The sequence below is a fragment of the Cibotium barometz genome, chromosome 48 (assembly GCF_041138505.1).
Source record: "Cibotium barometz isolate CiBa-2024 chromosome 48, ASM4113850v1, whole genome shotgun sequence".
Taxonomy (NCBI): domain Eukaryota; kingdom Viridiplantae; phylum Streptophyta; class Polypodiopsida; order Cyatheales; family Cibotiaceae; genus Cibotium; species Cibotium barometz.
In genome coordinates, this window is record NC_141093.1 from 14,666,603 (window position 1) to 14,734,945 (window position 68,343).

The window sequence follows — 68,343 nt, forward strand, 5'->3', positions numbered from 1 at the left end:
GTAAATGTGACCCCAAGGTATACATATGAGCCCACCACCTCTACCTATCCCCGGGCTAGTGTAAGGATAGTCCGACATCTGACTGCTGTTGATGTATGAAAGACCATAACCTTGGTTTTCCCAAGGTTCACTGAGTCCTCGCTCCGCACAGAAAGTATCCAGGGCCTGTAGATACCTTTGTAGCCCTATCCGAGTATCCCACACAAGAATGATATCATCAGCATATAATAGAATGTGTACAGTCGTCCCTGAGATGTCAATCCCAAAGCCTCCTCCGTGTATGATGTAGTCTGCTACCTCGTCGATGTATAAGCCAAAGAGTGTCGAGGAGAGAGGGTAGCCCTAGCCCTGCTTCACACCAATGTTGCTGGCAATCATATCTGATAGTCCCCCTGGGCATCTAACTCGTCCAAACACTTGCTCATATAATCTGTAAATCCCCCACATCAGGGGGGTATGCCCAGTGTCTGTAAAACGATGGAAGAGGTGCTCTCTCGGGACTGTGTCGAAGGCTTTGCGGAAGTCCACAAAACAGCAATAGAGTCTCTGTCTCCGTGCCCGAGTTTGGTCAATCAAGCATCTTAGGGTGAAAATGTGATCAATAGTAGAGAAGGCTCACTGAAAACCTGCCTGACCAGGGGCACAAAGCCCCTCCATCTCAGCGTGTGCTCAATTCTGCCTCCAGGATAGCCCCATAGAGTTTGGCCAAGGTATGACCAATCCTGTCTTGTAATTACCGGGGTCCAACATGCCCCAGCTTTGTGGATCGGTACAATAGTGTGCATCGTCCACTCAGCCGAGAAACCTTCTACCAGAGCCCTGTTAAAGAGGTAAACAATAAAAGGAGAGAGTGTGTCAGTTGCATAAATGAAATGCTCACCCTGTAAGCCGGTGTGATCCTCAGCTCTCCCATGTTGGAATCTATGTATAGCTCGAGATACCCTATCAATAGTAAAGAAAACCGATGAGGTCGGTGGAGTCTCGGTGGGGCGAGGGATGAGTGGTTGGTACAAAACATCATAAAGCCCTTCTGCATAACTCTGCCAACGTTGAGGATCAGTAATCGGGGTGGGGGGGCATGGCTCTCTGTGTCGTCGCCAAGCAGTGGTTGCATCTTTGCTCATGAGCATGTGGTAGATGTCCTAGTATTGAGCCTCCTCATATGTGCGTCGCTTACGGCGTGTAAGAGACCGCATCTGTCTACTGGCCGGTTGATGTGTTATTTCCCTTTTGCTATCTGGGCTCGGAGAGAGCACAAGGGAATTCTTGTGATGGCTTTATCAATATGCCACCAATAGTGAAAGTCAATCGTTTCATTCAAGTTATGCATGCATGTTCTTTCATCTTCTTGGCGATTCAATTTATAAAATCTTTTACAATTGTCAATCCACTTCAAATACTGCTTTTAACCCACTTGAACTCCACATTCAATCTATAAAATCTTATACTGTTGTCAATCCACTTCAAATGCTGCTTTTAACCCACTTAAACACCGCATTTGTAAAGTATAAGGGCAAATGACTAAAGTCTTGGGATTCAACTGGCTTCGAGAGGCTTCAAGATTTTGTAGGGTTTAGAACACTACTTCCATCATAATAGCTCTTTCTATGACTTTCCTGATGCTTCTCCAACTCTCCACGCTTGTATAGTGGGTAGGGCAGCTCTTCTTATCTTCAAATCAGGTTGGACAGCAATGTGGAGCCTTGAACCAGGCATAAGACAGGCTAACCAACATTGGTCATCTCCAGGTAGTAGTCAAGCAAGCTATTTAAGAGATTCAGCTTATAAAAGAGAACCGTTTGGTTTTAAAACAGCACCTACACACCTGTGAAGCCTTTCTTTATAATTAACTGTTATTGCCAAGTTACCCTTGGAAGCAAGCAGACAACCCTCCCTCTAACCAACCCTTTAGTAGTTATTCCCAATCAATGATGGATAACACGTGCTTATCTGCGAGGAAAAGGCCCAAGACTACAGAGAATTCCCACTCGAAAAAACAGCCGTGGTTTACACACTTAGCATCCATTCACTTTCAAAGCTACACATCTTTTAAAGGGCTCATACAACCATGTGGGACTTTCAGCAACCATGCACAGTGCTAAGGTGCCACTTAAAAACTCACCTGCATTTGGAGAAATGATTGCATTCATGAGAATTAAAAAAGGTCACGAGTGCATCATGTCAAGCTTACCAGTAGCTAAGAGAATTGCTGCTTTCATGAACAATTCCCTATCACCATATGGCAAAAATTTCAGATCACATGACCACTTGGTGGCTACATAATGCAATATGTCACTACTTTATGTATCATACTGCATACGCGGTTCAAAATCCGAGAATGATCAATCCTATCCTGTTAAGGTAACAGATATGTGGCACCTCATCTAAGAATCAAATTGACCCAACAGGACAGGCAGTAGGATTTAACAACCTTACGATGTCTACTCCAAAGGAGTTGAACAAAAAAAAAAAATTGAATGTCCTTCAATTGGAACCCTATACTGGTAAGCACTTGGCTTTCTTGGCCCATAGAAGGAGTTGGGCAATGTGCCTCAATGTGCTCAGTGCAAGCATGAAACACTGGGTTCCTCGTAAATAACTACTATTGCACTCTAGATGTTGGTGAAAATCGTAGTGCTAGACGACTGTGCAACACCCAAATTAGCCATAAGACATCTGAGCCACACACACTCAACTGTAACTATAAAAGTTGCCCTGTACTTAGCTTCAGGGCTGAAAGTGGCCACTTTAGACTGCTTCTTACGGAGCCATGATATACATGAATCACCAAAGCGAAAGAAAAACCCACTAGTGGACACTGGTGTGTCATAACATCCATCCCAATCTGAATCATTGAAAGAATCAAGTTACTAGACTGATGATAATCACATGCACCTATCACAGTTTCCTTCCCTTCCATCCCTCCACAAATACTTTCCTTGCCACCAGTGCAGAGCATTCACAAAAACACACAAGACATTACATTTTTATCACTAAAATGGTGAACGACAGGAATTTCTTCCCCTCATACAAGGACATTTTTTGCCAATAACCCTAGACCCTCAATACCCTATTTTCATCATGCCAAGAGATGCATCCATAGGGGAGGCAACAATGAATTGAAGTAGATGATCTACCAATTCCCTCTAGATACTTCGATTGAGCATCATCCCCCTCCAGTTCTGGCAAATGCCTTCATCTAGAGAAACCAAGTGACAAACTCCAATATCTTGTCCAGAAACCAGGGGGGAAGACAGAAAAATGGTCAGGAATGGCAGTCCTCAGGCGTGCAGCTAGCAATGTTTACAACCTGTCCAGAGGGGCAGTCTCTGTATGGGAATGACAAACTAATAGGGCACAGACCTCCCGCCACATTAGCAGACACTGCTGAAGACAAATTATCATTATTCCATGATTAGAGGACACTACTGAAAACAAATTATCATGCCTATGATTAGAAGACCCTTGATAAAGAAATACACTCTAGAATTAGAAAGGTAATAGCCTTATAATCAATACAAAATTTGTACAGCGTGTACAGGAGAGGTAACACAATCATTACCTGCACAATGTCAAAACATCTTGCCCTACTTTGTCTCTTTGTCATCAGAAGACAAGAGAAAGCATTCCCTACAGACACTTCAGTAAGCCCAGTGCTCTGCAGTGCATTAAAATATTTTTTTCTATGGTAGCAGCAAAGGGCTGTGTCCATCAGTCCAGCATACCAACATTAAAAGACCCTAAGGTGAGAAGACAAACAAACCATGTTTGGGGAATTCAAAACATCTCTGCTGTAAACTCTTTAGGTCAGAATCTCAAATGATAAAAACAGACAGTGTCTAAGGCAATTGTTGCGCAAGACAAGACAGAACACTGCGACATTTAAGCTTGCCATCTTTTGGTTTTCAAAACAGAATTTCAGAGTCTCTAATGAGCAATCAAAAAATGTACATGACTTTTCAAAAACTAAGTGTTGGTTGCCCGGGTGTAAATTTGCTGGTTTGAGTGAGCAGACACCAGTCTGATTGTACCACGAGCCATCAACTCCCTGATAGCCTTGCGAGCAAGAGATCCATTTATCTGTCCATACAAGCAATTCCAATCTCAGGACAAAAACTTTCGCATTCCGCATGCGAATGATGAATATGATATCAGAATTGATGTGCTGTTAAGATAAGGGCTCACCCGAAGACGATCTGAAAGAATTGAAGGCGTGATGAGCTTGTACTTCGGAACCTCAGACATCAACTTATCATAGGTGCCCTGGTCGAACAGGACCATGTTGTTGACCTTCTCCTTTTGCTTACCCTTGCTCCATTTCTGAAGTAAAAAGGCGTTTGGGCTCAGCCAAATAAGGCACTGACAAAACCGAAGGCAGAAAAGAACACAGAACCTGCAGATGCAACCCCAAGTGCACAGCTATGCCGGAGAGGCAGACCGAACCATCGACGGACAAACCCTAAAGCCAGACGGAATGATCGAAAGACATGCAAGTGGAAACCTACGAGGGGATCTAGGAGACGCAGGTGCGGGCGGAACACCTGGTGCACATGAGGGAAACCTGGATGCAGCCCTCACCAGAGCAAAGCCTCAGAAACCCTATACTCAGACAAAACAAAACAAAAAAAACCTAAAAGACCAGGAGAGCATAAAGCTCTGACCTTCTTCTTCTGCTTGCCGCCGCCTCCGCTGCTCTTGGCAGGCTTCGCGGGAGCTGAGGAGGCCTTCTCTTTCTTGGGAGCCTGTGGCACAGCAAGATGAGCAGAGATGTACAAAAAAACAATGGGAAAAGACAGGGCGATGGGCAGAACACACATACCATGGTTCGACTTGGAGCAGCGTTATGAGCCGAAGAGAAGGGGAAGACAAGAGTTACATTAACCTTGGAGAGCTGGAACTTAGTATCGTTTCTTTATCAAACCCTAGTCGGATTAATCACATTCAAAACCCTTGTTAATAAATATAAATATAATATATATATTATTATTATTATTGCCACCAAAATGTTTTTTTCATTTCCATTAAATATATTCTGTGAGATTTTCAATGATTGTGAATGCAGATGTAATTTGTTTTCTTACCTTAACGAGTTTAGGTCAGATTCCATATTTGGTCACACCCAGTTTTTGTATGGTGACCTAGTAATTTGTGTAAACTATAGGTTAGATCTCGTTCTATTTTTATGACCTGACAGGCCCAATTCTTTGTTGTGTTTTAGGGCGCCATCAGTAATAGTGGCCGGACCATTTTTAAGTTTGGTGGGTCTAGTGTAAAAATTAGACATTTATATATAAGTCATTTTTTTAAGATAAGACGCAATCATTCCCTTGCAATAGTTTACTTGTGAGCTCCCTTTCTTCCCTCTTGCTTGCTTGCATGCTATTGGATTTTTACATACTAAATGAATGCTTGTTTGATTATTAATCACATTCAAAACCCTTGTCATTATCAATTATTGTAAACGAGGATGTAATTTGTTTTTTATACCTTTGTGAGTTTGGGTCAAATTCCATAGCTAACCACACGTTCCCCATTTACATTTTTTCACACGTTTGGAAGGAGAACTTGAGAGGCCCAGTTTTTGTATGGTGACCTAGTATGTATCGTAATTTGTGTAAACTATAGGTTAAGCCTCATTTTATTTTTGGGACCTGACTGGCCCAATTCTCTGTTCTGTTTTATAGTACCGTCAGTAATAGAGGCCAAACCATTTTTAAGTTTGGAGGGTCCAGTGTGAAAATTAGTCATTTATATATGTCATTTTTTCATAAGAAGCAATGGACAATCATTCCCTTGCAATAGTTTACTTGTAAGCTCCCCTTCTTCTCTCTTCTTGCTTGCTTGCATGCTATTGGATTCTGACATTCTAGATGAATGCTTGTTTGAATAGGTTTGATTGTAGGTTTTCCTCTTTGATTAGCTTCTTCTTACACTGCCTTTTGAAAGAGAGAACCATCATGAAGGACCATCTCTTGTTTGAATAGGTTTGATTGTAGGTTTTCCTCTTCGATTAGCTTCTTCTTACATTGCCTTTTGTAAGAGAGAACCATCATCAACAAGGACCATCTCTTGTAGCCTCCAACTAGGCATAGAAAGCCAAAGAGAAGATTACATAAACCTTTTAAAGCTGAAGTCAAAGATTACATAAACCTTGTAAAGCTAGAATGTAGTATCTTGTCATATCCAATTATTATCAAACCCAAGTTAATGTTAACTTATCAATCACATTTAAAACCCTTGTTATCAATGATTGTGAATGTAATTTGTTTTTTATAGCTTAGTGAGTTTGGGTCACCACACATTCCCCATTTATGTTTTTTTGCACACTTGGAAGGAGAACTTGAGAGGCCCAATTTTTGTATGCTGACCTAATATGTGTCATAATTTGTGTAAATATGGGTTAGGTCTTGTTCTTTTTTGACACCTGATTGGCTCAGTCTCAGTTCTATTTTAGGATATCATCAGTAATAAAAACCAAAGCATTTTTTAGTTTGGTGGGCAAAGTGTGAAAATTAGCCATTTATATATAAGCCATTTTTTTATAAGAAGCAATGGACAATCATTCTCTTGCAATAGTTTACTTGTGAGCTCCCCTTCTTTCCTCTTCTTGCTTGCTTCCATGCTATTGGATTCTTACATGCTAGATGAATGCTTGTTTGAATAGGTTTGCTTGTAGGTTTTCCTCTTCAATTAGCTTCTTCTTCCACTACCTTTTGTAAGAGAGAACCATACGAAGGACCATCTATTGTTTGCCTCCCTTTAGGCATAGAGAGACAAAGAGAAGACAAAGCCAAAGATTACATAAACCTTATAAAGCTTGAATGTAGTATCTTTTCACGTCCGGACCTAATCGTATTAACTTATTAATCACATTAAAAACCCTTATTATTATTAAAAATTGTGAACAGGAATGTAATTTGTTTTTTTTACCTTAGTGAGTTTGGGTCTGTTATGTCGGAGCCTCACCATAGCCATGGGAGAGAGGAGGGAAAGAAGACTTGGCTCAGATTCACCACCCAACCATACAGATAACGTGTGTATGTCCACACACACTCACCTAGTTATGTGTTGGCTTGCCCGTACACACTAGCCGGTCATCCAACCACTCAATCACTCGATCATCCCACTCTACGGCGGTTGTAGCACTTTGATCGCTAGGCATCTCACCTTTGGATCCCATTAGCTCCTACTAGCCATGCTCTGAGGTCCGGACTCTGCAAGTGGTCGAGCCGTAAGCGTATTATATGCTATGTTTCCTACAAGTTAAGTTTGTAGGCTACGCTACCATCTAGCTATAGGAAATCTATATTGGAATCCATATATCAAAATTCAGCTGCTAAATAAATGGCCTAAATTCAGCTAAATATTTCAAATTATTCTAAGCAAAGTCCAAATATGGTAGGAACTCCTTCCAATGGGTTGCCTATTTGCTAACATATGCAAAGCATATCCTCTAGCAATTGGTAGACTCTCTTTGCTTGACCATTAAGCTATGAGAATGGTCGACCTTACTCATACTTAGAGTAGTTTCCAACTTTTTGAAGATTTCCCTTCAAAAGGACTATCAAACTTCCTATCTCTCTCGGACATTATATTTGTGGGCAAGCCATATAATTTGTAGAGATGTTCGATATAGAGCCTAGCAAGATCGGATGTTTTCACATCCTTTTAACTTGTAATAAACTTGGCCATCTTAGTCAACCTATTCTTCCCTTCAAGAAGAGTTTTTATCCACAAAAATAGTCAAGAAAGCTATAAACAAGTGTACGTGTACAGATCATATGATCATCTATGCATGTAACTTTCCTAAGTACTATGACAAGGAAAATGGGACACATATCATGTATTTTCCTTAAGTACTACAACCAAGGAAACATATAACGCTAGTGTTTCATTCGAAAACACTAAACCATAATTGCCACTCGCAAACTATGAAATATGTCAATGAAACACAAACCACTACTAAGGCATCGAATAACATCATGCCTTTGTATACCCGAGAAGTTCTCAAATCCTCAAAAGCTTCATAATGAATGTCCTCTAACATTAAATGGATTTCTTTGCACATTCTATGACATCAAAGATATTTCTCTCTTGTGGTTAGAAACCACATGGAGTTCAATGCAACAAGTTTGCACAACTATTACAGTCTTTAGTAGTAAAGTATTCTATAAGGTGATAAAATTCAATTGACATTACACAGTCTAGGGATAGTTACACTTTCCCTTCTCAAAACGTTATTGTGTTCTTCCAAGATTAGTGTACACATCTTGCAACGAAGAGTCTATGTGATCTATAGTGTCTACATATTACTGAAAAATTAAGAGTAACATGCAAGCAATGAGAGTCATACAACCCCCAAGCGCATGAGTAAAGATATGCCTATCCACATGTCTACTCTAGCAGCCACACTAGGTGCTTGACACTACAACCATGTAACTCAATAGCCAACTATGCCTCTACGGACATGTCTTTGGTCTAACATGCTGACATCTAAATGTTAGTAGCACCGTCTAGACACACCTCTTCAAGTGTGTGCTCACCGAACACCTCTACTAAGTCAAACAATAGACAAACCAATGGTAAATCATTATTGGCTATAGAAAACAATCCATAAATCATTTTCAACCACAAACAACGGTTTACTACAAAGCAAGAATTGAGAATTCCTTTCTTGTTTAACCGGTTTGTATATACATATGCTATGATATATGGTTTAGGTATGCCTCCAACAAATAAACAAAAAAACTCAATCTCTATACTTCGAGATGGTTATGACATGAACATCACTCATCCAATTTGCGTTTAGCACCAATATAAAGTCTAATGTATAACTGTTATAGCTCACCCTAACCCTCCTTGAAACACATCCCATCCAAAAAAAGATTACTTGGTGAACCGCAACTGTCGGCGGTGAGAATCTTTCCAATGGCCGAGCTTATAACCCTTGAGGTCTCCAAGCTCTACAACTCCTTCAGAAGCAATTCCACCGTGTCTCCCGCGAGTATTGTCATACCATCGCATTGCACTACGGGTCCTCGTCCCTCCTCTCACCTCACTTCACTCACACATTGTGAGATCCCACTGCCCCCTCTGCGCACGGATGGTAACAGCGAAAGTAGCTTCCTCTTATGCGGGGCAAGGTTTCTCACACTCGGGGCCTCGCCCTCGAATGTTCGGGCACGAGACTAGGCTGGTGGCCATTCCGAAAACCGAAACCGGGAAAATTTCCCATGCCCAGAAAGCGGGGACGATTCCACCATTTTTATTTTCTTAACAAATTGTTCTAACAAGGTCAAAATACTGAACTAATCTTTATCTAAATAAACCAGATAGGAAGGAAAGTATTACAGACTTAACTTGAATGAATCAACGCATTTTTCCTGATTGAATTAGGCACAGCCGCGTTGATTTATTCTTTAGAGAAGTCTTCAGGATTCTAATTAACTACTCGAGTTCTAAGCGTATTCCTATTAATCAATTTTATTGTTTTAAAACTCTACTGATTCCAGCCTAACCCCATCCGGCCCATGGGTTAGCCACCGCCCAACCACTGGAATAGTAGAACCAGACAAGTACTCACCCACCCATAATTGAATGCCTTTCTTAACTTTTGCTTTAGAATACAGATACGCACACACTCCTCTTTAAACTTTAACTTATAAAACAATCCATTGATAAACAATTACTGGTTACACATGTCATAACTCAAAATTTATATTGAGTCTTTGTTTCTCACAAAACAGGATCATTATGGACTCTCCGTTGAGACCAGCGGGTCAACAACAAGATCCACTAATAGATTACAATAAACATTGGTCCATCATACAATATCTTCCTCGACATACGCATGGGTGTCCTCGGCACCGCGAGCCCGTGCATCACCTGGTCAGAACTCTCCAGGATCCTCCTTAGGTGTCTTGGAACTTCACTCAGGGACCGCTTCGTCAGCCCTCGTCCATCGTACCAGAAGCGCACCATTTTTAACCATACCGAGGCTGGTCAACAAGACCTGGGCAGGCTTTGCCATCTGAGCTGTCCTTTGAACTCTTCTCGCCAGCTGTTTGCAACCGAACTTCCCTTAGATACACATATACCAAATGCTCCCTCCAGCATTCTGGCATAAGATAGTCCTTTAAGAAAACAGGGTTTCTATGCAAGTTTTCACTTTTGATTTTCTTTTGAATACAATGAGTATATCTTAATTCCGTATCCTAAGACTTCTAGATCACAGTCTGGATTTCCAAGCAGAATTCCTTGAATTCTGAATTCTTAATCCTCAGATCAAAATCAAAGGTCTCAACTTAGTTTCAGAATCGGTGGGTGATTTGAGTGTAGATTATGGGACTAGTCACATCGTCATTTCTTGAAAATGATGAAGGAGTTATGTCTTGGTTATAGTCTGATTCAGGTTTTGAGTTTGGAAAGGTTTTTCTTGAACTATCTTTGTCAAAGGGAAATATTTCAATTACTACTTTACTGAATTTAAAACTAATCACACGAATTCCTATGAGGAATCATTTATCTAAAATTCCGATTTCAATAGTTTCACTGAATTTTCTCATTGTCATCTTAGAGAATATGAAACGGTAGGATTTTCTTTCACTGAGTATTTACTTAATCATTTATCAATTTTCAGGGGAATTAGGCATAGGATTAAAGAGAACTCATATTTTGATATAAAAATAAAATTCTTTTATGCATCCTTTTATGTATAAAAATTGATATTAGTGAAAGTAACACTTTTACAATAAAAATATTTCTTTTATGCATTATTTTTTGCATAAAAAACAATAATGAAAGTAACACTTTTATAATAAAAAAATATTCTTTCATGCATACTTTTATGCATAAAAATCAATAATGATAAAAGTAACACTTTTATAATAATAAAAATTCTTTTATGCATCCCTTTATGCATAAAAATCAATAATGATGAAAGTAAAGCTTTTATAATTAAAAAATTATTCTTTCATGCATACTTTTATGCATAAAAATCAATAATGATAAAAGTAACACTTTTATAATTAAAAATTTTCTTTTATGCATAAAAATCAATAATGATGAAAGTAACACTTTTATAATAAAAAATTATTCTTTCATGCACACTTTTATGCGTAAAAATCAATAATGATAAAAGTAACACTTTTATAATAAAATTAATTCTTTTATGCATCCCTTTATGCATAAAAATCAATAATGATGAAAGTAACGCTTTTATAATTAAAAAAATTTTTCATACATATTTTTATGCATAAAAATCAATAATGATAAAAGTAACACTTTTATAATTAAAAAAAAATCTTTTATGCATCCCTTTATGCATAAAAATCAATAATGATGAAAGTAACACTTTTATAATTAAAAGATTTATTCTTTCATGCATACTTTTATGCATAAAAATCAATAATGATAAAAGTAACACTTTTATAATTAAAAAAAATTCTTTTATGCATAAAAATCCATTTTGATGAAAGTAACACTTTCATAATAATAAAAATTATTCTTTCATGCATGCTTTTATGCATAAAAATCAATAATGATAAAAGTAACACTTTTACAATAAAAAAATTTCTTTTATGCATAAAAATCCATTTTGATGAAAGTAACACTTTCATAATTAAAAAAATTTATTCTTTTATGCATAAAAATCCATTTTGATGAAAGTAACACTTTCATTTAAAAAATTATTCTTTTATGCATAAAAATCCATTTTGATGAAAGTAACACTTTCATTATTAAAAAAAATTCTTTTATGCATTATAAAAAGAATCAATATGCATCTTCTATGCATGAAAATGACACTTTTAGAATATAGAAACGATAGGGATTACTCTTTTAGAAAAATAAAAGATAATACTTATTTCTAATTTTTTTAAAATTTTTTTACCATAACCTCCTTTGTATGGCTGACCATTTTTCAAATTTTTCTACTTTATTTTACTTAACAATTAACCTCAATTGGTTTTTAAGCATTCTTAACTAAACAATTTTCACTTTTAAATGAGAAATAATATGAAAGTTTAATTCCAACTATTAGTTCACTTAACTAGGATAAAGAAGGGCTGATTTTAAGAATGAGAGAGGGGGAAAGCCTTTCCACAAGGCATAGCATCCATTTATCACTTCAAACAGCACAAAAATTAGAAAGCATAAAAAGAATAAAGAAAAATATAAGATTTCTAACTTACATAAATTCTTAGGAGCTTTCCTTTGGCTTGATGGTTTGAGGGTTCTACTCTTGTTTGTAACAAGAGTGACCACCAATCTTTAGAAGAGGGAAAGGTCAAAAAACTAGTGAATTATTAAGAAATTCACAGTTCTTGGCTCTTGGGAGGAGTAGAGTAACAGTGCATAAACATTATTATTTTTCAACAAAGGGGGAGGCTTATATTTATAGGAAAAAGTGAGCTCCTAACCAAGCAAACTGATTCTAGAATTTTCCAATTCAGTTTGGTTAATTTTTGACCATTTTTAGGTCAGTTTAGCTTACTTTTTGGAACTAGACTTGAATTAGGAGAGAGGAGAGATGAAATATCTTAATTTTTGAAGATTTAAAACTCCATTACACATGTGAAGTAGGCACCTCATTCATGAGGGGGGGAATCCCCATTGTGAGGTGTCAAAAATCCATTTTCTTAGCTTTTCCTTTGGTCCTTAGTCCACTCTTCATCTTATGTGAGTATTTACTCATTTTTGGGGGGATTTTCTTTATTTCTTCTATTTATCTTCTTCATACATTTGAATGAATTTGATTGACCCTTCAAAACCTTAATTTGAAATTTTTCAAAAATCTGGACCCCTAGGATAAGGCCTCTTGAACAGATTATACTTGATTTCTAATGCACCTTTTGAAAATCTTTTTGAACTTCTGTTTCGGGGGAACTTATTTTATTTTTGCTTATTTTTCTATCCAAAAATATTCAAAATCTGAATATTCTCTCTCTAAGTCAAAATAGGTAGAAACAAGATCTTTTATATTTTTGAAGAGGGATTTGATTACAGGGGGAAGATGCTGGACATCTTGAGAGGCTGGGGAGGAATCTTACATTCTCTCCCACTTGTTGAAAAACGCGAGTTGTTCTCATCTCGCAAACTGGGGGTAATCTCGCAACAATTCAGCTGCCTTCTCCCAGGTGGCATCTTCAAAAGGATAGAACTTTCATTTAACCAATAATTCTCTCAGAATTCTATTCCTGAGAACCTTTTCACGAACATTAAGGATTTCTTCAGGTTGGAGTTCCATCTGCCCTTGGGTTGAAGAAGTTAAGATTTCATCATCAAGCACATGATTCGGGCTTGGTATATACTTTTTAAGAAGGCTGACATGAAATACATTATGTACTTTAAGATGAGGAGGCAGAAGAAGCTCGTAGGCTGTCACCTACTTTCTTTGTGATCAGATATGGCCCACAATATCTAGGAGATAACTTCTTGTACTTCTCAAGAGATAGAGAACTTATTTTGGGGCGTACTTGACTGAAGACCATATCTGCTTCTTCGAATTCTCTGTCTGTCCTCTTCTTATCTGCATACTGCTTCTATCCTGGGCAGCTTTTATATCTTTACAAATTGCCTGCATCTACTGCTCCATGTCATCAAGCATCTGTCTGGACATCTCGACCCTAATCAATGGGTCGGACCAAGTTAATGGAGTTAAGCAATCTTGTCCTCCATACAAAGCTTTGAAAGGGCTCATCTCAATACTTCTGTGATAAGAAGCATTGTAGGCCAACTCGACTAGGTGCAGATAGCTTAGCCACTTCTTGGATTCCGTGCCACAGCATGTCCGGAGTATATCTTCGATTACTTGGTTTACCCTTTTTGTTTGACCATCGGTCTCAGGGTGGTAGGCTGTGTTGAGATCCAAGAAAGTTCCTACTACTTCAAAAAATGCAGTCCAGAATCTTGACGTGAATTTAGGGTCTCGATCACTTACTATTCTTTTGGGTAGGCCATGCAATCTGAAGATTTCCTTGAAAAACACTCTGGCCACATCCACTACAGTGTAGGTTTCTTTTACTGGAATCAGATGGGCAACTTTGGTTAATCTATCAACTACCACAAAGATGGAGTTGTAACCTGATTGCACTGAAGATAATTCACTAATAAAATCCATACTGATACATTCCCACTTCATCTAGGGGATGTCTAAAGGATGTAACTTTCCAGGCATTTTTACTCTCTTGGCCTTGACTTTCTAACAGGTCAGACATTGACGTACATGATTAAGCACATCCTTTTTTAGACCAGGCCAAAAGAAGCTTTTCTTCACAGACATGTAGGCTTTGATGGAACCTAGATGTCCTGCAAATAAGGCTGTCATGGGCTTCATTCAGAATTTGTCCCTTGGTTCCCTCATCATTAGGAATGCATAGCCCCTTGCTTCTTGTTCTTTGGCTACCTTTAAACCCTTAATAATTACCTCCTTATGTGTGGCATCAGCGATAGCTAATTGATCTTGAAGAGATTGCAGCTATTCTATTTTGTCTCTAACTTGCTACCACAATTCTTCATGACTATCATGCAGTAGATGAGTTGTGAGAAGGTGACATCACAACACTCTTTGTTCCTTTGATCAAATTGAGGAGCTCGAAGAGGTCGTGCCATGTGCTTCATGAAATTGGAGTTGGAGCAAACTGTCAAGACCTTCCATGGTTTCTTCGAGAAATGTATCTACATCCTTTGGTATATGTAAACGATCTAGGAAGGAGCTTGTGCCTGGAGTGCCTTCGAAGTCCAATCTCCTTTGCTCACTTAGGCTAGGGCTTTCCTCGGTCCTCTTGCGTTTGTCCACTTCTTGTTCCTCTTGAGCAGCCTCGGGATGTGCTGATGTGGTCTTTTCATTCTTTTTGCCCTCATCTATTTGTGGCAATGGTGGTTGTTCCCTTGAGCTAGTGTGGCACCTATCTCATTGGAAGTGGGAAGATCCTATAATGGTGAGAAGTTTTTCAACACGGGTGGCACGTTGGTAGATGGTGTTTTTATTATTGACTTAGAAACTATGGTTTCAAAGGGTAACTATGACGCCTCCGCTCTACGGCTGCGTCTTCCTCAAGCCGCCATAGCCTAGGCGTGGAGAAGAAGAGAGGGTGGAAGTCGGTTCACCTCCCAACCATATAATGACGAGTTAGGGTTTCTCGTTGGGTTTTATACCTAAACCCTGGCCTGTGTCCACACCTCCTAGCCCGGCCGCCCATCTTACTTAAGAGCCGTGCTAACTTAGATATGTACACACATCGACCAAACCCTAACGCCCATTAACCCCTGAACCCCGCTAGCACTAATAATACTCTCGAGACTCCGAAAGCTATTAACTTATGCTGGGTTCGACTTCCGTAGGACCATAGTCCTGACATTACTCCCTCCTTTGAAAAGAGTTTTCATCCTCGAAAACAAAAGTGGGGAAACGTTTCCTCATCACACTAATGTTTTCCCAAGTGGAGCCTTCCTCTGGACGGTCCTTCCACTTAATAAGAGCTTGTTTCCGAACTTGGTGGCGAGTACGTAACATGTGGTAATCCAATACTCTTTCTGGTTCATGAGGCAGTATTGGGGGTTCCACATATTCTACCAAGAAAGAATCATCCACCGGCCTTTCATGACCCATAAGGCGTTTCCTCAAACGGCCTACGTGAAAGATGGGATGAACCTTGGAATGTGCTAGCAACTCAAGTTTATAGACTACTGGGCCCACCTTCTTGAGTATCTTAAATGGTCCACAAAATCGGGGCGACAATTTTGGTACAGGACCTGTTTTAAAACTGGTGGAGTTTTCTGGTACCTTCAGAAACACCCAATCACCTTCTTGAAAGTGAAGTGGCCTACGTTTCTGGTCCGCAAACTTCTTGTAACGATCTTGCACTTGACGAACATTTAATCGTGCAAGGCGCAACATATCCATATGGTCTTGGATAAAATCCTTAACCTGACTGATTTTCTCATTCGCCAGTCCCACCGACATTGGTGAACGTGGCTGAAAACCATACATTAACATGAAAGGGCTAAAGCCTGTCGAGACATGCTTTGCACTATTGTAAGCAAACTCAAGAATAGGCAAATAAGACTCCCAATCAGATTGTTTTTTTGCTGACATATGCCCTAAGCATATCTTCCAGCACTTGATTAACCCGTTCAGTCTGACCATCTGTCTGCGGATGATCAGCTGTACTAAGGTTCAACATAGTACCCAGCTTACTGAATACTGCTCGCCAAAAATGGCTGTTAAACTTGCGATCGCGATCACTGACAATATTGGACGGTAAGCCATAAAGTCGGTAAACATTCTCCACGAAAAGGCATCCCAATTCTGGAGTTGTAACTATTTTCTTAGTAGGCACAAACTGACAAAGCTTGGTTAATCGATCCACGATTACCCAAATAGCATCATGTCCACGATTCGTTGTGGGAAGCCCGTTATAAAATCCATAGAGATACTTTCCCACTTTTCGTCGGGAATCTCTAATGGATGCAGTAACCCGCCAGCTTTAAGACGTTCTGCTTTGTTCACTTGACACTTCTGACACTGTAGAACATAGTCAGTAACATCCTTGTGAAGTCCAGGCCAATAGAAATGCTTTCTTACGAGAGCATACGTTTTGCGAATGCCCGCATGACCTGCACTTGGACTATCATGACACTCAAAAAGAATTTGGCGCCTAGTGTCTAAGTCCAATGGAACACAAACTCTCCCCTTGTGGAGTAAGTATCCATCATCGATGGAGAAGTTTTTCCATCGCTGTAGTTCATCTTGTGATAAAGAAGAACCATGTGTGGAAGAACTGGGAACACTACCGTTTGAGTGAGAGGGACCCCTCATTTGAACATGATTCCACACCTTTGAGTATGTTGAATCCTGCTTGCATTTGCCTCGTAAATATTCTAACAATTCGCTTTTCAACTCTGTGAATAGTAGCGAATTAATCTTTGGCATACGACTCAAAGCATCAGCTACAATATTGTAACGTCCTTTGTGATAGCGTAGCTTGCAATCATACTCCTGAAGGATCTCAGCCCATCTGGCCTTTCGACCCTGCAAATCTGTTTGGTTCATAAACCACTTTATGCTTTCGTGATAAAAAACAAGCTCAAATTGCGCACCATATAAGTAATGTCGCCATTTTCGTAAGGCATATATGATGGCAAAGAGCTCACGAACGTAAGCTGAGTAGTTTTGTTGAGCACGATTGAGCTTCTTGCTCTCATAGGCAACAGGATGACCATCTTGAATGAGAACCGCACCCACTGCCTTAGCACTGGCATCCGTTTCATCAATCATAAATGGTTTTTGAGGATCCACAATTGCCAAGATGGGAGCTGTAGCCAAAGCAACTTTAAGCTTATCAAAGCTACGTTGTTGCTCCTCACGCCATTGAAAGGTAATTACTGCACCTTTCAATTGATCAGTCATGGGAGCGGCAATCTTTGCATAACCGTTCACATATTTGCGATAAAATCCTGCCATTCCCAAGAAGATTTGAAGTTCTTCCTTACTTCGAGGTGTTGGCCATCGCATAATAGCATCAACCTTACTAGCATCCATAGCAATTCCGTCTGCAGAAATTACATGACCCAGGTATTGTATGCTATCCTTGAGAAATTCGCACTTACTTTCTTTCGCGTAAAGTGCATTCTCGTGTAGTAACTGAAAAACTTTTCGTAAGTGTTCCAAATGCTCTTCTAAAGTCGAACTATAGACCAAAATGTCATCAAGAAAGACAATGACAAATTTGCCTAAGTACGGCCTTAGTACGCTATCCATAAGCGTCATAAACGTTGCCGGGGCATTAGTAAGTCCAAACGGCATAACCAAAAACTCATAGTGTCCAAAGCAAGTCCGGAACGCAGTCTTGGTTATATCATCAGCGTTAATACGCACTTGATGATATCCTGAACGTAAATCAATTTTAGAAAAATACTTCGCACCTTTAAGTTGATCAAACAACTCATCTATCTTAGGTAGCGGGTATTTGTTCTTAATGGTTACCGCATTCAAGGAGCGATAATCCACACACATGCGCATGGATCCATCCTTTTTCTTCACCAAAAGAATGGCCGATGCCCATGGTGAAGCACTATGGCGAATAGAGCCCTTACTAAGGTAATCAGCAAGCTGACGTTCCACCTCAGCTGCTTCAGTAGCACTAAGCCTGTACGACGGCTTACTAATTGGTTTGGTGCCCGGAACGACATCAATGCGATGAGGCAAAGCTTGTTCGGGTGGCAAACCCTCTGGTAAATCATTAGGAAAAATATCTTTAAATTCTTGTAACAGTTGTTGCAAAGACAAAGCATTAACTGGTTGCTTAAGATTATTTAAAGAGATTTTAGAAGAAGGTAAGGAGAAAGAAGGCATCGCTGAGGAAGATTCATTTGAAGAAGAAACATCATGCACATCAAGCCCACTAGTTTGAGACACACAATAATAAAAATAGACTTCTTCTATTTGATTACTATGCTCCAAAAAAGAGAGTTCGGCATTACATATGAGTGGTGTTTGGGGGTACATCACGTTCCCCAATAAGTAAAACATGCTTACCATTGGCCTCAAACGTAAACGTATTATGTTCATAACTCCTTTTGAGTGATGACCCTAACCCATACAACCACTCCCGTCCTAAGATAACATCCGCACAAGACATATTCATCACTTGGAAGTCAAGAACCATAGTGTGTTCTTGCACAAACACAGGCACTTGCCGTACTAGAGTATCCCACATATTGTGATCATCCCCCTGAATGGTGGACACCACATAACGATGAGAACTCTTTGTCTCCGGCAACTTTAATTTCTTAACTAATGCATAGTTCAAGAAATTGTGCGTGGCACCATCATCAATGAGAATACGTACTCGATGACCATAAATGGAGCCATGCATACGGACCAAATCATGTGGTCCAACTGTCTCTTGCCACATAGATGCAGTGAGATTACACTCATGCATCTCGACAGTGTGCGAAACCTCTACCGCAGAGAATACTTAGGATCAGCATCCAAGGGAAGCGTTTGCACCATGTGTACAGCCTTCTCCTTGACCTTATCCTTATTCTTGCGAGGCAACTGTGGACAATTTTTCTTCTCATGATCACTACCTAAGCAATGATAAAATAGTTTCTCCTTCTTGGCCCGTTCATAGTCTTGTGGAGACAACGGACCACTTGACCCTTTAGACTTCTTTGTGGTTTCAGTAGAATTGCTGGCAAGTTTATTAGCATTAAATTGCGAGCCATTGAATTTGGCCGGTCTATCCATGCCCTTCTTATCCATTGTGTCATCAAAGATAAGGGCACTTTGGATAGCCGCTTCCAAAGTTTTAGGATACTGGGTTTTAACCTTTGCCTGATATTCTTTATCAAGGCCTCTAACAAACCCACGAACCTTTTGAAAGTCGTCCAAACCGTCTAGCTTGAGAATGACTTCACGGTATTTGGACACATACTGATTAAGTGTAAGACCTTCCATCTTGCACTTGTCCCAGGCTGTCCAACTCCGATCTTTCTCGTTTTGCGGTAAGAACTCCTTTTTAAAAGCTACCGCAAACTCCTCCCAAGTCTTAGGGCGAGTTTCAATAGGTAGACTCATCCACCACTTGTAGGCTTTACCTTCAAGTGTGAGACTCGTCTCAGTGACCATAACAGCAGCGGGAGTGCGGTGTAAGCGATGCAAGTCCGTCCACTTGTGTAAAAATGTATGGACCGCATCCTTGTTACAATCGCGCTCCTCTCCCTTAAACACAGGCGGCTTCACGTTTTTCAACATAGCCCCTTCCTGCGTTGCAGATGGTGCAATAGATTCTACTGTAGGATTTGGAACAAGAGGAGGCATAACTATCGGAATAGGCCCTCCACTTGCCGCCGATCCACTTGCAAAACGTGCCATAAATTCAGTAAAAAGTGTGCTCATGTTTGTGAGATTGGTATTGACATTTGTTATAGTGCGTTCAGGTGCAACTACCCTTGAAGTGAGACGCCCAAACTCTAACGTGTCTACCAAACCATAATCATCTATTGGACTCGCACCCCCTTCGGCATCGGTCATGTTGTCATCCCGATCAGGCGCAACGGCCTGTCGCGAATCACCCACACCACCACCCAAAGGGTGTGCCTCACTAACATCATGCATATCATTCTCAAAATCGAAGTGAACATGAGACGGTTCCGCTGAGGCCATGGTATGCACGTGCTTACAAATAGAGAACAGATTACCTTCAAAAGCGAACTCCAATTGAAGCATCGTAGAAGAATTCCTCTTGCTTGCACGAAAATCGAGAAGAAATCACCACTTGAGTCGTCAATCAACACATGCATGCAAAAAAGTGTGTTGCATGTAGCATGTCGTTGAAGATCCGTCCACCAAAAACTTCCAAACTTGGAGCATAGAAAACTCCTCTCACAAATTGAAAGAAGGAAAGTTGAAGGTGAAAAGGTCACTTTCCTTATAGTTTGTGTCACTTTCCTTGTAGTTTGTGTCCTCCCTTGAAAGAATAAGTAGAGTTCTTTTGAAGAGAAGAACAACACAAGTGAAAAGGTGAAGTGGCTAGCACACTTGCCTTGGAGCTTGAGGTGGTGGGTTCAAAACCCCACTCCTTGGATGGTGAAGCCTCCCCCTTGTGCCACTCAAGTAAGGGAGAATTCTCGCGCGCTCGCCAACGACGCGCCAACGATCGCTCACCGATCGCCTTCTAGGACTGCCGGACTGCCTTGGTCGCTGCCTTAGGCGAAGACGCTCGCTATGGGCTGTTCACGCAGGCACGCGTAGGCTGCGGCTGTGCTCGTTTCTTATGCAGCAGCGTCGAGCTCTTTCTCGTGCAGGTCACGCCTGCCGCCACCGCTGGCTCTGATACCAGTGTGACGCCTCCGCTACGGCTGCGTCTTCCTCAAGCCGCCATAGCCTAGGCGTGGAGAAGAAGAGAGGGTGGAAGTCGGTTCACCTCCCAACCATATAATGACGAGTTAGGGTTTCTTGTTGGGTTTTATACCAAAACCCTGGCCTGTGTCCACACCTCCTAGCCCAGCCGCCCATCTTACTTAAGAGCCGTGCTAACTTAGATGTGTACACACATCGACCAAACCCTAACGCCCATTAACCCCTGAACCCCGCTAGCACTAATAATACTCTCGAGACTCCGAAAGCTATTAACTTACTCTTGACAGTAACTTTCATGTTAAGCTCATGCTCTCCACTCTCAATTGTGTGGTTTTTACCTCTGGTGTTGCTTCTTGTTCCTTGAGAGCCTATTGATATGAGGAAATCTCTATGGAAACTTCTTCATGCATGCACTTTTTCTCCTCTTCCACATGTTGTAGGCTGCCCCTCATCTTTTTAGGCTTCCTTGTCTTCTTACTTTCTTTGACCCCCTTGGCAATGCCCTATATAAGCTCCTTTGTCTCTTTAAGGACATCTTGTCCTTGTTTAGGCTCTTCTGGTATGTTTGCCATTGGCTCCTTTTCTCCTTTGGCTTGTGATATTTATGCTTCCCGAGTGTCTTCAGGTATGGGTATGTTACCTGCATGGCTTAGAACTTTCGTGAGTGAGGAGGTAAGGGTTGCATACTTTTGAGTGGTGTGAGACTAGAGATAGTTCTCCATTTCCCTATGGATGTACCATGCCAAAATGTCAGATTTCTCCTCATGTACTTTGGCAATTCTATGGAGAGGAATCCTATTGTACATGTCCACTGGTTTCACTTGCATTAGCATTGACATCACTTGACAGGCTCTTTCATCTACTTCCTCTCATATGTTCTCATACTTAGCCCCATTGGAATTAAAGGAGACCCTCTTGAGCATGTCCTCCATGGGCATTTGATCCAGTGTGCACATGTGACTGAAGGGGAGGGGCAACTCTAGTGCATCTCTATAATTAGGGCTTCAGTGATGAGAACCTGCTCTTGAGATCCATCTGGATTTGTGATGAGAACCTGCTCTTGAGTGAACGGGAGGGGCAACTCTAGTGCATCTCTATAATTAGGGCTTCAGTGATGAGAACCTGCTCTTGAGATCCATCTGGATTTGTGATGGTCCCCTTTTGTATTCTTGTTGTAGGTCTTGATATATTCTGCACATAATGATGGGTTGATTGTCGGGGGGTACCTCGGCCATCTTTCTTAGCCCCACCTTCTCCAACTTATAGTGCACATCAGTGTCTTCGAGAATCCTTAGGCACTCCGGGCTATGGTACTCAAAGATGATTGTACCTTGATGGTCTGGATATCTGTTTGGAGCATTGTCCTTTGTAAATCTTGTGCATATGGCCCCAGATAAGTTAACTTTGTGCCCCTTTGTGCTTGTTTCCTTTTGACGGCTAGTGATCCTGTTGCGCTGGCTTGGGTGACGGCCGAGTTTCCTTCACACTCCGGGTCAGAGGCCTCAAAGGATGCTATCTATAACATTTTGAAAATAGCATCAGTCTCAATGTTGACCGACCAGTAGGAGCTCGCGGCACGTGTTGCCCCCCCTCCCCTTTGTGTGTGTGTGTGTGTGTGTGTGTGTGTGTGTGTGTGTGTGTGTGTGATTTTTTAAGTGATGTAGGATGATGGAAAGTGTGTTAGTGTGGTGAGCAATCAACAATAGAGGATGGAAATTAGAATAAAATTTTGGACTTCGTGAATTGGTGTTATTCGTGAATCAGCATATGGGAAGTCCGTGAGCTGTTAGTTCGTGATTTGAAGAGTTAACCCATGAAATGTTAACACATGAAATCGCTCAACCTGTGAAATGGCTTAACCCATGAAAGGGAAGTCCGTGAGCTGTTAGTTCGTGATTTGAAGAGTTAACCCATGAAGTGTTAACACATGAAATCGCTTAACCTGTGAAATGGCTTAACCCATGAAAGGGCTTACCCCGCGAAATGTTAAGGCGTGAAGTGTTAACTTGTGTGAAATGTTAACACATGAAGTGGTTATTCGTGAAGTGTTATTTCGTGAAATGTCTTAGCTTGTGAAATGTTAATTCATGAAGTAGCAAGCTGTGAATTGTTATTTTCGTGAACTGGCTAAGCCGTGAACTGCTCACACGTAAAGTATCAGGCTGTGAAATGTTAACATGTAAAGTGTTAACTCGTGAAATAGTAGTTCGTGAACTAACAAACTGGGGTTCATGGCTAGACGTTTGTGATGTGTTTAGTGATGTGCACTATTTTTTGAGTGGTCTATCATTAGTGGATGGGGGCAAGACATTTGTTTGTTTTCTATGAAGTAGCGGGGATGGGTTTGATATCGTGACAATAGACTGTTGTTTCTTGTTATAAACCCCCAAGTTGTTTTGTGAGAAGTGATTGAGAAAACGATGAAATAAGAAGCTAAAAAAAAAGGGAAAAGAAAAAGCAATTGATGCAAGCCTTAGGGCCAGTGATCATGTGCACATAACTACGATCGATAATCATGATTGATAAGCACGATTAAAGTAATCCATACGCATGCTAAGAGCTCCTACCCAAGAATGATGATAATAGACGACGAAGGTGATGTGCGGGACGGACGGGGAGTCGACGATGCTCGCAATCACTCAGGTAACGATGCTCGCAATCACTCAGGTGATAGCGGAGGAGAACTCTTGAAAAAAAGACGATGAAAGATGCACAAAAGAGGAAAGGTGAAGTATTTATGATCTGGCCGTAGGCATCGACGACCATCTTGATTGGGTATGATCATGTCAGAATACAATACATGGAGGCTTTTTTATTGTTTCACGGTGTGAATTGGCATGAATCGGTTCACGATGTGAACTAGCTTGAAGTGTTTCACGATGTGAAACAACTCAAAGCAATTCACGACATGAACTAGCCTCGTCCTTTTCCATGCAAATGGTGATACCTAATGGATTCCTATATGCTCAAACATTCCAAGGCCACACATAATGCAGTCAGAGGAGTAGAATTGTATACGTGAAACGTATGAACATGTTTCATGGCATGAAATGCATACGCCCTTTACCCAATACCCATTTAGAGTTTTTGCTTGGAGCTAGGTACTCCTTGTCACCCTCCTTCCTTTTATTGCCATGGGAACCAAGTTTGTACTTTGGAGGAGTAGAATTGTACACGTGAAACGTATGAACATGTTTCATGGCATGAAATGCATACGCCCTTTACCCAATACCCATTTAGAGCTTTTGCTTGAAGCTAGGTACTCCTTGTCACCCTCCTTCCTTTTATTGCCATGGGAACCAAGTTTGTACTTTGGAGCTTGTGGGTGTGTGTTGTTGTATCTGCTTTAGTTTTGAGTGAGAACTTCGAAACTTTCCTTCCAATCGAGTGGAGGAGTACATCCACCAAATCCTAGTGAACCTGTTTTGTTTCATGTGCATGTGAGTACACATTTGCATTACCTTATTCCGCAACCTTGCTCAGCTTGATCTCTTTGGTGGGTGACATTGGAGATGTCGCACTCTTTGGTTCTCTTGGTTCAGCGGTTTTCTTCTTCTAGACCAATTTCGGCATTGCCTTGACAGCTAATTTAGCTGGGACCTGAGTCTACCTGTGTTTATGGCTCTCGTCTATTCTTTTGAAGGTACATGATGCATTGGATCTTAGGTCAGTTTCTGGTACCCATACCTTTGCATGTCCTTAATAGTAGCCCTGTGGTGCTAGGAAGTCTTTTCTTACCCATCGCTTTTTAATATTGAGTGGCGTTCAAGCGTATTTAGGTTGTTGCTTTCTCGCCTTGGATTGTTTCCCTTGTCTCTTACCTATAGCACTGCTTTCCTACTTTGACACCCATGGGGTTTTTTCCTTATCATAGTATCCTTGTTCTTGAAGTCGGTACTTGGGAACCCATTGTTGTCTGACCGGATACATTTCCTTCCTTTGTTGTGGTTCTCTTGACTGGGGATGATGTTTTGACGTGGATGACTATTGTAAGATTCCTCCCCAGCCTCTCAAGATGTCCAGTATCTTCCCTTGTAATCAATTTCCTCTTCATAATAATAAAAGATCTTGTTTCTATCTATTTTGGCTTAGACAGAGAAAATATTCTAGAGAGAGATTATTTAGATTTTAGATATTTTTGGATGGAAAAATATCTCTTCTTATTAAAATAAATTTCCCTGAAACAGAAGTTCAAAAAGATTTTCAGAAGGTGCATTAGAAATAAATTATAATTTGTTCAAAAGGCCTTATCCTAAGGGTCCATAATTTTTGAAAATTTTAAATTAAGATTCTGAGGAACCAATCAGATTCATCCAAATGTATGGAGGAGATAAATTGAAGAAATGAAAAAAATCCCCCCAAAAATGAGTAAATACTCACATAAGATGAAGAGTGGACTAAGGACCAAAGGAAACACTAAAAAAATGAATTTTTGACACCTCAAGAGTGGGGATTCCCCCTCATGAAGGAGGTGCCTATTTCACATGTGTGGTGGAGTTTTAAATTCTCAAATATTGAGATATAAGCCAAAGGAAAGCTCACGGAAATTCAAGTAAGCTAGAAATCCTACTTTTTCTTTTTCTTTTTAATGATTTTTTAATTTTTAATTTCTTTAAAATGAAAAAAATGATGTTATGCCTTGTTGGAAAGGCTTTCCCCCTCTCTTCATTCTTAAATTCAGCCTTTCTTTATCCTAGATAAGGAATCAAATTGTTAGAATTAAACTTTTCATATTGTGTCTCTTTTAAAAGTGAAATTTGATTAGTTTAGAATGCTTTAAACCATTTGGGATAATTTTAAAGTAACTTGAGGATAGAAAATTTTGAAAAATGGTCAGCCATACAAAGGAGGTTATGGAAAATTTTTCTTAAATTTTGTAAAATAAGTTTTATCTTTTATTATTCAAAAAGAGTAATCCCCACCATTTGTGTATTCTAAAAGTGTTATTTTCATTCTCTGCATAGAAAGATGCATATTGGATATTCTTTTATTATAAAAGTGCGATTTTCATTAGAATTAAATTCTATGCATAGAAAGATGCATATTGGTTATTTTTTTATTATAAAAGAGTGATTTTTATTAGATTTAAATTCTATGCATAGAAAGATGCATATTGGTTATTTTTTTATTATAAAAGAGTGATTTTCATTAGATTTAAATTCTATGCATAGAAAGATGCATATTGGTTATTTTTTTATTATAAAAGAGTGATTTTCATTAGATTTAAATTCTATGCATAGAAAGATGCATATTGGTTTTTTTTTAAATTATAAAAGAGTGATTTTTATTAGATTTAAATTATATGCATAGAAAGATGCATATTGGTTATTTTTTTTATTATTAAAGAGTGATTTTCATTAGATTTAAATTCTATGCATAGAAAGATGCATATTGGTTATTTTTTTATTATAAAAGTGTGATTTTGATTAGAATTAAATTCTATGCATAGAAAGATGCATATAAGAAATAATTTTTTTATTATAAAAGTGTTACTTTCATCAATATTGATTCTTATTTATAAAATGATGCATAAAATATTTTTTTTAATTATAAAAGTGTTACTTTCACCAATATTGATTTTTATGCATAAGATGATGCATAAAAGAAAATTTTTTATTATAAAAGTGTTACTTTCATCAATATTGATTCTTATGCATAAAATGATGCATAAAAGAATTTTTTTAAATTATAAAACTGTTACTTTCACCAATATTGATTTTTATGCATAAAATGATGCTTAAAAGAATTTTTATTATTATTAAACTGTTACTTTCATCAATATTGATTTTTATGCATAAAAGAATTTTTTTTATTATAAAAGTGTTACTTTCATCAATATTGATTCTTATGCATAAAATGATGCATAAAAGATTTTTTTTAATATAAAAGTGTTACTTTCATCAATATTGATTCTTATGCATAAAAGAATTTTTTTAATTATAACAATGTTACTTTTATCAATATTGATTCTTATGCATAAAATGATGCATAAAAGATGTGTTACTTTCACCAATATTGATTTTTATGCATAAAATGATGCATAAAAGTTTTTTTATTATAAAAGTGTTACTTTCATCAATATTGATTTTTATGCATAAAATGATGCATGAAAGAATTTTTTAATTATATAAGTGTTACTTTCACCAATATTGATTTTTATACATAAAATGATACATAAAAGAAAATTTTTTATTATAAAAGTGTTACTTTCATCAAAATTGATTTTTTTACATAAATAGATGCATAAAAGAAAAGTTTTTATTATAAAAGTGTTACTTTCATCAAAATTGATTTTTTTACATAAATAGATGCATAAAAGGATTTTCTTTTATATAAAAGTATTATTTCCATAGAAGTTGGATTTTATGCATAAATAGATGCATACAGAATTTTTATACCAAAATAAGAGTTCTCTTTAATTCTATGTTTAAATCCCATGAATATTGGTAAATGAATAAGTAAATACTCTGTGAGAGAAAATTCTACCGTTTCATATTCTCTAGGATGGTAATGAGAAAATTCAAAAAAACTATCGAAGTCGAAATTTTAGATAAATGATTAATTTATTCATCATAGGAATTCATAATTAGTTTTAAATTCAGTTAAGCAAAATACTCAATGAATAAAATTCATTAAAGTAGTAATTGAAATATTACCCTTCGAGAAAGTTAGTTCAGGGAGAACCTTTCCAGACTCAAATCCTGAATCAGACTATGACCAAGACTTAATCTCCTTCGTTAGTTTCAAGAAAAGACAATGTGACCAGTTCAGGAAAATTTCACTCAAATCACCCACCGAATCTGAAATGAAGTTAAGTCCCTTGATTCTGATCTGAGGATTAAGGTTACAAAATTCAAGAAATTCAGTTGGAATTTTAGGCCTGTGATCTAGAAGTATTAGGATACGGATTTAAGATATACCCATTGTATTCAAAAGAAAATCAAAACTGAAAACTTGCATAGAAACCCTGTTTTCTTAAAGGACTGTCTTACGCCAGAATGCTGGAGGGAGCATTTGGTATATGTGTTTTTCTAAGGGAAGTTCGGTTGTAACAGCTGGCGGGGGAGTGTTCAAAGGACAGCTCACGTGGCAAAAACCTACCCAGGTCTTGACCAGCCTGGGTATGGTGAAAAATGGTGTGCTTCCGGTACGATGGGCAAGGGCCGACGAAGCAGTCCCTGAGTTAAGTGCCAGGACACCTAAGGAGGATCCTGGAGGGTTCTGACCAAGCGATTCACGGGCTCGTGGTGCTTAGGACACCCATGTGTATGTCGTGGAAGATATATATATGTATGATGACGAGAAAATTATTATAATCTATTACTGGATCTCGTTGCTGACCTGCTGGTCTCAACGGAGAGTCCAAAAAGATACTGTTTTGTGAGAAACAAGGATTGAATGGAAATTTTGAGTTATGACATCTGTAACCAATAATTGTTTATCAATGGATTGTTTTTAAAAGTTAAAGTTTAAAGATCAGTGTGTGCGTATCTGTATTCTAAAGCAAAAGTTAAGAAAGACATTCAATTATGGGTGGGTGAGTATTCTAGTGGTTGGGCGGTGGCTAACCCATGGGTCGCGGAAGGGGTTAGGCTGGAATCAGCGGTGGCTAACCCATGGGCCGGAAGGGGTTAGGCTAGAATCAGTAGAGTTTTAATAATAAAATTGATTAATAGGAGTACGCTTAGAACGCGAGTAGTTAAATAAAAGCCTGAAGACTTCTCTAATGATAGATCAACAGCTGTGCCTGATTCAATTAGGAAAAAAACGCTGATCCCTTCAAGTTAAGTTTGTAATAGTTTCCCTTCTATCTGGTTTATTCAGATGAAGGTTAGTTTAGTATCTTGACCTCGTTAGAAAAACTTGTTAAGAAAATAAATGGTGAAATCGTCCCCGTTTTCTGGGCATGGAAAATTTTCCCAATTTCGGTTTTCGGAATGACCACCAGCTTAGTCTCGTGCCCGGACATTCGAGGGCGAGGCCCCGAGTGAGAAACCTTGCCTCGCGCAAGAGGAAGCTACTTCCGCTGCTACCATCCGGGAATCCGGTGCGCAGAGGGGGCAGTTGGGATCTCACAGTTGGTATAGCACTGTTGTAAATTTACGTAACAACAACAGAAATTGCTTAAAATTTTAAAGTAAATCTGGAAAATAATGTTTTCACTCGTTAATATTATGTTGAATGAACTTCAAAAATTGAAAACTCATAAATTGAATTGGAAATTTATAGATGGATACCCCGAATCTATCTGGCATTCCTGAACTCTCCCAGAGTCAGGATATGATAGCCTTTGCATTCGAGCACCTCATCAACTCTGCTACAACCCGAGTAAGCAGAGTGAGACTTGCACATCATTTTGAGAGTCTTTACTTTCCTGATCCTATTGAGTAACGTCGGTATATGTGGTTCTTTGGAGGACGATGTATTAATGTCAGTACCAATCAGCGTCAGAGGCTCAGGCAAAATATTTCCTTAGCCATGATTTTGATAAGGCTAGGACTTGGTTGTTCAGCATGTGGCAAAGGAGTTTGCCAAAGCCTTTGTAGTTAAGGTCCCGCCGAAGGCTGCACCCTCTAACTTTAAAAGATTCCAAACCCCGGGAAGCCTGCACCCTCTAACTTTAAAAGATTCCAAACCTCGGGAAGTACTTCAAACTTTCCTCCCCCAAAGAGGCAGCAAGGCCCAATCAGAATCAGGATACTGGGAGATTCAGAAGTGAAGGAAGACCCTTCCCACAGAACACTTTCTCAGGAGCCCCACCTCTTTCAAGGATTCAGAGGGATGAGCTCAAAAGTGAGAACCGGTGTTTTGGATGTCAGGGTTTTGGTTACCAGCTGAAAGACTGCCCGACTCCTGCCATATCAAGGGGACAAGGAAGTCAAGGACCGAGAGTGTAGAGACCAGCCCCTTCCTAGTCAAATCAGTGTCCATCTCGTCAAAATCAGGGCAATCCCAAGAGAAGCCATCTGCCTCTATCCAGAGTAGCCTCAGAACTCCTTCCCCCCAGAACTGGGGCAACCAAAGAGAAAGAGTTCCGCCTCAGCAGCCAGAGTAGTCACAATAGTAGAAGTAGTGGAAGAGGAAAGAGGACAAATTTATGTAGCAATTGAAAACCAAGGGCCAAATCGCCAATTCTTGTCATTCATACTCTAGCTGAGTATCAGGGTAAGCCTTTTACGCTTTTGATTGATTCAGGCGCAGTACTCATTCTTTCATTTCCCCTGATACTCCAGCTGAGTATCCGGGTAAGCCTTTTAAGCTTTTGATTGATTTAGGCGCAATACTCATTCTTTCATTTCCCCAGGATGCTTGCATAAGCTAGTCTTAGAACAGAAGTCAGGGAAACCTATGTAAGTTGAATTGGCCAGTGGGAAGATTATTTTCACTCACCTTGAGACAGATCGTATTTAGTTCAATCTAGATGGGAATTTAACTGACTGTCAATTCAGAGTTATACCTTTGGGAGTTTTCGACGGGATCCTTGGAATGGATTGGCTCCACAAAAATCAAGCTGACATTCACTGTCATAATGGAACCATTTCCTTCCATGACCTTCACGAAAATAAAGTTCAAGGAACCAGAATTTCAGGATCCCCAAGTCTGCAGTTAGTAAAGACTTCTAAGTTACTAAAAGAACTTAGAAAGAAGCAACTCATTTATGTTGTCAAAATGAATCCAGTAGACACAAAGTTAAAAGCTAAAGAACGTGAATGGTTAAGTGATTATGATGATTTATTCCCAGCAGAATTAACAGAGATGCCTCCAATTCGGGAATTAGATCATGTGATAGAATTGACCCCCGGAGCTCAGCCAATAGCCCTGCGCACGTACAAAATGCCAGTTCCTGAAGCCATCGAACTCAAGGAACAGCTTAGACAGCTGTTAGAACAAGGGTTTGTAAGACCTAGTGGTGCGCCAGTTCTCTTTCAGAAAAAGAAAGATGGAACGCTAAGACTCTGTGTGGACTATAGAGGCCTCAATCAGCTGACAGTTAAGAACAAGTATCCTATCCCCAGAATTGATGAGCTTCTGGACAGGCTAAGTGGAGCCCAGATCTTCACAAAGATAGATCTCAAATCAGGGTATTATCAGATCAGGATTAATGAGTAAGATATCCCGAAGACAGCCATCAATACTCGGTATGGGCATTATGAATTCACTGTCATACCGTTTAGATTAACAAATGCCCCAACTACATTCAATTGCTACATTAACAAATGCCCCATCTACATTCAATCGCTTAATGCAGGACATTCTCAGAGAATACTTGGATGATTGTGTTCTTGTTTTCTTTGATGATATTCTGATTTACTCAAAGAATGCAGCTGACCATGAAGCTCATGTCAGAAAAGTTCTTGAGATTCTAAGGAAGCACCAACTCTTTGCAAAAAAGAGCAAATGCACTTTCTCTGCCGACCATGTTGAATACTTGGGCTTTCTGGTATCCAAAGATGGAATTTCTCCAGATTTCGCAAAAGTGCAAGCAGTTATAGATTGGCCTCATATTGGAAATAATTTTTTTATTATAAAAGTGTTACTTTCATCAATATTGATTCTTATGCATAAAATGATGCATAAAAGAATTTTTATTATTATAAAAGTGTTACTTTCACCAATATTGATTTTTATGCATAAAATGAAGCATAAAAGAATTTTTTTATTATAAAAGTGTTACTTTTATCAATATTGATTCTTATGCATAAAATGATGCATAAAAGAATTTTTTTAATTATACAAGTGTTACTTTCACCAATGTTGATTTTTATGCATAAAATGATGCATAAAAGAATTTTTATTATTATAAAAGTGTTACTTTCATCAATATTGCTTCTTATGCATAAAATGATGCATAAAAGAATTTTTTATTATTATAAAAATGTTACTTTCACCAATATTGATTTTTATGCATAAAATGATGCATAAAAGAATTTTTATTATTATAAAAGTGTTACTGTCATCAATATTGATTCTTATGTATAAAATGATGCATAAAATATTTTTTTTTAAAATTATAAAAGTGTTACTTTCACCAATATTGCTTTTTATGCATAAAATAATTTTTTTTAAAAATAATTACTTTCATCAATATTGATTTTTATGCATAAAATGATGCATAAAAGAATTTTTTTATTATAAAAGTGTTACTTTCACCAATATTGATTTTTATGCATAAAATGATGCATAAAAGATTTTTTTATTATTATAAAAGTGTTACTTTCACCAATATTGATTTTTATGCATAAAAGAAATTTTATTATTATAAAAGTGTTACTTTCATCGAAATTGATTTTTTACATAAATAGATGCATAAAAGGATTTTCTTTTATATAAAAGTATTATTTCCATAGAAGTTGGATTTTATGCATAAATAGATGCATACAGAATTTTTCTACCAAAATAAGAGTTCTCTTTAATCCTATGTTTAAATCCCATGAATATTGGTAAATGAATAAGTAAATACTCTGTGAGAGAAAATTCTACCATTTCATATTCTCTAGGATGGTAATGAGAAAATTCAGAAAAACTATCGAAGTCGGAATTTTAGATAAATGATTAATTTATTCCTCATAGGAATTCATGATTAGTTTTAAATTCAGTTAACCAAAATACTCAATGAATAAAATTCATTAAAGTAATAATTTAAATATTACCCTTCGAGAAAGTTAGTTCAAGGAGAACCTTTCCAGACTCAAACCCTGAATCAGACTATGACCAAGACTTAATCTCCTTCGTTAGTTTTACGAAAAGACGATGTGACCAGGGAGAAAGTTAGTTCAGGGAGGAGAACCTTTCTAGACTCAAACCCTGAATCAGACTATGACCAAGACTTAATCTCCTTCGTCAGTTTTAAGAAAAGATGATGTGACCAGTTCAGGAAAATTTCACTCAAATCACCCACCGAATCTGAAATCAAGTTAAGACCCTTGATTCTGATCTGAGGATCAAGGTTACAGAATTCAAGAAATTCTGTTGAAATTTTAGACCTATGATCTAGAAGTATTGGAATACGGATTTAAGATATACCCATTGTATTCAAAAGAAAATTAAAAGTGAAAACTTGCATAGAAACCCTGTTTTCTTAAAGGACTGTCTTACGCTAGAATGCTGGAGGGAGCATTTGGTATATGTGTTTTTCTAAGGGAAGTTCGGTTGCAACAGCTGGCGGCGGGGAGTATTCAAAGGACGGCTCACACGGCAAAAACCTGCCCAAGTCTTGACCAGCCTGGGAATGGTGAAAAATGGTGTGCTTCCGGTACGATGGGCAAGGGCCGACGAAGTGGTCCCTGAGTTAAGTGCTAGGACACCTAAGGAGGATCCTGGAGGGTTCTGACCAGGCGATTCACGGGCTCGCGGTGTTTAGGACACCCATGTGTATGTCGTGGAAGATATATATATGTCTGACGACGAGAAAATTATTATAATCTGTTACTGGATCTCGTTGCTGACCTGCTGGTCTCAATGGAGAGTCCAGAGTGATACTGTTTTGTGATAAACAAGGATTGAATGGAAATTTTGAGTTATGACATCTGTTAATTGTTTATCAATGGATTGTTTTTAAAAGTTAAAGTTTAAAGAGGAGTGTGTGCGTATCTGTATTCTAAAGCAAAAGTTAGAAAGGCATTCAATTATGGGTGGGTGAGTACTTGCTAATTCTAGTGGTTGGGCGGTGGCTAACCCATGGGCCGGAAGGGGTTAGGCTAGAATCAGTAGAGTTTTAATAATAAAATTGATTAATAGGAGTACGCTTAGAACTCGAGTAGTTAAATAAAAGCCTGAAGACTTCTCTAATGAATAGATCAACGGCTGTGCCTGATTCAATTATGAAAAAAGCATTGATCCCTTCAAGTTAAGTCTGTAATAGTTTCCCTTCTATCTAGTTTATTCAGATGAAGATTAGTTCAATATCTTGATCTCGTTAGAAAAATTTGTCAAGAAAATAAATGGTGGAATCGTCCCCGTTTTTCGAGCATGGAAAATTTTCCCGGTTTCGGTTTTCGGAATGACCACCAGCTTAGTCTCGTGCCCGGACATTCGAGGACGAGGTCCCGAGTGAGAAACCCTACCCCGCGCAAGAGGAAGCTACTTCCGCTGCTACCATCTGGGAATCCGGTGCGCAGAGGGGGCAGTTGGGATCTCACAGTTGGTATCAGAGCACTGTTGTAAATTTACGTAACAGCAACAGAAATTGCTTAAAAGTGTTTTTAGTGTTTTTTGATGCTTATTATAATGTTTTTTAGGGGTTTTGCATTTTCCTGTCATTCTTAGTTTACCTATAAACTTGAGCTAGGGGAGGGGGATGGGCTTTGGGTTCAAGGCTTACTATGCACGCACTCAATGGGCGAGGGCAGAGAAACGCTTACCCATCCATGATGAAAGCTTGGATGCAACCACAGTCGGCTTTACTAGTGCACTTGTCTAAACTTTGGCCTTGTAGTGAGTTGATGTCATGGCAAGGTGCACGAGCGTGTCGTGGGATCATGGGATGTTGCAACAACCATGGGACATGGTAAAACACTCGGCACCCTAGGTGGCTCATCAAAATTTGAAACTATCTCGTATGCAACTATTATGCATGGACTGTCTCGTATGCAACTACTATGCATGGACTGTCTCAGATGCGCGTGGACTTGGTGGCATGACCAAGGGTTTGTCCACCTGCTTCAGGGCTGTTGCCTACTGCTCTCCATTCTTGCTTTGACTTTAGGGTGGTCTCCACACCCACTTGGATTTACCATTCAAGGGTGCATTTGTGGGGACAATCCTCTTCGATTTTGGCACCTAGATGTTGGGGTTTCTTATGTAGAATCCTTGTGCTTCTAGGAATTTTATTGAGACCAAAGGAGGCCTCGATTTATAAGATGGTATTAGGTGTTGTGGCTATCTCTTAGCTCTTATTGGCTTCAACGGTTGTGTGCACAGTGAGATTTTTTGGATCCAAACGGATGGATGTCCTTTGTAGAAGCATTGGAATTTTAGCAGCTTGATGCATAGAGATTTGTACACTTGGGGGTCTACAACCTCTTTGGGTCTTCTTTTGTTGAGTGGCTGTGCCTTGAGGTGTGTTGAGTGGTTGTGCCTTGAGGTGTGCTCTCCATTTTTCATTGTTAGCCTCCAATTTCTCCAATTTTTTCTTGTGGATTTGGAAGAGTATGTCTTGGGTGAGAAGTCCAGAGTAGCACTTGAGCTTGCTACCATTGAAGTATCTTTCCATCTCAATCCCATTGAGGGTCTCTATCTTTACTATGCCTTGAGGAGCAATCTTTGTCACTCGATAGGGACCTTGGCCTCTATACTTAAGTATCTATTAAGTATTCTTGACTCATACCTCCATACACTTATTCTTGAGTTGGTCATTAAACCACTGCTTACACCATAGTTTTGCACCCATCAATCCTCCATAATAGAATCATAGTCTTTGCTCACTAAGTTGCTCTAAGGTAATTAATCTCTTTGTTAGAGGGTTTTCCTTGAGGTTATGTTTGTCGCAATTCAGAGGCTTGGAACCAAGTGTTCTAAGCCTCTAAATGGGACCAACTAACCCTCTCTTTGAGAGGGTTTCCCTTGAGGTTATGTTTGGCCGCGATTCGGAGGCTTGGAACCAAGTGTTGAAACGGAACCAACTAACCTCTTTGTGGGAGGGTTTCCCTTGAGATTATGTTCGGCCACCATTTTGGAGGTGTAGAACCAAGTATTCCATTAGCATGACTACATCAAGCCTAAATGCAAGCTGAAAAGGCGTGTTAACTACCTTGTATGCTAAGCCCATAGAACTATGTATTCCATTAGCATGACTACATCAAGCCTAAATGCAAGCTGAAAAGGCGTGTTAACTACCTTGTAGGCCCATAGAGTAGAGTGCAACTCGTGCTCCCAAATGCAAGTTGAAAAGGCGTGTTGTTGACAACTACCTTGTATGCTGGGCGGTAGGCTCATAGAGTAGAGTGTAACTTGTGCTACACATACACACACATCAATATATGGCTAAATCAATAAGGACTTTGTGATATCGTTTGTGTATATGTTCAAAGTTTGGGCTAGATTAAAATACAGAAATGTTTTTCAAGAATAAGGCACACTATTTTCGGAACATCGTGATTCGTGGCCAGAGGCCCAGGACACTAATTAGCGATAACTATAATGCTAAATTGATATATTTGATATACTCATGTGGAGACACACGTATCGTGGATCAGGTCTGCAGGAAAAAGACCATATAATTTTTGTGGAGAATTTTACAGTGTGCACATTTGCTGGGTTTGCATGGCTATGGAGCTCGTGAGTAATTTTCCTATATTTCTGAAGTTGTGCCTTCCTCTAGTTGTTGCTCGAGCCTTACTTTGTCTACTGTGTGCAGACTTGTTTGGGGCTGGGCAAGGGCCAAGGGGACTCGGCTGGCCCATCCTGCCACCTGCTACAGGCCTCAGGAGCCCATCTTCTTCTGGAGTGCCCTCTGGACATGTCTGTGCTTCAGCTCTTTTTGCCTGCTGCCACCCTCATGGCCCCCACCACCAGTGGCGTCCACAAACGGGCCGCCGAGATGGATGATGACCTTCCAAAAGGCAGCGAATCATGCAGCAGAAAATGTCAAAGGATAGGGTTAGAAGACATGGATGGCCATAGCAACCTGCGAAAGTCAGGGCTGTACATGGATGGCTTCACATCAGGGCTAGAAGCATGCAGCACATCAGGGTTAGACATGGTTGACATCGCTAGATGCAGCAAATCGCGGAAGCTAGGATTGCCGGGCGTCTCCCACATGCCACCTGATCCCACCAGAGCAGTGGATGGGCACCTCTTCTTGGATGTAGAGCCCTGGTACAAGACTGCGGAATTCGGCCTCCTGGATGTGTCATCCATAGATGCCGTACTCATCTCCAACCCTGAGGGTATGCTTGGTTTGCCGCTCCTCACTCGCATGGTGGAGTTTTCGGCAAAGGTATGGTGATTCTTGTGTGGCGTTTGAAGCATACTGCAAAGCTATATGTGGATCCCTCACTAGGTTGTTGAGTCTTGAGAATGTGGCCCATTGTCATATGTTGTGTTCTTAATTCTGTGATTGATGGAATGTTGCAAACAAGCTTGCTGTTCAAGACTCAACTGGCAAATTAGACCGTCTTGCTGATTCTAGAAAAAAGTAGGTGCTAGAACCTCAGGAAGTAGGCACCAGCCTAGTGTAGTCTCAGGGGCAGCCCATGCACAAAAATCTGCAGGCCAACAGCTAGAATGCCACCTCTGCAGGGACTCTAGTCCCACATGTTGGATAACTGGAACAACTTTCAAGTGTTTTTTTTTTGTTTTTTTTTTGGGGGGGGGGGGGGGTGGTGCGTGCAGCTGCTGCCAATGCAGATGCAAGAAGAAGCCCAAAGAAATATCTTGTTGACTTGAAGCGGTTCTTGCTGTAATTTGGCTCTAACCAACTTCTTGGCACCTTTGTGGTGCAATTCACTGTTCAAAGCTTCTTGGAAAAAGATTAGGCTCATTGGTTGGGACTCAACCCGTAATACAGTATATGGGTTGCAGGATCTATCTATGGCCTACCTCCTGGCATCTTTGTGGTGTCATTTTCTGTGCAAAGCTGCTCGGATTAGGCTCACTAGTTGGGAATAAACATGTTGTATAGTGTTTGCGTTGCAGGGCTATAAAGTTGTCATGGAAGCTTTAGGCGTCCCCCACTCCTCGAGCGCATATACACGTCATGCAGGCATGGTCCAAATGGCATTCCTTAAAAACCTAATGCATGCACACACATCAAATATGTATACGTATACATAGCACCAGACAATCTTCCATTCTCATTGCTTTTACTTATGCTTGGGCCCCAAGTACAACCATGCTCTTGTTTTCAGGTTAGTAAGCACTTTAGTAGGGTGGTTGTGTGAAATTGTCAGCTTACATGCTTTTGGCTTGGTTTTGTAGGCAAAATCTATGTGTATTTAATCATATTTTGATTGCGAAAGTATGTGTGCACACACACAGTAATCATATTTTGATTGCGAAAGTATGTGTGCACACACTCATTAATCTGCGGGGTGGACACTTTATTCTAAAAGACTGCCCAACGCATTAATGAATGTGTGGGGGCCTTAGTACATCAATTCTAATGTGTTTTAAGGCGTGTGCTATTAATATTTTATGTGAGGCCTGTTAGGATTCGGGGCTCAATGTGTGTGAACACCCCCTTAAACACCCTCTTAAGGTGTGAACACATTCTTATGATGAGAAGATATGATAAAGTGTGCCATGTGTCATGAGTATAGTGTGTGTGTGTGTGTGATTTCTATGGGTCAAAAGATAAGGCTATTGGCCTACAAAAGCATGTACTCGTGAAAGGTTTCATTATCAATCAATCAACCATCGTTAAGTCATGGAATACTTTCTGTCACTTGAGCTTTGTCATATCTTCTCTCTACAGTCGCCATAGCTCTCTCTCTCTCTCTCTCTCTCTCTCTCTCTCGTATCTGCTTCTCACCTTGTGCATAGTTCATTACCACCATGTAATCCATAAATGGTATTAGAGCTATTCCATCACCTAATGCCATCACCCCTCTCGCCATGTGCTAAGTAGTAGCCGCCTACTTGATGTGTGGTGCTCTTTGCCGCCGTTGCCTTGAGTCACTGCACCCTTGAGTGCACTGTTGGCCACAAAGATGTCTTGGCCACAAAGATGTCTGCCGGCATAGTTGCATGCATTCTTTGCATGCGCGCATTGGCATTCAAGAATGCCAAGTTTACAAAAGAATGCAACAAGGGTGGTTGAGTATGCATTCGTGGCATGAAACTTGAAAGCTGAATTTTAAAGCTAGGGACTAAAAATTCAAACATACACATCTCACAATCAGAATGTCATGACTCACAGACTCACACACATAAACTTCAAAGTTCACATTTAGAACTTCAAAATGGACATTGAAAGTTGAAACTGAAAAGTGCTGGAAATGTACTCACATTATGGCCATAAGTGTAGTACAAAAGTAAGAGTACTAAAGAGTAAAGTACTCTAGTCCCAAGGCTAAAAGCCCAACACACTAAAGTGTGCTCACACGGGAAAAAACCCTTGTCCAGCCTAGGTAAAAAGTGCCCGTGTATGAGACCTATCACCTACTGAACAAAATGTTTAATTATCATTCTTCATCCTCCTTATCGGAGGAAGAAGATGAAGTGTAATCCTCATCCGTCTCCACATTGCTAGCTTCAACTTGGACATAATTGGCATTTGTTGTTGCATGCATGTTCTCTATATTCTCATCCTCTATACTCACGAACCTCTTGTAAAGCAACAAGTCTGTCATAATCTTTCTCCTTATTGATAATCTCCAAAGTTACCTCTAATTTCTCAAATCCTCTAGCCTTGATTTTGGATCATCGCTCAGCCGGCTCAACCCGCAAGCTCATGCTCACGAGTCACTGCTCAGCCCGTTGCCCACTCGCGAGATGCTGCCCAGTGCCCATGAAGTCGTCGCACGCAATATATAACACAAAACGTAAAAAAAAACGTAAAAACGGCCAAATTTTGGCCCGGCCAAAATTTTTAATGAAAAAAAAAATCCACGTTTGCAAAGGCCACGCATTCGCAAGCATGCTTCAAACGTTTGCAAACGTCTGCATGAAGGTGCATTCGTGAATGCAGGTAACTATGTTTGCCGGTTGGGCTCCACCCCGCTAACAATGCTAGTGCCTCGGTCACCACCTCCTCCCGTGCCGCCTCACCACAATAGGCGGCTCTAGTGGCCAAGCATTGCTTCCATCTTGCCCGACTCGTTGGCAGAGGTGGCTCCAGTGGCCAGAGCACACCGGCTCCACCATCGCTCGTGCATCTCTGCTTGCATGTCCTCTGGGCCACCTTTGCATGTCTGTCAGAATGCACAACGGAAACGAAGACAACTGCTGTAGAGAGCAATACACAAATGCAAGAGAGAGAGAAGCTAGTGTAACTCTGCTATATACACCAATAAAATCCCGGAATGTACAATGAATAGTGTGGGGGGGCAAGGGGCCATTTTATATGGCCATAGGTTGCTGGTTGGCCAGCACTAACACAGGTTGATAGTAGCAAAAATGCTCACGACTAGCAATAAGTATAGTCAGCCAAGCCACGTGAAAAATCAGTCGGCCACTACTGCAGGTCAGGTCGGGTAGCAGAGTCCAGTCGGCCAGTATCTGATACAGCCGATAGGCACAAAACAGCCTCCCACACCTAGCAAAAAATGGGAAAAATACATGGGAGTGAGGAAAAAATGGGGACACACCAAAATTGGGCGGGCACACCCACAACAGAGGCCCTAACATAGTGTACAGACAGGAGATGACTGCTAACACCCCCTCTCAGCTCCTGGATGTGGAACCAACCCCAGTGAGCTCTGGAGTGCCGCCAGAGCATAGCCTGAGGTAGAGACTTCGTGAAGAGGTTCGCTGCATTGTCCTCCGTCGAACAATAAATAAGCAAGATGTCACCAGCCAAAATCTTCTCACGAACAAAGTGATATTGTATCTCTATATGCTTGGTCCGGGCATGGAAGACCGGGTTTCGAGCAATAGGGATACAACTTTGGTTATCGCACTGGATGACCGTGGGCTCCTTCTGTGGAAACCCAATCTCGCCAAGCAACCTCCGTAGCCACACAACCTCGCAAGCAGCACCACAAGCAACCCGGTACTCTGCCTTTTTGTCGACGACAAGGTAATAGTTGGCTGCCTCTTGCTGCTCCATGAAACCACTCCTGAGCCGAGGGAAAAATTGTAGCGTGATGTGGATCTGCTCCCTAATTTGAGTTACTCCATCCCCGGAGTTGTACTCGTTCCTTCGTGTCACCTCTAGCGGTGTAGAAGAGTCCAAGATCCTTTGTACCCTGCACATACCGCAAGATCCGCAATCCTGCGTCCCAATGAGACTTCAATGGCGTCTGCATAAATGAGCTTAACAACCCCACAGGAAAGCTCAAGTCCAATCTGGTGTTCAGCAACCAGATCAATGAACCAACTAGCTTCCGGTACAGAGAGGCATCAACTGGCTCACAAGGATCATTCACTGTAAGCTTCGTGTTCGGGTCCATCGGCGACGCATAGGCTTGCAGTTCTCCATCCCAAAGGCCTCAAGCAACTCATGAACATACTGTTGCTGAGAGACAAAGAACCCCCTCTGGGTCTGCCAAATCTCCAATCCCAAGAAGCAGCAGAGTAAGCCTAAATCGGTCATCTCAAACTCCTTTAACAAGGCAGCCTTCGTCACTGCAATGTGCTCCATATGACCGCAAGTGAGAATGAGGTCATCCACATAAAGGATGATCAACGTGACCATGCCGCGTTCCCGAAAGAGATATAGGTTGGGATTTGCAACCGATCTCTGAAATCTAGTCCGTAGAAAGAAGGAATCAATCTTCTGATTCCAAGCCTTTGGAGCTTGGTTAAGACCGTACAAGGCCTTCCACAACCTATAAACCATCCCCTTTGATCTTGGAACCTCAAAGCCTGGAGGTTGGTCAACATACACCTCCTCCTGTAGGTCACCATTAGGGAACGCAGATTTAACATCCATCTGATATACGGGCCATCACTAAGAAGAAGCAAGGGCAAGAACGGTCCGAATCGTGGTCATCCTCGCTGTCAGTGCAAAGGTATCCTCAGAGTCGATGCCAGGCCGCTGAGCATAACCCTTAGCCACAAATCTGGCTTTGTGTTTGTCCACCGACCCATTTGACGTATACTTGGTCTTAAAGACCCACTTGACACCAATGATAGTCCGTTTCGACGGCCTCGGTACCAACTCCCAAGTGTTATTCTTCTCAATGGCATCCAGTTCGATCTGCATGGCTTTCCTCCAAGTATCTTGTGCAAGGGCTTCCTTGACGGAAGTGGGCTCTTTGTCCCGCATGATACGAGACATCAAAGCATAGTTTACTTGTAAGAGCTCCGCTGAATGACTTTTATCACAAACTCTGTGCGATCTTCAAGGTCCGTCCTCTGTGGTCCATTCGGAGGGAAGCTCCGTGATACCTGACTCCCGAAGGGTGTCCACCAACCACTTGGGTACTCGAACAGAATGCGGAGCCTCCTGCTCTGCTGCGGGGCTCATCTCTAGCTGCGGGCTCAACCTCCTCAACTGATTGAGGCTGTCCAGCTGGAACGATCGTTTGGGAATCATCATCAGAATCTTCTGGGTTTCCAAGAAGTGGTGGCTCATCAACAGCGGAAACCAGAACATGCTCATCAAAGACCACATCCCTGCTAACAACAACCTCGTTCCTCTCTGGATCATACAACCTGTATCCCTTGGAAAGAGAGTTACAAATCACAACGACAAGCGTTTGGGACTTTGAGTCGAGCTTCCCCCTCTACTTCTTCGGAATGTGAACATATGCATCGCTTCCAAACACACAGAAATGGGAGACATCAGGTTTCTTGCCAAAATATGTCTCAAAGGGAGTCATGTTCGGTACTAAAGTTGTCGGAGAACGGTTGAGGATATGGACAGCCGTAGCCACAACCTCTCCCCAAAGCAGACGAGGAAGATCACGATGCTCCAGCATCGTCCTCGCCATCTCCACCACAGTCCTGTTCTTACGTTCAACTACTCCATTCTCTGACGGCGAACCTGTATTGGCCAGCTCCCGCTTGATGCCATGTTTCGTACAAAATCTCACGAAAGCATTGGAAGAAAATTCTCCTCCTTTGTCAGCCCGAAGAGTCTTCACCTGCAAGCTAGACTCTTTCTCCACCATCACATGCCACTCCTTGAACTGAGCAAAAGCTTGGTCCTTCTGTGAAAGGAAATAAACCCATGTGAATCTGAAACAATCATCAAGCAACATAAAGTACAAAGAACCTCCCAAGGATGCTATTTGCATAGGTCCACACAAGTTAATGTGTACCAACTCCAAAGGTTTCGAAGCCCGCCTAGAAGCTTGCTTCGGAAAAGATTCCCGTTGCTGCTTACCACGAATGCAAGAACTACAGCGTCCTTGCCTACTGCCAACATCTGGCAAGCCAACTACCATCTGGTCCGGGAAAGCTCGCTGCAGCGCATCCACATTCAAGTGGCCAAATCGAAAGTGCCACAAATCACCAATTTGAGAACCTGTCAAAGAGGAGAGTGAGGAGAGTTTGTATATACCATTCTCCACGCCGCCTTCCCAAACAACCTGGCCAGTCTCGCGGTCCCGAAGAGCAACAGAATGCTCCTCAAACTCTACCTGGAAGCCAGTCTTGCACACCTCATGCACTGACAACAGATAAAAACCAAGTGCTAGAACGTAAAAAACACGAGAGAGATGCTTCCCCCCTCTGCCATCAAGAATGATCTCCATCCGGCCCTCACTGTGTATCAGTATGGTGGAGTTGTCGCAAATGAAAATGCGACCTGACTGTCGTTTCAGATACTGAAAGAAGTCACAGGAAGGAGTTATGTGCGTGGAAGCACCACTATCAAGAATCCATTCCCGAGTATCCTTTGCGATGAAGCCAACTGCCTCCTTGCTCGATGAAGATGAAGCATCCGTGTCCAACATCTCCAAGTGCACAAAGGCTGGAGTCTGCAGCTGAAGCTGAAGAATCAGCACTCTTCCTAGTCCGCTTGGGACACTTCCTCCAATAGTGGCCTTTCTCGCCACAATCATTACAGGTCCTCTCGGTCTTCAGTTTCTCTTGGTCTGAGTCAGGTTTCTTCTCAGAAGACTTCTCCGATGAAGCCTTCCCTTTGCCCTTGTTGTTGTTATTACGGCCTTTCGACCGTTGGCCAGTTAAGGCCTCAGAACCTCCGCCATGCGGAGGGTTCGTGAATCGCTCTTTCTGGTCCAAGACCATGGGCACAAGCTCCTCCCATGTGATGGTGCTGAGCCTGCCACTGGTGATCAACGAAGATGAAAAGGTTGAGTATTGAGAGGGCAAATGTGATAGCAACGTTATGGCCATATCCTGTGATGATATCTCTTTCCCTACCCGGAGAACTTCAGCTTGTTGATGTGCTCCCGCATCGTCGACTTCTTTGCAGGATTCATCACCCGCTTCTGAACTTCCAAAGAGATTCTCTTCATGGGTGATACCTTGTTGTAGAGAGAAGCCAAATGCTGCCAAATACCTTTGGTCAGCGTCATATGCTTTATGTGATTAATCACCTGTGGTGTGCAATTGAGGAAGATGAAAGAACAGACTCTGGCATTGACACGATCCCATAACTGTGCCTGTGCCTCCCGCTCCTTCCGAATAGAGGGTAACTCCCCTTTCTCTAACTCCGGCCGTGGAATCCCAACAACAATGAAATCAGCCAAGTCATAGGACTCCAAAACAGATTCCATCATTACCTTCCATATGCCGTAGTTGTTCCCATCCAATTGGCGGTCCACCGGGAACGTGGGGAAGAATCAGTACCCACACGGAGGTATATGGTCTTTTTAGCTCTGTGCGGCTGAGAGCAAAGGAGGGGGCCTCTATGCTGTATTGAAATGGGGGGAGTGCCTCCATTTGCGTGCCATGTATACCGAACCAAGTGCTCGCTTGTGTATACCAACACTGCGTGTCTCCATCTATTGCCAGCTATCTGGAGGACTCTAGGGTGAGCCGGGGGTAGAGAGAGAGAGAGAGAGAGAGAGAGAGAGAGACAAGCAATAGAGCTCAAGTATGAGAGAGACAAGCAATAGAGCTCAAGTATGAGAGAGCAAGATTGCACAACACATGATGAATGAATTATGATAATACTTCCACTGTGTACAATGCGTTTATAGGCACCAAAGCCTTATCTTTTGACCCTAAATAAGAGGGTGTTCACACCACTAAGACTCCAGTCTAACTCTGAAATATCCAACAAACCCCCCTTTCATAGTTGCAAAGCGTTTCATGAAACGCGTTTCATAAACGTTTCTTTCAAATCCCAGACGTTTCAAAAACCTTTCATACAAAACAGGGGAGTTACAGGCCCCAAAATTTATATATAAGTTTATAATATGTAAAAAATATGTTGCCTTCCCTGCAAAACAATATTAAACATGCATCATTTACACATTAAAACATGTTTTCAAGTTAAAACTAAAGAATCTGGGTAAAAAACGCTTAAATCGTACAGTTCCTAGGTGGACATGAATGAAACGCGTTTCATTCGTATGAAACGTTTTGTTTCATTCAATCTGAATGAGAAACGCGTTTCATTGCAACTATGCCCCCTTTGGAGTGATGGTGGAGTTGCATGCATTACACCTTCAATAGTCCCATACACCAACACAAACAAAGACAAGGTCCCCTTTGCTTCAAACTCAAAGGCCAGTAAGCATGGCTTAGAGGCCAGTGAGCATGGCTCAAAAGGCTCAGAGGCTCAACACATGGCTGAGAGCCTCAACTCTCCTTCTCATCATCATCATCATGGAGATGACGCGGACACTCAAGAGGCATCACATGAAGTCGTGGGAGTTCAAATTGGGAGATAAAGAGAACTTCAATAGTAAGCTTGACACTTCCAAGGCGCTTGCTTTTGTTAGAAATTTTGAGATAGCTTTTTGCAATGAGGATTTCTCAAAGAAGTCATGTTGAGGCATGTGGGCATGCACTTAAAGGATACATCAAGTGATTGGTGGCTCGCCAAGATAGTGGATGGATGTGCTGCACGCACATGGGCTAAATTTAAGTTTAGTTAGTTTCTACCACCAAACTTTTAGCTAAGGATGTACGCAAGGAGTGGGATTGGCTGTCTCAAGATGAGGGAGAGTCGGTCTCTTTGTATATCTCAAAGTATTGGAGAACCCTTCTGTTTATGCAGCTTTCAGAGGATGAGAAGAAGAGGAAGTTTGAGTCAGATTTTTGTTCTTTCATATGACAAGGTTTGGAAGTGTATTAATATCAGACCATACACAGTTGACACATTCAGCCATGCCCAAAGTTACGGCGATTACCCCCCGGCTTCTTTCGTGAGCCATCCTTTGCATCTCGAGCATCTTGGGCATATTTTTAGGTGGCTGTCCACCCTGTTTCTGCTCACAACCAGCCCTCTATTTGCCCTTGTATTGACTTGAAAATGGCTTATTTGCAGGCCATTTCATGGGCAAGTTCTCTGCTACTTGTCCAAACAGCAGAAAAAGGCTTACATGTGTAATGGGAAATGTTTTAAATGTGGCACCAAAGAGCACATGGTTGCCAAATGTCCTGAGAATCCCAAGAATGCTGAGGCTAATGTGGAAAAGCTTAAATATGGTGCCTGATGTACAAGGCAACATGTGGCAACAACTGCTCAATAGTAGAGTGATATGTAAAGCATGGGGCTAGTCGAAGGATCAACCCGCTTTGTTCTTATTTGATGATGCCTCCATAATTTTATCTTTGCAGAGATGGCTGCCAGATAGGTCTTGATGTGGAAGACATGGGTATGCAACTGTATGCAGATGCAACCTTTGAGGGTAAAGGGGTGGATGTGACGCCCGTGATAGGTAAACTCTGTATCCATGTACAAGGTTACCTCAATCACGAAAGCTTTTCTGGTGGCTCCTCTCACGGGATGTGATGTGTTTTTGGGAATGCCCAAGCACACCGTGCATGGCATGGGACATGTGAACACTCAAGTAGCCCAGTTGTTGGATGAATCCATCCTTAGTGAGTGTGAGGAAGTGGTCTCTGTAAAAGTGCATCTTCGTGGGAGCTCCGGGGGTGTGATCCATGTGCAATGTGTGTAGAGGCTAAGAAGATCTGACCGGATAACCCAGTTGGTATCCTCGTGAGACAGCCGGAAAAAGGGGGAGTTCAAACTGTACTGAAGGGGGGATAGGCGGTCCATGCAGAGCCCATATACTGAGAACCAAGTGGAAACTAATGCATACCATACTAGTTGTGGGAGGGCGATGTTCTCAGAGTTTCCTCCATGCCTCTTTGCAGTTCGGCCCTAAGAAAAGTCAGTATAACTCGTCCTCTTTCCGAGCATAGAACTCTCGTTTCTTGCGTCGGGTGAGCCGTTGAGAAATCCGTTGCGCTTGGCGCTTCGTGATTTGCCCAATCCGTACCTCATGCTTAAGACGGGAGCGTGTGGCCCGACGTTCGTCATCATACCAACAGTTATGGAGCATGGAACCGCAAGGTGGCTTGGCGGTAGACTGCTGCGTGCAGATGAAAGAAGCTGTGGCGGATGTGTTGAGTATGGTAGTGAGTTGTGTTGTGAGGGTGGATAGGGGGACAGTAGGTTCCACATCTTGGAGTTGGCGGTAGATGTGGTTGGAGTAAACAAGGTCAAGCTCGTGATCAAAGAGGACCTGAGTGTAATGTGACATGGGGGGGGGGGTGGTGGAGGAACGGGTGGTGTGCAGGTAAGAGTGAAAGAGAGGTAGGCATGGTCAGCTTCAAAAGGGGGTGGTGAAATGGAGAAGTCGGGGATAAGGTGTGCCAAAGCCGGAGATCCCATAAGGTAGTCCACAATGCTAGTACCTCCTGAGCGAGGGAAGGAGGTGAGGGCGTCGGAGGAGGGCCATCGGGACATCCCGTTATAGATAACGAGACCATGTGCAGCTGCCAGCTCTAAGAAATATCTCCCGTACACTGTGACCTCCTCACGGTCCTTTGATGATTGTTGCAGCCCCGTGTCAGTGATGTCCAACTCCTGTAGTCTGATAGGGTCGAATATTACTCAACTTTAGTCAAAAGTTCTTCTTTTGCTTTTCTAGCTTTAGGGCCTTGCTTTTTGGCCTTGGAGCTGTGTTTTGAAAATGTAGCTTTTAGCTTTGGTCTGGCACAGTCTCCTCTTTCCAATGGTGCCCTTGGCTCGCAGTCGACCCTATTTGACTTTTTGCTTTTTCTTGCTTTTTGACCAAGAATGGTGCTTTTTCTTAATCAAATCTTATGGACCATGTCCCCATGTCTTCTTTCACTTGTTTGGTGTCCGGGTATGGGTTTCATCATGTGAAATAGAGCTAGGAGGGCCAAATAGTTACATATGCAGTCATGAAAAAAACCAGCAGGCTGACAGCCTTCTCTGGCAGCCAACCAACACCACGAGGCCATATAAATGCATGTGCCTCAGTCCCACTTCAGTCATTCAGGTATTCAATAGAAAGTGCAGAGCTTACAGCATCCAGTCAACTCCAAGCAATTAAGGAAGCTTCTCTTCACATTCAGCCAGCATATGTGCAATCCTACAGCTATCTATCTAGACTTGCATCAGCAGCCAGAAGAGTCTTCAGCAGAGCCTCGGATTAGGTGGATACGCAGCCGACGTACGGTCTTCCTCGTCCTTGCGTTGGGCATTCACATCGCTTGTTTTCTCAAGCATTGTACAACATTCTCCAAAGAATAATATAAGCAAATACTCCTGCTTGCAGAGGGTGGGGAGCTTTAGTGGGTATTGGGACCCAACATTGTGTCGTCTTCTACATTCTCATTCTCTTCTCTCTCTCTCTCTCTCTCTCTCTCTATTCTCTAAATTGGATGCTAAAGATTCTCACCATATAAAGGTATAAAGAAGGCCCTGTTGTGCGTTATCACGGTCAAGCCTAGTGCATGTAACACTTCATGAATTAGAGAGAAACCGATTGCGATACCAATGTGAGGGTTCACTATCAGAAATGATTTGAAGCATATAAATTGAGAATACATAGAGAAGAGGAAGAGAGGAAGAAGAAGACTTGATTTTCTCTACCTAATATTGCCGAATCGATTAAAGATTACACATTTACAAAGAAAATCTTGGTATACCTGCAAAGAGCTAAGCTGCTTACTAAGCTCAAAGATATAAAACCTTATGTAGTCCTCTCTCAATTGCTTTGAATATGAGGCATAAGGAATCCCTTGAGTGTTCCACTTTAATTGCTGCTATATGGGCCCTTTTGAGGGTGAAATTTGCTGCTCTTTGGGCTGGTCCTACTATCAAGTTTGCTGTTCTTGTCTTTGGTTGTGATTGTTCCAAAAGACCCATAGAAGGTGTGTTGAATGGGGGTGGAGGGGTTCTACTTCCTAGGCTTCCAAAAAGTAGGCCAACTATCCAACCTATATTTTTTTGTGTTTTAGCATTGGTTGCATTCACACTTTATTGGGCAGCCTAGTTTAGCTCATTTTGAGAATCCTGCCTCAAAATTTCACATTGTGAAGTTTTCATCCAAGTTGCAACCAGTTGATATTGTGTTAATTCTTTCTATCTTTAGCGGTGCATATGCCCTATCAACTACCTTTTTGTTGTAATAATTCTTTCTATTTTTTATGATCCTTAGTGCTAGGCTTCATTATGGCTAAGTCTGCCCTGTATCTCCGGAGCTTTGAGAGAAACTCGGTACACAGACCTTTGTATGAATGTATGCTCTTATGTGTGTATGTGTGTGTGCGTGTGTGTGTGTGCGCGCGCGCATGGGGTGTGTGTGTGTGTGGGAGCATATATTGATACCAAGTTCTACACCCACTATTGGGCACTGATGACATTAGTGGGGATGTCGTAGTATCCAGTCCATACTATGCATGATGAAGTTGATGGTTTATTGTCTTGTGGATGACTACCATGAGGTTGTAAATTGCATATTCTTATAAGGTGAATTTGGGCATGTTCTTGGATTCATCTAGGTATATCTTTATGCTGTTTAGTGGACATGCAAATTTCACATTGTGAAGTTTTCGTCCAAGTTGTAGCTAGTTGATATTGTGTTTAATTCTTTCTATCTTTAGTGGTGCATATGCCCTATCAACTACCTTTTGGTTGTAATAATTCTTTCTATTTGTTATGATCCTTAGTGCTAGGCTTCATTATGGCTGAGTTTGCCCTGTATCTCCAAAGCTCTGACAGAAACTCGATACACAGACCTTTGTATGAATGTATGCTCTTATGTATGTGTGTGTGTGTGTGCGAGCGTGGGGTGTGTGTGTGTGTGGGAGCATATATTGATACCAAGTTCTACACCCACTATTGGGCACTGATGACCTTAGTGGGGATGTCGTAGTATCCAGTCCATACTATGCATGATGAAGTTGATGGTTTATTGTCTTGTGGATGACTACCATGAGGTTATAAATTGCACATTCTTATAAGGTGAATTTGGGCATGTTCCTGGATTCGTCTAGGTATATATACCGTGCCTCACACTGTAGATCTAGGTTGACAACATGGGCTGATTTATCTCCTAAGTCCTAACCCTTAGTAATAGCCAATGTTGGAGTTCATGCACAAAGGTCAGTTGCTCCATGTGGACATCAGAGGTGGGCTCCCTTCTGTGTTGGCCAGGTAGGTGGTAAATCTTAAGAACAAGGTACAGATTTCATTGTTGATTTCTTGTGGTGTGAGATTAACTTTGGGCTTGAACATGCTTACATAAAAAGCAGTAATATTCACTGCACAATCTACAACCATTCCTTGCTTAGTTTTTAGCAATGAAGAAAGAAAGTGTGGGCTTTGGATTCCTTGATTTGATGATTTTGAGCTTCTTTTTGTGCTGAATCTTCAGATATATGCCACAAGTGTTACAGCCAAACTGGGTCAGCTAATGATGGAGGAGCTTGTCTCTATGCATGCAGAATATGTCCAGAGTTTTGGGAGATCCGACTCTTCAAAAATTCCATTTTGGTTAGAACCGGCAACACTTGATACACTCCCTGGAATCATGAAAAAGGCCCTGGTAGACGAAGACGGTGTCGGTAGGGCGAATTGGCACAATCTGTACAGGTAAATACCTAAATTCTTACTTTCATAGCTTTTACGTAGACACAAACAAATAGAAGCTCTTGACTGTTGAAGTCCTTGATGGTTTTTGAAGGGTAATTTTATCAATAAGAATCGCTTAACACCAAGAACTGAGTTTTTAGCTTTTTGCTTTCATACTAGTTTGTATTTTTGTCCTGCCTTTGTAAAAGGCAGGTCAAAGTGATCTGTAATGTTTACTTAGGGAACAGCTCAAAAATTAGTGGGGAAAAATACTATGAGTTCAATATTATCACGGATAATTTAGAAAATATTAAGAATCTTTACTTTTCTCCTCCAATATTTTTGCTCTCCTCCTCCGCGTTTTTCATCTCTCTCTCTCTCTCTCTCTCTCTCTCTCTCTCTCCGCCCACGTACACGCGCACGCGCTTACACACACACACACACACACACACACACACACACACACGCATACATGTACACATACATGCATGGATGTATGTATGAATGAGACACACACTCACACACACACACACACACACCCCCTGCTCCTCCTCCTCCTCCTGCTCCTTGTGCTTCTTCTTCTTCTTCTCCTCCTCCTCCTCCTCCTCCTTCTCCTTCTCCTTCACCTCTCCTTCATCTCTTCTTCTCCTTGTGCTTCTTCTTCCTCTTCTTCTCCTTTTTCTTCTCCTCCTGCTCCTGCTCCTTCTCCTTCTCCCTCTCCTTCTCCTGTCTCTCCTCCTTGTTCTCCTCCTCTCTCTCTCTCTCTCTCTCTCTCTCTCTCTCTCTCTCTCTCTCTTCCCCATTAAAGCAGTAAATTCTTGTGATGAATGGCAATGCAGGAAAAAAGACATAGAAACATGCATGAAAAAAGTGCAATGCCTCCACTATGATGAAGAGATAAGCATTTACGACTGCTTGCGTGTAAAGCCTTGCAGTTCAGGATTCGAAATAGGGGCTTCAAATTGGGTCATTTCAGGAACAAGGCGCTTGTCCTACTTTTCAGCTTCTGAGCTGACCTCGGGGCATGCTATGAGTCTCAATGTGGCTTCTCATGTTTCCAGTGACGTGTTGCTGTTCTGTGACTTAAAGTGTCATGGTATGGAGAAAAATGGTATCCAAAACACTTCTGAAGGCGATAAGGCTTTGGCTTTGAGATTTTTGGGCAAAGAGGCATCGGTCGGTGGGCAGGAAGACCTTTTTGGTAAGACTCGAGAAAGGCATGGGGATTTGTGTGGAGACTCAACTGATCAGTTACCGTTGGTTTGTGAAGCGGCGTTAGAAGCTGTTACATCGGGAGGCTCCGTTTTGGTGACGATGCGCGGTATCGGCGCATTGTTGGAGCTTTTGGAAGTCATCGCTCAAACACTTTGCACGTCCAACTTGGGGTGAGCTTGATAGAAAGTGCCACTTTTTCCCAAAAACAACACATGGTTACTCTAGTTAAGGCAGTATACTTACCAATTTTTTTTTTTTGGTTTTTGTCAATCTGGGCTCTCTTCCCACCAAAAGGGACATTCCCATGCTCTTCATATCACCAGTTGCTGAAGAGATTCTAGTGTATGCTAACACTGTGCCAGAATGGCTCTGTACTGCTAGACAGGAAAAGGTACTCTAGATTGGAGTCAGATAGCTTGCAAGTGTTTTCAGGATTTTTGAATAGAAGTTTACTAAATATCCAAACAGCTATATGCAGGAGAGGCACTCTTTGGCCATGTAGAACTACTACAACAGAAACGATTGCATCATTTATCTGCAATTCACTCACCAAAATCAGTGTGCGAACTTGTGCTTTTCAGCTTTGGGTTCTACATTGCACATTTTGGCTGCTTATGCAAAACTCTGAGTTTCTAAGAACTTTTTTTGTATTTGTGGCTTGCAGGAAGTTGTGGAGAGAGCCTTGTGTTGTCTTTGCTGTGGATTGGTGTCTTAGGATGGGACCGGCTGTATCTTTGCTGCATAAGTGGCGGCAAGATCCTCGCTGTCTTCTTGTTCTGACACAGGTTTGGAAGTGCCTCTGTGTTTTTATCTTCTAGGTTGTAGATAATGACCAAGGGCTGCTACCCTGCTGGATCTCCTTTTCTGTTTTATTCTGGTCCTCCTAGGGGCATTGTGTGTCTATTGTGGTGGTTCAACTCTGCTGCATTCTGTTTGTCAAATCTCCTGGAAGTTGCGAATGTAGCTGTATTCTAAGAGATTTAGAAGAGGTGAGGGGAAGAGGTATCTGAGAAACTGAGAGAGAAATGAAATGTTATATTAATGTCTTCAAAAGGCCAAAGTGACCTATGAGACCAAAGTTACAACCATGTGACATCTGATACACTGTCTGGAAAAGAAAAGAAAGAACTGAAGGTAAGTATCTAGCCCCACAATACATCCATCAGTAGGGGGCATCTGGAAGCAGCAACTAGGGAGAGTGGGAAGCTAATGCTACTAGTCAAAATGGGGTACATGAGTACATGGATACATGAATACATGAATATGGGAGAGTACAAAAGTGACAGTGAGTACAACAGTATATGGCTGGAGTCGTAATCATCCTGAGAGAGAGAGACAAGTAGGAACAATCCCAGTCATCTTTGATCATCAAACTCCATGACCCTGCGTAACGGCCCAAAACCCTCTCGGAAGAGGCAGTGATATCTCCCTTGGATCTCATAATAGACTGTACATCGGCAAATGTAATGCTCTTCTGTCTCTGCCTCTTGGTAGCATAGCTGACAAATGCGGTCATCCGAGATCTGATGCACATATCGCCCTGTCTCAATCCGCAGCTAGTGTGATGAGGTCCGAATCTGTCCAATGTCACAACGTATCCCATGTGATAGTATGCTGGGCCCCCAAATTGGAGCTCCGTACAGGAGGGTCGGTGTGACAAGTGTATCAAATAGCCACAATTTGGTGCGCGGCTCCTGAAACTGTATGTGTGCACGTTGTCTCTCAAGTTCCCCCAAGGCTGCATGCCCTCGAGCTAATCTAGCTGTTGTTGCCTCCTTCAGGGAGAAACGCGGTCCTGTGAAAGTAACTCCCAAGTAGACATATGACCTGACGTCCTCAACCGGCTCCCCTCGGAAAGTGAACTGAGGCTCTGATCTCGTCATCCATGCCCGTGTGGTGTTAAACACCATAACCTTGGTTTTCCCAAGGTTCATTGTCAGATCTCTACCCGCACAGAATGCCTGTAATGCATCCAGATGTCTCTATAATCCCTTCGGAGAGTCTAAGATTAGAACAGTATCATCCGCATATAACAAGATTAGAACAGTATCATCTGCATATAACAAGATGGGTATCAACACCCCTGCCAAGCATGTCCCTAGGCCTCCCAATTTGTCTACATAATCAGAGACCACATCAATGTACAATCCAAAGAGGGTGGGTGATAGTGGGCATACTTGCTTCACCCCTATCGTACTGGTCACCATATCGAATAGTCCGCCTGGAGCTCGGACTTTTCCTGTCACAGACTCATACAAAGCATATATCCCCCACTGCATATCCTTAGGTACCTCAATGTCATGCAATCTGTGCATAATCCTGGCACGTTGTACAGTATCGAAGGCTTTGCAGAAGTCCACAAAGCAGCAATATATGATATATCCTTCTCTTCTGTGCCCTGCCCTCTTCAATAAGTGCCTGAAGTGTCAGTATGTGATCCAAGGTAGTAAATCCTCTCCTAAAGCCGGCCTGTCCCTGTGCTCGATGACCATGCCTCTCTGCCCAGCGGCTCAGCTCTGACTCCAATATAGAGCCATATAGTTTGGCCAAGTAATGACCAATCATGGTCGTCCTATAGTTGCCTGGTACCATGGGGTCCCCACTCTTAAAGAGTGGTACAATGATATGCTCTATCCAGCTTGCTGGGAAACCCTCACAAATGGCACGATTAAACACATGTACGATCAGCAGAGCCAAAGTATCGCGCGCATATGAGAAGTGCTCTCCAAATCTGCCTGGATGATCTGTTCCCAGGTAGATTTTGTTGCGGCTCCTATGTTGAAGGAGGCACTATTCTAGACAATCACTTATATACAAAGGTTAAGGGAGATGGATCCACTTCAACTCCACCGACTTGCACTACAGTCATCACAAGAGATAGTGGCCCGAGGAGAGCATTCACCTTGGTATGGCATAGTACTCACCTGGTTTCAAGCACATGGATTTCAGATGGACCGGCTCCCTCCATTTCAATATGATCCAGATTCCCGGACAGAAACCGGGTGATCTGATACAATCTATTGGGGCTCTACGCATGTAGCACATGGATCACATTGGTAGGCCCATTGCCTAACAAGAAACAGTACTACAGAGATCATTTCCTAAGATTTATGGTAGATGGTTTCATACACAGACCAAGTCATCTCAATGCCTTCCGGTCCCATGCTATGAGGATAGCCATTGGCCAGCTTAGGGTATCATCCCATAGACAGAGGATAAAAACTAGCAGAGCTGAGTGAATACCCAAAGAGGACAAGACATGTAGACTCTTAAACTGGCCTTTGGTAGAAACCGAAGTGTGGTAGACTAGCTGTCACCCAAACACAGCTGTAATCCAACAAATAAGACCGACAAAAGGGCGCTAGAGTGCTCCTACACAAAAAGAACAACGACACCTGGTGGCCCAAAAGCTTTGCGCCCCTTTCGGCATTTCTTTATTGACATTCAATGGAAGAATTCAACTGAGTACATCATGGCCATACATGGCTTATTCATATACATGTCCAAATTGCTAGTCGTCTAGACCTCTTAGCATAGAGGTTTCACACAGCCCTGTGCCCCAAAACACCACACTGTTATTCACCTCTAATCAGCCAAGATAGTACATCCACGAGGCCTTGAATACGTATCTAACTGGCCCATGCACATAGTCAAAAAACACAACCACACATTAGCTCGTAATCTCTTCCAAAACATGCTAAGTTTACTCCTGTTTCTGCCCTCTTAGGTTGCAAATCCCTCCTCTCACAAGGGACTAGGAGAGACACTCCCGAACAACCCACGAGCCGGAAGGAAGAGGAGTTTTAACATGCGTGCATCTGACACCGCCCACAAGCGTGTAAAAGAAAAGAGAGAGAGAGAGAGAGAGAGAGAGAAATCAACGGTCGGGTGTCTCTGTCCAGCAACGCCGATCCCCCCTGTTTCTCCTGCAACCTGTCACCCTCCACGAGAGAGAGAGAGAGAAGTCTGCACCTGGCTTGTTGTGTATCATCCATGATGGGATCATGATTTGAGGATGCTTTATGCACTACTAATCTGCCAGGGGTAAATTTAGTGCCCAGAAGAGAGCTGCATACATAAGTGCCGGGGTGACTAGAGTGTCAAAAAGCCAACCTTTCATCCTCGGTTCCTGAAAATGTGCCTCGAAACATTGCCTCTCCAATAAGGCTAGAGCTGCATATCCTCTAGTGAGTCTATCCTTTGCTGTCTGTCTCATAGAGAAGTGTGGGCTAGTGAAGGTAGCTCTGAGATAGACATACGAGTGCACCACCTCAACCTTGCTACCCATGTAAGTGATCTCTGTACTGCTTGCAACTAGGTAGGAGGTGTGGAATACCATAACCTTGGTTTTCCCAAGGTTGACTGAGGGCCCCCTTTGTGTAAGAGTTCTGTAAAGTATCCATGTGCTTCTGTAGCTTCTCAGAATCTGCAATGATTACAATATCATCAGCATATAAAGAAAACAAGAATACCTCCTACAAAAGCTCCTCCACCTCCGGTTCTGTCAGTGAAGTCTGAGATCTCGTCTATGTAAAGTCCAAATAGGGTCGGAGATAGTGGGCATCCTTGTTTCACTTTGATGGTGCTAGAGACCTCCTTAGAAAGTCCTCCTAATCATCTCACCCCACCAATAACTGACTCATATAAGTCAATGATAGCTCAGATCATGTCAAAGGGAACCCCAAGATGCTGTAAGTGCTATAGGAGACAGGCCCGAGGCATTGTATCAAAAGCTTTGTGAAAGTCCACAAAGCAGCAGTATGGTCGGTGGCCATCTGCCTTGGCTTGCTCAATGATAGCTCGAAGTGTGAATATGTGATCCAACGTGGAGAAGGTCCTCCTAAATCCTGCCTGCCTTGGTGCCTTGCGTCCCCTCTCTTTGCCAGTGTGTTGCGTTGATATGCCAGTGTGATCATGTGATCGGCCGTTTTGAAGCGTGTGTATAGCCTTCACCACCACATCTCTTGTGAAGAAGGTGGATGGGGGAGGGGGGGTTGGTGGGGTATGTGGTATAATGCGTGTGCATATGAGTGCCACGTGTGTGGGTCTGTGATGGGGGTGGCCCATACCCACGAGGTATGGTAGGGTATGGCCAACCCATAGGAGGGCATTGTGTCCGGTCGGCAACCCTCAGCAGCATGGCCGACAGCATAAGAAGCAAGCGTGCTTCAGTTGGCCAGCATAGAAAGGACATCATGTTATGATGTGCATCATTTAATGCTGTCAAATAACATTATTTTGTCCAATAAAACAGGCCGACAGCTATTGGACTGGCTGACCAGTAGCATATCATCATATATAAGCAAGCGCTTGGAATCAATCATAAAACAGAATTCAATCATCAAGTCAGCATTCAGTCTTCAGCCTCTCCAGGCAAATCTTGAAGCCCTCTTCAACATTCAGCCAGCAAATGTGCAGTCCTACAGCTATCTTGGACTTGCATAAGTGACCCAAAAGAGTCTTCTACAGTGTCCTTGGATTGGTGGATTCTCAGCCGATGTACGGTCTTCCTCGTCCTTGCGTTGGGCAGTAATAAATCTTGTTCTAAAGCATTGTACATTAGTTCTCCAAAGAAGTAATATAAGCAAATACTCCTGCTTACAGGGGGCCCCTTCAGTGGGTATTTGGGACCCAATACTGTGTCGTCTACATTCTCTTCTCTCTCTCTCTCTCTACTCAGTGAATGGATGCCAAAGATCTCACCAAAATAAAGGTTTAAAGAAGGCTTTGTTGCGTGTTACCACGGTCAACTTCCGCGTATGCAACATTGGTATCAAAGCATTCAAGCTCAACCACTAAGTAAGTCCCAAGGAGGTGCTTAGATCCAGATCCATTAGAAGAATGCAGCCAGGGTAGCATATGGAGTGGTCTGCAATAGGCGAAGCCACAGGAAAGCATTCTCTGGGGATATGTACTCGGAACCAGTGCATGTATCCATGAAGCAGTATGGCTCGACGAAGAGTTCTTTCCAGAGTACCCCCAACTCCTGGTGGACTACTTGGATACGATGAACCTGTTGCCAAGCTAAGCAGGAGCGAATGTCACATGCACCGTGCACTTGCACTAGAGCGCTATGTGACACACTTGCTCTACGTCAGTGCAACATTTATATAGTAGGATTTACCTTTTTAGGAATATTTGTCGTATGCCATGACCCCTATGAGCCCGAGTCCGGGACATGTCAGGCACGAGCTACGTAGGTCAGTCTGCACAGCCATAGAGAGTCTGCATGTGTCAGTCCTCTTACCCACTTGGAGAATTCATCAAATAGGGCATGTAGAAGTCAAACCATAGCATAGGTCTTGCATTAGAAAGCATTAGCAAGCATGTGGATCAAAGCATTGGGCCAGCCCATAAGTGCATCATCCAAAGCCATAGAGGGCATAGGCAGCCAGCCTACAGATATACTCCAAACTGTGCCAGCATCAGGGCCTCCAAACATACTGTTGGCCAGCACTAAGTCGGCCAGCATGGCAAGGGCAGCAGCATCGTGGAGAAGCTTCAGTCGCCAGCATTGAAAAGGGGCACATGATCTGTTCAGCGTAGCATTAAATGCTGTAAACAGCATTTTTTGTCCAAATAAAACAGGCCGACAGCATGAAGCCCACTGACCAGCAGCATATAAACATATATGATATATATTACTAGCGCTTAACATTCAGCATAAATCATTCAACAGCAAATCAGTCCTCCAGCAGTTCCAAGCAGGTCTAGTGTGCCTAAAGCCTCTGGCTTTTCTTGTGCATACTTTCAGCATTCAGCAACTCAGTGTGGTCCAGTCCCAAGGCTTCCATTTGGAGGGTCTGTCTGCTAATGACATGGGGGAAACTGATGTTGAGGGGCCCTTCTCGTGTCATATCCTTCCGTGCTCTCCATGTATCTGCGAAGAGAGAAGGGGGGAGGGGGTGTCCTGTCTACGCCCAACATTTGCTTAAGTGCCAAAGCATGTGCCTTGGGGGAAGTTCCCACCTGTAGCTCGCTCATGAAGGGACTGGGCTTTCCTGTCTTTTTCCTCCTCTAGGGCCTCATGTGTAATGCTTTGCAAGGGTTTGTGTCTCTTCACCACCTCCACCCAGTCTTTTTTAGACGTACGCAGCTCTTCCCTCAGCCTGTCATTTGCAGCCTTGAGCTGCTGCATATCCGTCCTCAAGCCCGCATGTGAAATCAGCTCCCCTTCTTCTGTGGCGTGGCCTTTAACAGTGGCCTTCAGGGTCTCCATCTCTGCCCTAAGTTCCCCTATCAGTGGGGCAGGTTCCTGTGTTGCCTAGGTCCCTTTTAGGTCGTGGATTTCCTCTTCCTGTCGACTCAGCTTGCTTCCAGCTCTGTAATTTGGTCATTTTTCCTTGGATTTCGTTGCGTAGGCCTTCTAGTTGTTTTTCATGCTGATTTAGAACCCCGTCCAGCATCTTCTTTTACTTTGACAGGGCCTTCTTAGCATTCTCCTCCACTGTTTTAATGTAAGCCTCCAGTTCTTGAAGATTTGTCTTGGCAGGTGAGAGAGAGAGAGAGAGAGAGAGAGAGAGATATTAAGCGTGTACTAAAGACCCAATGGGCCTATGAGACCAAAGTGATACAATAATGTCCATGGCATATCTCATCATGGAATGGAAAATAAAACAGAGAGAGAGAGAGAGAGAGAGAGAGAGAGAGAGAGAGAGAGAGGGGGGGGGGTTGGGGTGTGGTGGGATGTGGGTTGATTCTAACAGCATAGCCCAAAGGGAGTGGATTACTTGTATTTCTTTGGCTGAAAGGAGGGAGGATATGCCAATGGACAGCATACAATTTGAGTTCTGGCCATAAAAGAAGCAAGAGCGAGATCAACGATAAGGAGGTTGGGGAGATATATCAGCTACTTAGGGTTAACTTTCCATCACAGAACAATGGCCTTGTATGTTTTTGTGGAAAATATTGAACATATCAAAGTGTCAAAAGCAGATTCTCAAAACTCTGTCTGTCTGTCTGTCTGTCTCTCTCTCTCTCTCTCAAACTTGCGCTATTTAGAGTGAGATAGCTTGGAGGTTTACTGTCATATCATTTGCTTTACTGTCTTCTTAGTTATACTAATACTACTTGTGGATGCTCGATGGTCTTCCAGACAGTGCTGAATGTGGAACTTGCATTGGTCCCCTTTCGGCCAATAACGATGAAGATTTTGCAGTATAACAGGGCAGGGAAGCTCCAGTATGTTGTTCCTTTTCAAACATATCTTCTTACAAAGTGCCTTCTCGCCTAGTGTGGTAACGTTGTCCTTGGCCTTAATGTTGTGTTGCAGAGGAGCAGAAGTCGCTGCGATTATGGAGAAGCTAAAGCCTGAGCTGTCTTTGGTAAGCTCCAGTTGTCTCTGTAACACCACATGGCATTTGATGCGACTATGTTTGGTCGCTTTGGTCATATAGTCTCTTCCTATGTTTCTCATACATGCTTTGCTGCCATGCCAGCTTCCGAAGACCATGAAAGGTGATTTTGAGCAACACTTGGATGGGATAGCGGTGAGTTCGGGAGGCAATATTCGATTTTACGACACATGGAGTGTCTTGACTGTACCCGTTCCTCAAAGGATTGAGGTGGACATGTCTGCTGAGCTGGCTTGTCATTTCCGTCCCAAACAGTTGGAGTCCGGCATAGCACTTGATCACATGACAATGAGCTTACGGAAAAAAGACAGCAGGTGGTTGTTGGAGCTACCAACACGTCCTGATGTTCGTAAGGCCAGCTTTTCGTTGTCTGCTAGAGATGATGTCTGCTGGGGGTCTCTGGAAATTGCAGATCTTGCTAACGCTTTGATGGAGCGCGGTCTGTGTTGTGAGGTGAGAGCCCAAACAAGTGATGATATGGGGGGCAGCCAAAGTCCATGCAAATATTGTATCATTATTAGCTCCCCCTCCCCCGCAAAGGTGGAGTTGATGCCTGATAGTACCCTGATTGAGACAGATGATCCCATTGTCCGCCAACTTGTTGCAGATGCTGTGAAAAGTTTATTACATTTTGTTTAGTCATTTTTAAGCATCAACCTGAAAAGAAAATCATGAAGTTTTACTGTGTTGGAAACTACTTTTCCTGCTAGTATTCTTGTGGTATGATCAGGATCAGTGGGTTCACACAAATGCACACGATGAGTGGGGGGAACAAGCAAGATGGAACAGTCCATGTCCATGTTTCTTTTTCTGCCTATTGTCAGATCAGTCGGGAAAAAAAAAGATACTCCCCGCCAACCTGTGAATGCACACAATGTTACCAAACCTGTGAACGTGTGTTTATTCCTTTATCATAAGGCTACTGCTAGCCAACCTATGAGCCTATGGAGGCACGACGTGGTCCAACTACTTCCCATTCACGTAGCATGCGAATGTACACACCTGTCCAGTCTATGAACCCACATTCTTATAATAGTCTACGTCCGTTCACATGGAAGTCACATCGCCTTGGTAGTTTGACAACACCATAGTAAGGACGCTACCTTAGGAGGAGCCAAGAGCCAACTTCAGTGTAGGAGGCTTAGGAGGAATTCAGGGCCGAGGCTTCTCAGCAACAACTGGAGGTGCTGCTGGATCAGACTTCACATCCTCGCTCATTTTCACAACTTGTTTAGCACGATTCAATTTTAATTCTAGCACAAGTGGCAGGACGGTAGGAGCTTTATGCCATCACTATTTGGTAGGGATGTTTGGATCAACTATCACATGAAGCAGATTGAGGTGCTCGCTCCTGTTGTATTGAGACAAGTTTTTTGATGAGAGACACTGAAAAGGACTATGAGGTCCATAATTACACAAAATCCTTGTCCACACAAATGCATAAGTCCTTTAAGAAGAGAGTTGGGTAGCAAATGGAAGCATGGAGCACAAAGTGGTGATAGAAGTGATTGAGAGTTATAATTGAGAAATAATAATAACATTTTATGGTTATGAAACTACTAAAGCAATCCAAAAATTTAAAGAAATAGGTGTTTGCTAAAGTCAACATGGATAACTTGTTCAAAGTGTTTATAGTGTTGATATTTTTTAATAGTAAGTATGAATAACTTATAGTAATTTCCATTTATAAATGACGGCACTTCTTTCATTTCTTTCCATTCCTTTTAGCTTGTGAGTATGGCGCACACCAAGTAACGTGCAGAGAAGATGGCTACCAAGGCACTGATTCATTGATCTAGATCTAGTGAACTTACTCACATTGACAATGATGAAGGTCAATCTTCTCCAAATGGGAATGCTACCCCGTTGCTTCAGCTCTAGTAAAGCTCACCCTCCTATGCATAAGAAGAGAAGATGGAGACTAGGCACAATATTGCTCCTCGTGAAATTAAAAGATTTCAGAAGAATTTTGAGTTGGTTATACCCAAGGCACTTTTCTCGAGGTTGGTGCAAGAAATATTACAAGATCTACAAAGAGAAAAGTATTATAGTTACTTTTCAAGAGATCAAGCATGTAATGTGGAGTAATGGTCTTAGCCTAAATATTGCCTACTCTTCAAGTGGTAGTTGAAACTTACTTGCTGGACCTCATACATGATGGTCAGCTATTAGCCATCCATGTCCGGTATATCACAGTCAAGAACATGGATCTTCATCTTGTTCGCAGGGTTCATAACAATATAGTGATGCATTTAACCTTGACTCTAACATGGTTTGAAGAGCTGTGTTAATGCTCGTGTATCACTTTGTGTTTTTAGGTTTTTATTTAGTTCTACTCAACTAGATGTACTTGATGTGATGTTTTGGATTTGGAATTACCAATGGAATTTTTAAGTTTTCTTTATTTTCAAATTGTGTCCTAATGTCAGTGTATATTTTTATATTTTTATGATAAAAAAAATTATAAGTACAGGTATCTTTTTATACGATTTTGTTTTTGAAAAAAATCAATGCATGGTATGGAGTGACAAGAATGGGTTGAAATTTGTGATGTGCATAGATTATGTGGCTTACATAGTTTATATAAAATCACAGGCCCATCTAGGAGACTTTTACTAATGGCTCTACTACCTTTAAAAATTAACAGCTCTCGAATGACTGGAGCTATAAAAGATTTGCTTCCACAAGGTTTTTTTAGGAACATGACAAAAATTCCTATGGAGTAAAATATGCATGATCATTATTGAAGTTTGCATAAAAAGAATTTGCTTCTCTTTCTATTGGTGCATCCATTTATTATTTCTCTCTCCATTACGAATTCAGAATCTCGCTCTGTGTTCCTTACTGTGTATGCAAGGCATCATCAAAGGGACTGACATGCACAGACGGTTCGTATGTAATGAGGATATACAATTGAATACGTTAATTTGAAACTACAATGAGGATATGCGATGAGAGACAAGACTCACTTGCACTTAAACTTCTTTTGTGTGTGTGTGTGTGTGTGTGTGTGTGTGTGTGTGTGTGTGTGTGTGTGTGTGTAGCATGGGCAATAAGATTACTGAAGACCATCGTTTAATTCACAAAGAAATCAAAGGTTCTTAACCTTGGAAAATTAAACGTTAATGTTTCTTCTCTTAACCATTCATCTATCTCGCATACTAATCAAATTTCGATTAAGGTTACTCCGAACTATTTAATTGAATTTGTTTTTTCCACACACAGTATGTCCCTATTAGGCCAATGTAAAAAAAATTTAGTTTTTGGCTATAAGTAGGGAAGAAACCCTCATTTCTTATCACTCATTTCTCTCTCTTACCTCCAAGAGCATGGCTCACACCAAGCAAACTGCAATGAGAGTCTAGCCCACGAGCCCACGAAGGAGAGGGATGGAGGAAGCCCCCTTCAACCACACCGCTAGCAACATCGCAAGTGGAGGCCTGGCACTCTGGCTCTCCCGCCACCATGAGATTAGGAAATACCAAAATCGACCGACTTGCTCATTCTAAAGGCATCCTTCCAACACATTGTGTAGGAGATCTTGCAAGACATGCAGCTCCATATGGACATGCGGTTCTGGGCTCGTGCAACAAGAAGCCCACAACCTATGCGGTGGGGATAGCTCAGGCCATGGATGCACTACAAAAGAGACTACAAAGGTTTACCTGGTGGACATCTTTGGCACGCAACAGTGTGCATGCAGCTATCCATGCAAAGAGAGTTACCATCATTGATAAGGACATGAACTTGGTGTGACACTAGAGAGATCCTCTTGGCGAGGATTCTTAGTTCTATTTTTACACATCTTGCATATATGTGATTCTCGAAAGCTATATAAACCTTGGTCTATATCTCGATAAATATACAAAAAATTTGCTCTTATCTTGTGTTGCAAATAAGTATCATTTAATTTGTTGATTTATTTGTGTCTTTGAATGGCTATAATTTTTATCTGAATATGTAGTATGAATTAATTTTCTTAAGTCAACTAATAAAACACATTAAAAGACATGTTAAAACAAAAATCTCTACAACATAAATTTTCATGAATATGATGGCATGTCCGCATCTGGGCCGCTTTGGCGCTTTGGAAGCCACTTGTCTGAAGGCTCGCATCATGGGCAGGCTTGCTTTTTCAAAAAACAAGCTTGGCCATGCAACCCGCCCGTGTGAGCCTTTGGACATATGGATTCTAGGGCCCAGATGAAAAAGCAGGCTTGCCCATGCGAGCCTTCAGACAGGTCTTCTAGGGCCTAGATGGACATGACATCATATGCAAGGCCTCTACATGCCATGGAGGCCCCATACATCATATTTAGGGAGCATGTGAAAAATAAATTACCTTCTCCACTTCACCGAGGTCCTTTACACAGGTGCCTCCAAGTCTTCTCTTGGAGTGGGTTTGTCATCATCTAGCTCAACGACACATGGCATGCTGTGGTAACTTCGAGGTCTACACTCTTGTAAAACTTGGGGTAGATCTGACCCCGAGGTGAGTATAGCAAGTACTGCTAATCCACGTGATGAAAGTAGGAGAGGATGCTATGATGGATAGTGGAGAGCTAGCACACAAATGAAGATCTAGAGAATATATAGTGTGAATGAGTTTGATATAACTTATACTCATATTTATACTATTTTTAATAAGTTTATACTTATGATTTTTATTGTGTTCACTTGGAAGAATAAGAATAACATTAACTCCAAAATCTCGAGGATATACGAAGCAATACACTATTTGTAGGATATCTTGTTTTGCCTAGTAAGAAAACTAAGGGCCCAATGGCTCTCTACATTAATGCTAAAAGGGTCATAACTCTCCCAAAGAATAACCACATCAATGAGTGATGAATGCATGCCATCTCTCATGTCTTGGTCCAAAAGCTGAGCCACTGTCCTCATAGAAGTCACCACCTCCTATACTTGAAGCAAATGCACAAAATTTTGTCTTGCAATGAAGTAACTGTCATTAAAAACAAACAACAACTAACAAAAGTGCAATGAAGTACTTGCCAATAAAAACTATCAACAATCAATATAAGTGTAATCTTACCTAAAGGTAACCTTTCGACAGAGTGATTCTACACTCAATGATATCATCATGGTAAGTTCTCTTAAGATGCCATGACTCACCCAATAATTGAGTCATCCAATCCTCAAATGGGCACTTGCATTGGTAAGTAATCTTAGTTTTCTTCACTACTTCAGAATATCTAAACAAATGTGCAAACAAACCAAATGTAACAAACCAACTTAGATGCACATCTCTAGAGCCTGTGGAGGGTTTCATGGCACCATGTACATTAATTTTTATCTTGACCTTACATGCTTCTAACATGTCTAAGCTAGGTTATACCATTCTTGGCTAGACAATGATGGTAGTGGAATGTACTCCAAACTACCTATGTCCTTGCTTAAACACTCTACATTCTATCATTCATGTAGAGTAGATGGATATAAAGCTACAAGCAGAAACAAACATGCTAGTATTAGAACTCTATCTAATAACCATGACTTAAAGAACAAGAACAAAAAGCACAAAGATATAAACATGCTATTAGGCTTATGTCTTTGTCAAATGAACTTGAACCTCTTTCTCATGATGAACTCGAATCTCTTTATACATATAAGCATGGTGAATGAAAGCATCTGTTATTATACTCATACCATTGATGTGTCTCCTGAACTCTATGATTTGTTAGAGTCTGTTACATCTTTAAGCTTGACCTTGAAACTTCCACAAGTACTTTGATCACATTAAAATCTAATTTAACTTACTGTACTGATTAGGGATTCAGTTACATTTATCATCTATCCTAAACACCTCCACTATGTGAATATTATTGATATTCCTCCTTCTTGAAGACATCTATAATAAAAAATAAAAAACTAAAATAACAATGTTAGACTGCTTGATTAATAAATATTTGTGTCATAGCAGTAAGAAATAAAGATTGTAAGCAACAAGTAAAGATTAAAATAACAAGAAATATTATCTTTTGCGATTTACACAACCTTGCTCCTATGAAAATAAACAACAACACTATATTAGAGCTCACATCAAGACAAAACATAAACAAATCTTAAGCCAATGAAATGAGATATAGATGATCATTACTGACATGAATTTTTCCACAAGAGAAGTCGCTACACAGATCAAGATAGCTATAGTATACTTGAACCTATTTATAGAGAAAAAAACACAACAAGTTAGCTGTGGTGCAAAGAAGAGAAAGTTCGTATAAGAAAACTAGCATAACTCACTAAGGTTTTGTTCAAATGAGATGAAATTAATAAGGAGATAGCTATGGTGGAGAACAAGATAAATTTCATAAAGAAAGAACCAGAGTTGCACAGGGTATGACAAAACTAGATTTCATCAAAAAAGGGGATAAATGGAAAGGCAGTGAAATATAAAAGGAGGAAAGTAGAAAGTTGAACATAAATTTAGAGGTTAAAAAAATGAAATTTGGTTTTCAAACTTCCATGAGGGGTAAAATAGAGAGTACGTATTTCTCCTAATGGCCCATACATCCCTATTATAAGGTACTTTACCATCTTACTTGCATGTAACAAAATCCCATGCTCTTTGTAAGACATAATTGGAATCTCAGAAGCAGCCTTATCCTATACTTAATGCCAAATAATGAAGTCATAGACTTTGGTATATACTTGCTTAAGGCTAGAAATAGTGATCTTGGATCATTTTTTAGTTATACATGGTTTTTTTTCCTCACATCCCTACTATAAGGCGCTTTACCATCTTGCATGTATGTAATGAAAGCCTATTCTCTTTGTAAGACGGGGCATTTAAATTTATGAATTAGGCTATAGTGTGAGAGTTCTTCTATTTACTGTTGAATTTTCTTTTGTTGTATCTGGTTTTGTCGTAAGCAAATTACCCAATAATTTAAGTCACAAAGAAAAGTACTTACAAACACATAACAAAGAAAAATCAATACACAAGATTAGGTTCAATTTTTCCCCACACAAGAGTAAGCCCACACTTTCTCTTGGTGTATTTTAATTATATTAACTTGAAATAGCTTATGGGACTTAAAATAGCTTCCATTTTACAAATATGTCAATTTCAAGCAAAAATAGCTTGCTTTATTGAACATGCAAGACTAACTACTTAAAATAGATGTGAATATTTAACTATATAAATGTGTATAACCTTTGTAATAAAATCAAATATCTATAACTAAAGAAGCTTTCATATATCTAAAAATAACATGCAAGTCTAACTACTCAAAATAGGTGTGAATCTTCAACCATATAAATGTGTACAACCTTTGTAATAAAATCAAATGTCCATAAGGAAGCTTTCATATGTCCAAATAAATAGATATACTGGCAATAAATATAAACGCCATCCAAAATGAAATAAATGTTATGCATTGCACAAAATCTTGTAATAATATGCTGATACCCAAAGTTGATTACCTCAAAATCTTCATGACTCCACCACCAGCTCGCCTCCATTATCCAACCCAAGGATCTACACTTACATTAACTATGCTAATAAATTAATAAATAAATTGATTAAAAATATAGATAACCATATGAAAAATAAATCACAAGGATGCAACCCATACTCTCACACATGTATGGAATCACCCGTGTATGCATAAAGTAAGTTACTATCACCCGGATTTAAAAAGGCGTCCTAATCTAAACCTGTCTAGGAGAATTCATAAATAATGAGAAACGTGTTAATATTAAATTCCATGAATTTACTCCTTATAACATGGCCCAAGGATAAGAAGCAACTGTCCTCAGTTGTCACAAAATCTGAAATAGTCATGGGCGAGTATGAATATAAGATACAATCAAGGATGGATAGGCAACGCGAGGAGGGCATGATCAAGGAGCCATTGAGCCTCTTCAATGGGATGGCCTTTATACTTCACTAAATATCTTTGATAAATATTCCCTCTTCGTGTTGTTGTCTACTCATGGTCTAAAATAATATCAGGTTCTATGATCTCAGAATCTTCTTCGAGTAATGGAGAATCATTATACCTCTAAATGGTCTCAATAAACTAATGTGAAAAGAGTTATGAATACGCCAATGAGATGGAATATCTAAATAGAAAGCAATGTAATTAATCTTCATGAAAATCTTGAATGGGCCATAAAATCGAGGAGCTAATTTAACTATTGGGTGTTTCTCTACACTTTTCAATCTTCTCTTTCTATGCGAAGCCAAACATAATCATCTTCTTGTTGAAAAGTCACTACCTTATGTCGCTTATTGGCTTGGGTCACGTGTTGTGTGTTTGGGTTTTAGTGATATCTTCATGTACCTATCAAAGAATCTACAAAAA

The 68,343-nt window shown here is 41.2% G+C and overlaps 2 protein-coding genes across 2 annotated transcripts; one reads left to right on the top strand and one right to left on the bottom strand.

The window, feature by feature from the left end:
- Positions 1–3,767: 3,767 nt before the first annotated feature.
- Positions 3,768–4,938, bottom strand: LOC147610848 (small ribosomal subunit protein eS25y-like). Its single transcript, XM_086785473.1, has 4 exons — positions 4,820–4,938; positions 4,662–4,742; positions 4,186–4,320; positions 3,768–4,080 (listed from the first exon to the last, which is right to left on the bottom strand). Exons 1-4 carry the CDS (start codon positions 4,820–4,822, stop codon positions 3,967–3,969), a joined length of 333 nt encoding a protein of 110 aa, XP_086641599.1. The 5' UTR covers positions 4,823–4,938; the 3' UTR covers positions 3,768–3,966.
- Positions 4,939–35,988: 31,050 nt separating this feature from the next.
- LOC147610849 (integrator complex subunit) lies at positions 35,989–60,682 on the top strand. The gene is given in 10 exon segments (XM_086785471.1): positions 35,989–36,142; positions 36,222–36,803; positions 50,248–50,465; positions 51,284–51,829; positions 51,954–52,050; positions 52,128–52,265; positions 52,268–52,444; positions 59,755–59,840; positions 59,932–59,983; positions 60,098–60,682. Coding segments are annotated over 10 exon segments (2,466 nt in total). The 5' UTR covers positions 35,989–36,127; the 3' UTR covers positions 60,653–60,682.
- Positions 60,683–68,343: the final 7,661 nt, after the last annotated feature.

What these genes read in the sequence shown, in the direction of transcription:
- LOC147610848 (XM_086785473.1), bottom strand. An exon ending in GCGGCAAGCAGAAGAAGAAG is followed by an intron (nt 4,321 to 4,661) that starts GTCAGAGCTTTA and finishes TTTTTACTTCAG; the next exon opens with AAATGGAGCAAGGGTAAGCA. An exon ending in TTCTTTCAGATCGTCTTCGG is followed by an intron (nt 4,081 to 4,185) that starts GTGAGCCCTTAT and finishes TTGTATGGACAG; the next exon opens with ATAAATGGATCTCTTGCTCG.